The 72,089-nt window shown below is 43.7% G+C and overlaps 3 protein-coding genes across 3 annotated transcripts; all 3 read right to left on the bottom strand.

The window, feature by feature from the left end:
- Nucleotides 1-16,927: 16,927 nt before the first annotated feature.
- LOC149278856 (putative ubiquitin carboxyl-terminal hydrolase MINDY-4) lies at nucleotides 16,928-52,098 on the bottom strand. The gene is made up of 17 exons (XM_089501665.1): nucleotides 52,036-52,098; nucleotides 50,727-50,846; nucleotides 50,039-50,268; nucleotides 48,494-48,755; nucleotides 48,204-48,414; nucleotides 42,004-42,110; nucleotides 41,568-41,684; nucleotides 41,317-41,396; nucleotides 40,777-40,878; nucleotides 40,471-40,534; nucleotides 39,767-39,832; nucleotides 37,962-38,029; nucleotides 31,484-31,547; nucleotides 27,981-28,142; nucleotides 20,354-20,534; nucleotides 19,002-19,074; nucleotides 16,928-16,976 (listed from the first exon to the last, which is right to left on the bottom strand). Exons 1-17 carry the CDS (start codon nucleotides 52,096-52,098, stop codon nucleotides 16,928-16,930), a joined length of 2,019 nt encoding a protein of 672 aa, XP_089357791.1.
- A 5,597-nt stretch (nucleotides 52,099-57,695) lies between these two features.
- Nucleotides 57,696-59,384, bottom strand: LOC149278855 (selenoprotein N-like). Its single transcript, XM_089501680.1, has one exon. The coding sequence runs from the start codon at nucleotides 59,382-59,384 to the stop codon at nucleotides 57,696-57,698; it is 1,689 nt and encodes a 562-aa protein (XP_089357806.1).
- Nucleotides 59,385-65,114: 5,730 nt separating this feature from the next.
- On the bottom strand, nucleotides 65,115-71,302 carry LOC149278854 (mitochondrial import inner membrane translocase subunit TIM14-like). The gene is made up of 5 exons (XM_089501678.1): nucleotides 71,257-71,302; nucleotides 69,762-69,835; nucleotides 69,388-69,464; nucleotides 65,423-65,493; nucleotides 65,115-65,202 (listed from the first exon to the last, which is right to left on the bottom strand). The coding sequence occupies exons 1-5, from the start codon at nucleotides 71,297-71,299 to the stop codon at nucleotides 65,132-65,134; spliced, it is 336 nt and encodes a 111-aa protein (XP_089357804.1). The 5' UTR covers nucleotides 71,300-71,302; the 3' UTR covers nucleotides 65,115-65,131.
- Nucleotides 71,303-72,089: the final 787 nt, after the last annotated feature.

Here is a 72,089-nt window from a genome sequence, read left to right as displayed (position 1 = left end):
TTTCTTATCTGTGCATCCAGACAATTCCATTTATTTCATTGTCTCGATATATTACTTATTGAAAAGCTAATTTTAAATAAACATGTGTTTCCCTGATTTCAAAAGACATCCTTCAACAGAATGACTCGAACGTCTCGTAAAAACTATCTCGAAAATAGGAACATTTCAGACATCCTACTTTTTTTTTACTTAAACAGGAAAATAATAAAAAAAAACAACCAGATATTTACAACAACCAGATAAGGACCAGACAATCTCCCGGAGTCCCAGTTCCGTTGTAATATTGTCTTAAGAATTCTTTTTTTTTTTTTTATTGTTATATATTGTATCCAGTAAAAAAATTTAACTATAATAAATTATCACAACTTTTTTGTATATACAGTTCTATTACCTTTTAAAAAAAAATGATTTATTAATTTATTATTAATTGATTGATAAAGCGCCATCATATTCTGCAGTGCTGTGCAATGGTTAAAGAAGAAGCAGTGAATTATCTAATTTGGATTTACATAAAAAAAGGCGATTGATATAGTTGAAATATCTACATTTAAAAATATGAATTTAAATATTAGTTAATATAATTAATAATCATATAATATGATTTCCTCTACTTCAGTTATATTGGAAATAAAATTATACATTTTCGTGTCAAATTATACCAATATGGACATAAAGTTAGGAAATTATAAAATGCACCACGGACCAATTTAAGTGTTCCAAAATAATTTAGAGAAAGTATTTTAAATTGTTTAAATATCATTGGAATTTTTTTTTTTAAATATCATCAGAATCCCCCCCCCACACACACACACACCTGTTTCGCTTGTGCTTTGGGATCTAAATTACACTTAGTAACCTGTCGGCGTCCTTTCCAGCTGAGAACAAATGACATCATACATAAGTATGTATCCTAGCAACAGAATTTCTAGTCACTTTTCTTGGAAGAAATAATGGATTTTTCCCGTTTTTTCCCTTACGTTTGCCCATGAGCCCGCATAAGTAGGAGTAAATCCTTTCGAAAACAAAGAAGGTCACATGTATGTGAGGGCGTGGCCAGGGCCGGCACAAGACAAAATGCCGCCTGGGGCGAAGTTTAAAACGCTGCCCCCCCATTATCTACCCTTCCTCTCCCTGCCGCCCCCCCATTATCTACCCTTCCTCTTCCCCCCAGTACTTACCTTTCAGCAGTCTTGCGGTGAGTCTCGGTGCCGGCTTGTAATGTTGAGCGCCGGAAATGAAGTCATATTCCGGTGCTCAACATTACAAGCCGGCACTGAGCCCGAGCTAGAGGGCTCCCAGAGGAGAGAGAGAGGGGCGCCGAACGGGTACTGACAGCTTGGTAAGATAAAACCACTCGGCGCCCTCTCTCTCTTCTCGGCTTTAAAAAAGCAGAGTGCCGCCCCTTCAAAAGTGCCGTCTGGAGAGGTTGCCCCACTCGGCTCCATTGTCGGGCCGGCCCTGGGCGTGGCTTGAGCTGTGGCTAGAAGGCAGGGCTTAACCAGCACAAAATGGTGACCTGTTTAGATAAACAACAAAGTATTTTATAGCAGAAATATTTTTTTAATGTTATTTGAACACCCATGATGAGTTTTATCACAATGAAGTTATGAGATTTTCAGCAGTGTCGGCATCTGTGATGTTTCAGTTCATTCTGCATAAAAAATTATCTGTAGTTCTGTAGGAAACGGAGGAACTTCCTTCACTCTCCTGGTTTCCTGCCCTGGCGTTGGCATGGAGTCAAGATACTGAGTTGTGTCTTGGCCGGTGTTCACCTTGGCACCTTCCAGTCGTCAACAACTTCAACTGCAAATCACAGCATCTTCCATGTCGTTGCCTCCTGGCTTCTGGATAAGAGTATAACATTCGGGATCCTCGAGGGTCACCTGCAGTGAAGATTCTTAGGAGGCGCAGGTGGGATAGACACTGAAGATTCCATTCCAGAAACGTACAGATGGGTTTCAACACTTTATCGACACATACAATAAACCAAGTACAATGTAACAGCTTCCCAAACTAATACACAGAATAATATGCTTCTCCATATATCTGTCACAAGGAGATACGGAGCTGGACGAAGACCGGAACATCAGTTGCCAAAATGGAGAACTGGAACAGAGTCGCAGGACAAGCCGGATCTAGAACCAAGAGGCAGAAGCATCTAATATGAAGCAGGAGGCAGGAACAGAATCACCGGACAAGCCGGGTCAGAACCAGGAATCAAGATTTCAGTAGACAAAATGAAAAACTGGAGCAGAGCCACTGGACAAGTCAGGTCAAAACACCAAACGTCTAAAACCGGAACAGGCCCCTGGGAATTAGCATAGCTAAATGGGCAGGGAGCATGTATGTGTGTGGGGTGCTTTTGATTGGGGTGTGTAAATATGAGGGGCGGGATTCCCTAGGGGATATAGGGTGCCCGTCTGAGTGACCCTTATTTGCATGCGCCTACCCAGAAACCCTTGTGATTGTGGTAGGAACCATGATATTTCTGAAGGAAAAAACAAGCCTTCCGGCTTGTCTGGTGTCTGTAGATGAGTGTTTAATAATAATGCTTCTACTGTCCCCTTAATTTAAGTGGAAGGGTTTTCTATCACCTTTACTCACCATAACTTATGTAATGGTATTTCTTGGTTAGCCCAAGCCTCAAGTATTATGCTGGTATCACAAATTTATGCTGCTGAGTCCCATTAAGGATGAAGTGTGGAGAGGCTGTGCTGCATGTTAATGGCTGCTTCTTGCTATTAGAGCCTGGGATGAGCTGATTGTTACCGGTAGCTCTTTAGCCATGGCTTCTGGCTGGGCACCTGTAGTAAACCTGGGCTGTATTTTCCTGGCTGGGGTGATGAAAGCCTAGCAGGGCTCGGGGGGACCCGTTGCACGCGGCTTTCTGACTTGGATGAATAATAAAGAAAGCCGGGGTTCTGAGCCTTCTTGGTGTAAAATAAGAAGGGTGAAAAGAGATCGCAAAAAAAAACAAAAACCTGTCCATGAGTGGTGATCTGACTACTGTACCTCTTACCTGAGTTTTGTCTAAAGGCTGTCCTATACAGCAGGCAATTACTTTCAAGAAATCCATGTATAAAGTGAAGATGCCAAAACTGCCCAGCTGCCCCCTACTTTCACCTTCACCTTTTAAATGCCCATTCACCGTTCTTCCTCCCTGCCACATGGATGGTGTAAAAATATGATAAAAGAGGTAAATGAAGATTTTAAACCCAAGTTATGGGCTAGAGGGACGCTTGGGGAGTTCTGCATGGTGCAAAGTTTGAAGAGAATGGTCTCATCACCCTAACAACCAACTGTATTGTCAAATCAGCAGGAATATTCTGCTGTTTGCTACGGTGACCAGACCATTGCCTTCCAACTTTGCACCAGAATCGTTCTTTAAAGATGAAACAATACGTTGCAGATATTTGGCTACGTCGAAGACTCCCATATTATTCTCAGTAGCCTGGTTACCATCCATGAATGTTGGATGATCCATCGCAGAATTGGATAGCTTATTAAATTAATACAAGTTTTCTAAATAACAAGGATCTAACCCAAAAGCTCTAGAAATCACAGCTGATTCCTGGACTTCTGAGGTGTATTTCAAACTCTGCATGAGGGGCGCCATCTGGCCCCACCCCCATCGCGGTAATCCCAACCTAGCACCGCCCCCTCGGGACTGGTCGCACCAAACTCAGCCCTACTACTGCCAGTGAGAGTGACATTTATGGGGGACCGGCCTTGAAATGTTTCCAGGAACGTTCAAAGATGTTTCGTTTCTTCAACTCTACATAGGAATAGAGGGTGGTAGACAGGCCCGGACTGGCCATCGGGCTTTTGCCCGGTGGGCCGGGCCACGGCAGGGCCGCATTGACTTAGGGGCTGATGGAGCTGCAGCTCCAGGCCCCTACCCTACCTACGGCCGCATTAACGCAGGGCATAAGGGGCACCTGCCCCTTAAGCCCGCCGCAACTGCGACCGGGTCCGCCACTCTAAGGGGCCGGGAAGTGCCCACCAAGGCCGGCCTTACGGGTCTGCGGCCGCACAGGGTTTAAATTAAAACATCGGGGGTTTTTTAACTTTATTTAACATCCTCCATGTTAAATAAAGTTTTTTTTAACTTTATTTAACATGGAGGATGTTAAATAAAGTTGAAAAAACCCCCCCGATGTTTTAATTTAAACCCTGTGCGGCCGCAAACCCCTAAGGTCGGCCCTGGTGGGGGCTTCCCGGCCCCTTAGAGCAGGACCGGCCTTTGGGGTGTGCGACCGCACAGGGCGTCACACTCTAGGGGGCGGTCCGCACCGGGTGCCGCTCATCAGTGGGTGCCAGCTTGCGGCACCCGGCACCCCTCCAGAGACAGACAGTAATGTCAGCCGCTGGAGGAGCAGGCTCGCAAGGGAGCGGTATCGGAGGTCTTTAACAGACCTCCGGTTCCCTTGAGTGATTTTAAGACGGGTTCAACCCGGCTTAAAATCACTCAAGGGAGCCGGAGGTCTGCTAAAGACCTCCGATACCGCTCCCTTGTGATCCGCGCGGCAACAGCTGCTGTGCGCCGGGGTTTGTTGTTAGATCCCGGCGCACAACACTGAAGCCGCGCCCACCGCTGTTCGTGCCCTCTGACCCGGAAGAAGACAGAGAAGACAGAAGAACTGAAGAGGAGGAAAAGGAGCTGTAAGGAGAAAAGAGGAAAGGTAGGAAAATATTCAGTGAGAGTGGATTAGTATATATGTGTGGATTGGTGTATATGTGTGGATTGGTATATATGTGTGGATTGGTATATATGTGTGGATTAGTGTATATGTGTGGATTGGTATATATGTGTGGATTGGTATATATGTGTGGATTGGTATATATGCGTGGATTGGTATATATGCGTGGATTGGTATATATGCGTGGATTGGTATATACGTGTGGATTGGTATATACGTGTGGATTGGTATATACGTGTGGATTGGTATATACGTGTGGATTGGTATATACGTGTGGATTGGTATATAGGTGTGGATTGGTATATATGTGTGGATTGGTAAGTGTGTGAGAGTGATGGGTGTTATGCTGTACCATTTCCAATGTCTTTTTCATGATCTAATTATGCTCTAAAAGTACATCATAACTCCCATCACTCTATACTGTTCCATACAGTGGCAGAGCTGGGAGGCAGAGGCCTTGCACCCTCACCGCAGGACTCCTGAAAGGTAAGTGAACTTCAAAGAGGGAGAGGGTAGATAGTTAGGAGGGGGTAGATAGGGAGAAGGGCGTGAGACGGGGGAAAGGGGGTAGCTAGGGGGAAAGGGGGTAGATAGGGGAGAAGGGAGTGAGAAGGGGTAGATGGGGCAGAAGGGAGTGGGAAGGGGTAGATAGGGCAATCATACTCCTATCATGCCAAGTCTGCGAGTACATCCTGGAATCTGGGTATGCCTGGGCATGATAGGAATGTGATTGCTGTTAACAATCATATATATATACATATAATATTGTTTTTTAATTGTTTTGTCCTATTTTGGTGTGTTACTTACTTTAAATAAAAGGGGTTTTTTTATGGTGTGGGGAGGTCATATTCGGTTTCGGACAGGTAAATGCTGCATTTTCGGTTTCAGTCCAGAATTCGTTTCGGTGCATCCCTACTACTAAGCCAGACAATGAAGTGGTAGGCCTACACCACAACAATGTTTGGCGTAGTATATAGTGATTGGGGTTATGCTGCACTATTGTCAATGTCTGGCTCAATGTATAGTGATAGGGATTACGCTGTACCACTGTCAATGTGTGCCTCAGTATATAGTGATAGGTGTTATGCTGTACCACCGTCATTGTCTGCCTCAGTATATAGTGGTAGGTGTTATGCTGTACCACCGTCAATTTCTGCCTCAGTATATAGTGATAAGTATTATGCTGTACCACCGTCAATGTCTGCCTCAGTATATAATAACAGTGAGAAGAGGCAGAGGTGGTAGATAGTGATACAGGGGGATAGATAGTGAGAAAGGGGAGTTTTGTTACAAGTTTTTATTCCTTTCTTTTTTTGGGATGGGGGGGCACCAGAGGAGTAGTCCGCACAGGGCGCCAGAACACCTAAGGCCGGCTCTGCCTTAGAGTGGCGGACCCGGTTGCAGTTGCGGCGGGCTTAAGGGGCTCTGCCTTAATGCGGCCATATAGGCCCAGTCAGTCCGGTCCTGACTGGGCCTATTTTAAGGTAGGAGCCTGGAGCTGCAGCTCCATCAGCCCCTAAGTCAATCCTGCCCTGCCACAGGCGCGGTCGCAGTTGCTGCTTGCTCTGGCAACAAGGTAAATAGGGTGAGGGAAGGGGCTGCAGTGAGAAGGGGCAGAGGGGGGTTAGGTAGTGAGAAAGGGGGAGAGGGGATAGATAGAGGCGGTACATATTGAGAAGTGGGGAAGGGGGTTACATAGTGAAAAGGGGGAACATAGTGAGAAGGGGCAGATAAGATGATGAGAGGGGGTAGTGTGAATGCGTATGAGAATGAATGAATAAATGTGTGGATGAATTGTGTGAATGCGTATGACAATTAATGAATTCATGTGTGGATGAATTGCTTGAATGATTTGTGAGACTGCATTAATGAATGTCTTAATGATTTGTGTGAATGATTAAATGCAAAGATGGTACATGAAGGGTGGGCTTTAACAATAAATAAATAAATAAATATGGGCTGCTCAGGCTTAAATGCCCGGGCCTATTTTTTGTCCCAGTCCGGGCCTGGTGGTAGATAAGGGGAACTACCTCCCAGCAGAAGGAACTTAAACATCCATGGGATAGACATACGGCTCCTGAATCTAAGACGAGACCAACGACTGATTAAGGTTTGAGTCTTTACAGCAGGAGAAACGGGCGACTAGACGGGGGCCGAATGGGGCCGATCTGCCAGGAAATACTAGATTTCTGTGAATTATTGTGGATGCAAAAAAATCACAATAGTTTGACACAATCTGGGACCTCATTCATTGTTTATAGAGGGGAAAAAAAAGAAAAAAAAAAGGAAAAGTATTCCCAGCACCAGCATGGAGTATAACGCCTAGAAATGCACTAAAGATAACATTAATCGCATTAACTGGATGAGCCGTGAGAATAACTATTTACAAAAACAGGTCAAGAGGACGCTTCCTACTCGCTTGCTGTAAGTTGTTAGAATATCCCAGCAGGAAGGTGTTGTATTTTTATATGCGTTATGGTGAAATGATCTCTTTTTGTTATAATAATGACCAATCCGATCGAAGCAACTGTGAGAAACCTCGGGAAATATTATTACACACAAAGTGGTGAATTCCTATATATATATACATAAACATATATATACTGTATTTGTATTTATATATACACATACATTTATACAGTATATTAGATTTCTGCATTCAGATTCGTACGAATTGCAAATCTACAGAATTTTGGTAAATTTGGAGATTCGGACAAAGCTCTGAAAACGAGGCCAGACCCGACACGAATCAGAAGAAAAAAAGCAAAAAGTCCAGCATTTTCATTAGAAATTTGTGGGCCCACATTCACTCACACTCACTCACTCACTCTCTCACACTCTCTTGCTCGTTCACTCTCTCTCATGCTCTCTAAGTGTTTCTCTACCTTCTCCGCCGACCGCTTCTGCATCCAGCCGCACAGGTCCCTCCGTAATATCTTAGGGTGAGACAGGGATTTAAACCATGTGATGGGGCAACAAGATGGCGGCTCCCACATAGAGCTCAACAGAAAGTAACGGGGGGATTTATATTAGTAACGAAAACGAAAAGAAAAAAAATTTTCAATGCTTTGCAAACAGACCTAAAAATTAGGAATTCAAAGTGTCAACAAGCAACACTTTACCTTCGAAAATAAATTTCCAATCCTTTGACTACCCCGGAGAAAAAAAGAAAGAAGGCGTTATATGCATTAAGCAAACCCTGGCACTAAAAGAGTTAATGACGATTATCACACTTCATATAACACAAGTTATGTCCTACATTTCGGCAAAAAACAGTTGTGCTTTTTGTTTACCCCGTTTGTGTTTATTGCATTATCTGCTTCTCTGATTCTTTTCATTAATTAGTCTTAATTATTTTTTTATACCATTAACAAAGTGTAGTTTATGCGCGAATGGCTTAATTGGACAAATTAACCCAATAAATGGGTTTTTAAACATGTATTCTAGAAAAAAAAATTCTTTTGCATGTGAACGCCGTGAATAGACGGTCACCGCCATATAATTCCCTTCTAAACATGAACAACATAACGAATAATGACAGGGCTGGCCGAAGATGGGAACCCAAAACATCCAATGAAAAAAAAAATATATAATTTTACAAATTACCTATTGAGATCTTCAACAGAACCACCAGAATTTATAACGTAAATTAATAAAAAATAAATAAACAATTTTGTATACATATACATTGATTGATTGAATAATTAGTTTTTGTCAGATATACAGCAAAATTGGTCTCCTGGAGTCCAGCGCCAGTTAAAACATTAGAAAATAATAATAATAATAATAATAAATATGATAAGAAGTTAAGAAGGGAACAATTCTCCAAGGCTGGTAAGGGTCAAGCTATTTTAAATTAAATTGTACAGAGCTTCGTAATTTGTTGGTGTCTAATTAATAAAATAGTAATAATAATAATAATTATTATTAATTAAAATTCATTTGGACCAATACGACGTATGATCATGTAATCATCAGTTTATAATAATGTAATATAATCTCTTATTGGTTTATACCAGGGGTCCTCAAACTTTTTAAACAGGAGGCCAGTTCACGGTCCCTCAGACCGTTGGAGGGCCGGACTATAGTTAAAAAAAAACTATGAACAAATACCTATGCACACTGCATATATCTTATTTTGAAGTGAAGAAACAAAACGGGAATAAATACAATATTTAAAATGAAGAACAAGTAAAGTTAAATCAACAAATATACCCTCCCCCCCTACCCACTATATATCCCCCCACCCACTATATACCCTCTCCCCCCTAGCCACTATATATCCTCTCCCCCCTACCCACTATATATCCTCTCCCCCCTTACCCACTATATGTCCTCTCCCCCCTTACCCACTATATATACTCTCCCCCCTTACCCATTATATATCCTCTCCCCCCTACCCACTATATATCCTCTCCCCCCTTACCCACTATATGTCCTCTCCCCCCTTACCCATTATATATCCTCTCCCCCCTTACCCACTATATATACCCCTCCCCTCCCCTCACCTCACCTTACCTCACCTTGAAGTCCAGCGACGGGAGCACGATGCTTCTTTCTTCCTGCACCACTCGCTGGTGCCCGCTGCTTCACTGCTGAGCGCCGTAATATGACGTCATATTTCGGCGCCCAGCAGCGAAGCAGCGGGCACCAGCGAGCGGCTTTTAAAGGCTGTCTTCTTTTTTTTGATGCGGGGGAGAACGAGGGGCGCCGAGCGGTTGCTAGGCGCCCCTCTCTCTCCTCCGCATCAGTGTTTAAAAGCCGCTTGCTGGTGCCGGCTGTTTCACTGCTGAGCGCCGCAATATGCCGGCATATTGCGGTGCTCGGTTGCCATGGGTGCACGCATGGGACGTCAGTGACGTCGCTGCGTGCGCCTGCTCCCGGCGGTCCCCGCGTTTTTAAAGTAAACGCGTGCCGCAGGGACTTCACAGAGGCATCCTTGTGTTCCGAAAGCATCTTTCGGGAAAACATGGATGTCCTGAGGCAAAAACACCCGGCGGCCCGGGTAAATGCGCAGGCCGTAGTTTGAGGACCCCTGGTTTATACAGTCCATCTGGACCCGGCTTCCCCAAGTCATCGGGTCAGTCTCCTCTAGGGCTGAAACAACAACGATTTTCATTATCGATTAATCGAATCAATTTTTATCGATTATAAAAAGAGGTTTTTTTCAGAGCAAATGCTTGGAAAAACTCCTCTCCTTATATAATCCGACCTCAAACAGAGATCGGATTATAACACCGGAATCCAGATCCCCCGCAACGCTGCAGGGGACCTGGATTCCCCTCACTGTCGGCCGGTCTCTCACTTCCGTCTCTCTCCCCCCTCCCATACATCGCTCTGCCCCTCTCCTGACTCCGTTACTGACTTCATAGAAGCATCAGCGTAAGTGAAGTGCAGTAACGGAGGCTGTCTGTGCGCATCGTGCAGACCCCCACCGGCTGACAGAGAATCATCCTCTCTGTCAGCCGGTGGGGGTCTGCATCGCACAGACAGCCTCCGTTACTGCCCTTCACTTACGCTGAGGCTTCTGTGAAGCTGCAGTGAAAGTGCCTGTCAGTAACAGAGTAGAGAGGCAGAGCGGTGTATGGGAGGGGGAGAAGTCAGAGGGGTGTATGGGAGCCACCCTCCCATACACCACTCTGGCTCCTCCCCCTCCCATACGCCACTCTGCCTCTCTACCCGGCTCCCTGGTGTCTTCTGAACCTCCGTTGCTGACAGGAGGCAGAGTGGAGTATGGGAGGGGGTAGGAGGTAAAGTGATGTATGGGAGGGGGAGGAGGCAGAGTGGAGTATGGGAGGGGGGGAGCAGCCAGAGTGGAGGATGGGAGGGGGAGGAGCCAGAGTGGTGTATGGGAGGAGGCAGAGTGGAGTATGGGAGGGGGGAGGAGGCAAAGTGGTATATGGGAGGGGGAGGAGCCAGAGTGGTGTATGGGTGAGTTATAGTGGTGTATGGGGGGGTATTATGAATTTCAGGGCATATAGGGGGTATAAGGCATATCGATATTAGGCATATCAGGGGGGCATAAAACATATCTGGGGGTAAAAGGTATATCAGGGGGCTCAGTTGCATATCACTGGCATATAAGGAGTATAAGGCATATCAGGGGCACAGTGGAATCTGGCATATAAGAGGTATAAGGCATATATGGGGGCAGAGTGGCAAGCTGGGGGTCAGATGTGCATAACCGGGGGCAGTTTGGTAAATAAAAAAAATTTCAACAAGGCTTTTTTTCTCATAGCTTTTATTAAATATGAAAAATAGTTAACATATGAATTAATATTTACTAATAACTTTGTATTAAAACCTAGTTTGAGAAACACTGTGTTTGGGTTCTTGTAGCTTTTATTATTATTATGTCAGTAAAATAAGAAGGTGAATAGAGAGAGGCCATTGCAATAAAGAGATGAAAGTGTAAATTGTACGTTTTTTATTACATTATTTTAAATTGAAAAAAAATTGCATTTTTTTATCCGATTAATCGATTAATTGAAAAAATAATCGGCCAACTAATCAATTATTAAAATAATCGTTAGTTGCAGCCCTAGTCTCCTCTTTTCCAGGCAGGAGATCAGGGTTTAGTCTCTCCCACTCCCCCATCCATTTTCTTCCTTCTCCCTATCCAAATAAACCTGTCTGCGTCTAGCCTTATCTCTATTTGTAGATATACCCCAAGGGAGAGCTCCAGGTCATCTACCCTGGAAAGCTCCTAGCTATGGTTGCTATATAATAGTTTCTGTAGTGTAATTGGGGTTGTCCAATGGGGTTCTTTATCCAAGCAGATTAAACTTGTCCCCTGTATACCTCCGTTACCACCGCTAGACGCTTGGGCCTTTGATAGGTTGCTCACGCTTAATTCCTTGGCTCTATATAGTCCTGGCACTAGACCGTACTGGCTGGTGGCCACTCGTAACTTGGTTAGTGGCTGCCTACTATTTTGACCGGGCTCCGCTTCAGTAAAGCAATTCTAGAACATCCAGGAACTTTCAGTTTGTGTGATCTACCTCCTTAAAAGCAATACTTTTTTAGTTAGCTACTTCCTTCCAGATCAAAAACACAATCCCGAAAACAACCCACTGCAAAGTGGCGCGTTGTCATGATCTCGTTATCAGGGACAAACACATCGGACTGTGCGAAACAAAACCGATTGAGTAAAATCTCTCACTTAACCTATGTCAGGGAAGCTATTGTGCACGGGGACTATCTGCGAGGTCTCGAGAAGCCACTTCCTACAAAACAAATGTAACCGCTAAGAGCAAATCTCACGGGAACCCAGCTCTAAACATCAATGGTTAATTATTGGTACTTCCTAAATCAACCTTCCTTGGCACCACATAAAGTAAAAGAAAGTAATAAAACATAGGAAGTACATTGTTTGGCTTTGTCCTGTCCCAATGAGTTTCGGAGAGGCGTTGGTCCGCTGCACAAATCGGTCTCCCTGCGTATTGTTCTTTCTGCGTTGCTTTGAATTGCTCTTATATTGTGGTGTCCCAAATGCCAAGGACGACGCGTGACGTCAAAGATTACAGTTATGAAACATCTTAACTCCTTTAATCACCGCGTATTCTTATGGAGTCCACTTTTGTGAAAAATTTAGGTCAGTGTGGGGATAAATGCCGAACACATAAGACATGTTTTTGTCAACTTATTATTGGTTATATTATTATTAATAATATTATTATAATTATTATTATTGCTGATATTATTATTATTATTGGTTATATTATCATTGTTATTATTATTATTATTATTTGTAGTAGTAGTAGTGATAGTAGTAGTAGTGGTAGTAGTAGTAGTGATAGTAATAGTGATATTAGTAGTGATAGTAGTAGTAGTAGTGGTAGTAGTAGTGGTGGTAGTGATAGTAGCAGTAGTGGTAGTTGTAGTGATAGCAGTAGTAGTAGTGGTAGTAGTTGTGATAGCAGTGGTGATAGTAGTAGCAGTAGTGATAGTAGTAGTAGTGGTAGTAGAAGTTGTAGTGATAGTAGTAGTAGTGGTAGTGGTAATGATAGCAGTGGTGATAGTAGTGATAGTAGTAGTGGTAGTAGTGATAGTAGTAGTAGTAGTTGTACTGATAGCAGTAGTGGTAGTAGTGGTAGTAGTTGTGATAGCAGTGGTGATAGTAGTAGCAGTAGTGATAGTAGTGGTAGTAGAAGTTGTAGTGATAGTAGTAGTAGTGGTCATTGTAATGATAGCAGTGGTGATAGTAGTAGTGGTAGTAGTGATAGTAGTAGTCATTGTAATGATAGCAGTGGTGATAGTGGTAGTAGTGATAGTAGTAGTAGTGGTAGTTGTAATGATAGCAGTGGTGATAGTAGTGGTAGTAGTTGTAATAGTAGTGATAGTAGTAGTATTAATATTTGGGAAGTTTTATTATTGATCTGTCTAAATTTGCCACACGTTTTACATTCTTTTTAGCCTATTCACTTTTATTAAAAATAATTTACAAAGATGTAAAATTATATATATTTTTAATAAAAACTCGAATGGTCTGTCTCAGAATATTCATTAAGATGATTTCACATTAAATGAGGGATAACATTTAAAAATATTTGGATTAAGAAAAAGCATATGAATGGATTTTTAGTGGCAGTAAAATGTATTCTAGACAAAAATCAAATACAATTGTTGACCAAAAATTTTAATCCATGGTGATTTATAATTATTAAACATTATTTGGTGGCGGAGCTGTGTTAATGCTGAGAAGTTCCAAGCGAGCTGACACTCCATCAAACTGTCACGCTCTTCCCGCGTGTCTGAAAATGTTTAGCTCGTATCATGATCATTACTACACACATGACATAGCCGCGTTCTCTGAACATTTATACAAAGCGTGTGCGGAATATGAAAAGTACACCTGCTCTGATGTGGGGTAAAAGAAGGTCACACAGTAGCCGTTAAATCATTTGGTAGCGTCCATCACCGTTGGCAAAGCCAGACAGCATTGAGCGAGGCAGGCGGTGGTTTCATAAAATGCTAGAGTCTGCCAGCAGAAGACAGAGAAAAATAATGACTCTCATACCCAGAAAAAAGTCATTTTTAGCCTTAAAGGTTCCAGATGTCCTCCACAACGAGCGATCATCATGTTAGGTCAGGTCATTAAAATAAATCTATACGCTGATGATGTTGGTGCCAACTGGCCCCAGTTCCATTGTGACTGCTCCAGATTTAGTACTTTGCCCTAAAATATTTTTTTGGCTACAAACAGATGTGGTTGAGTTGCATTGATGAAAATGACCATGGCCGCCATCTTGAAGACCAACAGATCTTGGATGTGGCCCTTTCAATATGAAGCCCGTGGCCTCAACAAAGTACATAGGTATGGTTCCAAGGCCAGACTGGGGACGGTGAGGCAACTATGGCACTTTAAAACCAGCGGCCGCCTTATGACGTAAATGCGGCCGACAGCTGGATATGACTGCACCTCTTGTGCTGCCCCGGGTATTGCTGATCTTTAGCTGGGTAATTCCTAGTTGGCATCCCGGTTCATTTTAGCAGCAGTCTGGGATGTCAACCACAACATACTGGGAGCAAACTCCTAAACTGGGAGTCTTATCTATAATCACAGCAGAGGAGAATAGGACGGAGTCGGCTCCAGACTGTGTGACCCTGAGAATCTGCCCCGAGACCCTGGGATTGGGGCCAAAACCCTGAGACTCCGGGTCAAACCCTGAGAGCTCCCAGGTATGTATATACGGTATATATATATACTGGTTATATAGCGGCCTTGCTATACACTCCAAAATAATACTAATTATTGATTTTACATCGCAATAAAATAAACGGGGTTTCCAGGCTTTACAGAAATCGTTCACAGAAGTCACGGCTTGGTCTTAATTGTTAAATATCATTTTATCGTTCATTTCAGCCCAAGTTTCTCCTAAGCGTGCCTTAAGACAAAACCTTAGAGCGCATTGTATGTAACGTCCTCCGGTTAGCCGTGAAAGTCACAGCTGGGTGCAACATTGTTTAGCCAATAATAACAGATCCGAGCCGGATTATTCATACATAGGAAGTTTCCGTGCGGAGCCCCCGCTGCGAGGGGTCGTCGTAGTTTATATAACCGGCTCCGCAATGGAGTCCTGAAAAAGTCAATTAAGGTTCCTTATCTTGTGCTGCAGACTCGCAGGCATCGTAACGTCTTACTGCTCCACCTGCGCGACGGCTGAAAGATTTTTTATAGGTAGGTTATTAAAAAAATTTAACTGTGTTTATGTTTAAAAAGGTTATTTTTTATGCAATCTGAGGGTTAAAAGGGTCAAATTGATAAAAAAGGTAAAAAAAGAAAGAAAAGGGTTGTGTTTATAGAAAATAACGGGATTAAGGTAATAAACCCCGTCGGATGCTGTATGAGAAGGTGACAGCGATACCCGATACATTTTATTATTTGTTTTGTTATTAGTATGTTATTTAAAAAAAATATGTATTTTATTATCCGTATTTTTTTTTTTCTTTCTCAGAGGGCAGAGCAAGATATTTGCCTGCGTCCGAGGGGTTAAATAAGCGGAATGAGGCGGCACATGATTGGAGAAATGCTCTCCCTACGCCAATGGTTGGAGCGGAAGAAGGAAGAACGTTTCTTGGATGGAGTCTTGAGATCTTGTTTACCACAAAATTAGGCAAAAAAGCAAAATCTTCGAGAAACGATGAATATAAGTTGAGAAACTTGTCTGTTTCGGCAGTCACACTTTGCCACGGGTCTCTGGCATTGCGAGAGTTAACATAGCTGCGAACTTCCCAGGTTAGGCTACCCGGCGCTCTCCTTCTGGGGTGTAGCTTTCTCAAAGGGCGGGGTAGAGGTGTGTTGGGGTGGGGCATGTGGGTGTGGCTAGCCTCAGACAGCTTTTATTACACAGAAACATAAAAATTGATGGCAGATCAGACCCTTTTGGCCTTAATTCACCTGTTTTTCCTGCTGTAAAGACTCGGATCTTATTCAGGAGCCGTATGTCTATCCCATGCATGTTTAATACCCCTCACTGTATTACCCTCTACCACTTCTGCCGGGAGGCTGTTCCACTTATCTACCACCCTCTCAGCAAAGTAAAATAAGCCAGCACTTCGGTTCTCTTGACCTGAGGAGACTGTAAGTGTAAGGAAGAGTCAGGGAGAGTCCCTCTTGGCCCTTCCTAAGAGTAAATAGGTCCGATGGCAGCCCTGCCTTCCATATAGAAGTCTACTTATTACGCCCGGTAAGCGTTTGGAAGGATTTTTCGTGCTCGATTCCTGTATATATCAGTAAATAATAATCGCGCAGGAAGCTGCCGGTCTGCAAGGTACCAGGAAAGGCAGCCGACAGATTTTAAGGGAGAGGAAACATATTCCATGACAATTGTTGTCATAATAAAAGCGTCGGCTGAGTGAATTCTGGAGGGATTTGGCCCGGAAAGCAAAGTTTAAGGCTCCTTTTTTTTTTTCTGTTATGCAATTTTTATGAAATCCGAAAATATATAATATATAAATGATGTGATAAATAGTAACAGTTTAACAAAAAAAAAGCAAGAAATAATAAAGATGAGAATACGCGCCCATTTCATTCTATAGAATAGCGATTCTGATGATGTCATCCAACAAATGGTTCAGCCGCACTCAATGCGGGGCTTAATGTTTTGATCCTTACATCGTGCAGCTGCGATAGTAAAGAGCAAATTAAGATTTGGTTTTAGGCTTGGTTTTATATTTCCATATTAAATATGCAGAAATTAGGATTTTTGTGCCAAAAATGTGGGAAATGTTTGATTTGTCGCTATAATTTTACAGGTTTGTTGATTTTTTTGTTTTTAATTCAGTGGGAGCTCCTATTCATTTATTTCTTTTTTTTAACCAAACCGCTGATTTCAGAATACCCGGCGGATGAACCGCTTGAATTATTTGCTTCTCAGACAAGAAACTCATCTGGATTTTACGAGCAACGTGAACGATCCGACACGGCCTTTTGAGCCGGAAACGCCATATGGCTTCTCCCAAAAATGTTTTTGATATACATTGGAGGGTCGGGGCAGCCGCAAACATCAAAAGAAATCATCACAAACAACACGTTACGTACATTTGGTACAAAACTTTCTTTTAAGGCTTCATCGGGACACAAGGGGTTCATTTACATGATAAGCAGACAAAGCGAGTCAGTAAGAGTCCGGGACGTCATGTGGGCTCCTGTTATTCACGGCCGGGCTCTGAAGGTAAACGTCCTCAAATGCTTTCTGATGGGGGGGGGGGGTCCTTTGGGTGACTTAAAGGATGGGTTCTGTGCCGTTCCAGTCGACGCCGGCGCCTTTCCATCTAGAAGAGAACACCATTTATCGTTAAAATTATTTTTTCATTTAATAGCAGAGGGCAATTGGGGTTTTTGGAGCATAATAAGAGCTTTGGGGGATACTTCCACGAGGGGGGGGTCCCGGTTAGTTCTCATATTAACACATAACGTTCCCCGCAGACGGACTCCGGGTGCTAAGAGTCACGTTTTGTGACAAGCGTTACATATATATATACACACATATCTATATATATATATATCTATCCCTTACCAAACTATTAGAGGAGATCCTCTTTAAAAAGTCACCGTGGAACATGAACGTTCCGGGCTTTATGGATAACCCAACGAGGACACGATGGGAAAAAACGTCTGAATGATTATATATTGATTCATATAGCGCCGTCATATTCCGCAGCGCCGTACAACGTATGGCTGAAGTAAACTGTGACCTTTACGGGGTACCCTGCAGAGACCGCTGTGTGTGTGAAGGTCATGCCGCTCCACAAGAATATTACTTGGACCAAATAAAACCAATAAAGCCTGGAAACTCGCTTTAAGCAGGACTCGTCCGACACGATGAAGAGGAGCAGCCTCAGGATACGCAGAACGTGACCCTCAGTGACCCGCGGACTTTTACACACACGCTACGAGCGGCAGCACGTTCTTCGTTCTTCGCAAGCCCCGCTGTGACCAACGACCATACCCGGGAACCCTCTGAACTGAGCTGACCCCGAGACTCTTTATATATTAACCCCTTAATGGCCCGTCATGTAGCGAACTGTATTCCCCCAAACGGCTCTAATACCGGCCCTCTTGGAAACCTCGACTTCATTACTTAAAAATACTCCTAATTGAGTCACCTGCATTCAAGCAGGGCTATCACCCATAACATACTGGGAACAAAAGCACTAATTAAGAGTCTTAGGCATCAGCACAGAGTATGAAGGAATCGGCACCAGACTGTGTGGCCCTGAGAATCTGCCCCTTCGCCCGGAGATCGGGGCAAAAACCTTTGCCCCCCCTGTCAGTAGAATCCAATAAAAATAATTCTGCTTCTAGTACTGACAGTCATGCATCCTTTTTGGTGGAAACACAATGTATTTGAGACCGCCGAGACGCGTGTGAGTGACAGGATGACTTTTCTGCGCATGAAGTACACATCAGCTGTTTCCACTCTCGTGTTCTTTTTGGCAGGAACATCATGGCCGATATTGCGCTCGCTTCGGCTTTTTCTTAACATCTGCATCCCCTTAGCTGTACGTTTGGCTTTTTTTTATTCTCTCTGTAAAAGGATTTCCAGAATACTTGGGAAATGTTTATGTTTGGGCCAAAATATGCAATTAATGGATAACTTGGGAAAAAGAGAATGCACCGTTTCTCTATCCGCTCTCCGCGCCCGGCTGGCCGTTCTCCATAATGACTTCTTCCTGCTCCCAATATCTAAACGGCTACCAAAAGCAAGAAGTCTGTCTACTAGAGAAGGTATTTGGCGAAAGAAAACATTTGCTGTCCTACAGAAGGAAGTTGAAGCGCAGCTCGCTGTATGGGTTACAAGTAACCACGGGCCGGGACGCCGAGTCCTCCTGCCATAGATCAACTGCATCAAGGATGGCGGCTCATGGTGCGGGAGGCCCCTCTGAAGCTAGACCGGGGCAGATCGTCCCTACGGGAGCCTGATGAGGCTCCCTGGTGCACCAGCGCTGAGAGAGAGAGAGAGACAGAGACAGAGACAGAGAGAGAGAGAGAGAGAGAGAGAGAGAGACAGAGAGAGAGAGAGAGACAGAGAGAGAGACAGAGAGAGAGACAGAGAGAGAGACAGAGAGAGAGACAGAGAGAGACAGAGAGAGACAGAGAGAGACAGAGAGAGACAGAGAGAGACAGAGAGAGAGAGAGACTATGTGTGTTATGTTATCAAAATAAGTTTACCACGCCATCGGCACGAATAAATAAACGGAGTAACAAACACGATATTGGGTAAAAACAGAAGGCTATAAAAAAAAAAAAAGGTTAATTTGGATTTAAGATTTCTCATTGTTAACGCAATGACTTACTTTGTCCTAATGCAGTATTCAAGCGGTGGGATGAGGTCATTCTCAGGGTCCTCACTGTAAGCTTCAGCCGTGTCTGAAAAGGGGCAAAATATGTTAGGATTGGGCATTTATTTGACGTATTTTTAGTGCTTCGGGAACGCAAGAGGTAAAATCCCTTAAATGCCCCGGTACTGCGTGACGGCCGGGGTGTCAGAGCTTCCGCGAGGCAGGGAAAAGCACAGAAAGCGTAAGCTGCTGTCGCCAGAGATCATTTAACTAAAATATGTTTAAGGAATAAGCTTCGCCGGGGACCTGGTATTAAAGGGGAACGACCCCCATTACATCACATTCATTTATCACAATTACCCGTGGCGCGTGTAACTGTTGGGAGGAATTCAGATTATTGTAATTAATGGATTATTTCAGATGATATCTGTAGTGAACGGTGGGAGGATTCATTTCCTAAACTGCCCTCCTCTCCCTCTCCTCAACCCCACGATTTGGCATCTAAAGGCTTTTTCGTGGACAACATGTACAGCCTGGAACAGTGAAGATAGCGAGGGGTAATGTAAAACTAGAGGGTCAGAGGCTAAAGAACTTTTACTTTACTGAGAGGGCGGTTGATAAGTGGAACAGTCTCCCACAAGAGGTGGTAGAGGGTAATACAGCGAGGGGATATAAACATGCATGGGATAGGCATACGACTCCTGAATCTAAGACGAGACCAACGACTGATTAAGGTTTGAGACTTTACAGCAGGAGGTAGACTGGAAGGGCCGAATGGGGCCGATCTGTCAGCAATTTTTGTTTCTATTAACATGAGACTCTTAATTTTGTTCTCTACGCTGAGAAGTTTATAGCTGAGCTCGCTCCGAGCCATCTCCCTAGATATTACTACTAAAGTAGAAAGATTTCCCTTGTGTGACCGTCCAGAACCGTACGCAACACTTCAGAGAGAAGCCCTGACAAATCCGACCTTAAAAACAAACAAAAAACTCAATCACCAAGAGTTTTAAAAATATAAAGTTTTCTATTTTGACAATACAAAACGCGCTTGTATGGGGGCCTTTTTGTACACGCTTCGGTCTGCTCTACTATTCAAGACACACTAAGTTCTTATCATACTGTCTTGGGCTAAATAATGGAATGCCTCGGTCTTAATCATCCAGTCGGACTCTTGTGTTAATTGAAGTCTATGGGGAATGGGACTTCTTTAGCATTGCCGTAAAGAGTCAGCTCAGTGTGCGGCCTCCAGATAAAGGTTATTGGAAGATGGGAAACGGAACTCGGCTCCCTTCAGCGCTACGCCAGTTATTCCAGTTCTTGAAAGGTGTTCACAGAAATCTAAGCTGAGTGTGATAGGTGTCACCCACCGACTGTCAGACGTATTTCTTCTTGTTGGTTTGCGAGTCCGTCGTAATAGTAAAGGTCAAACCGTCTTTCAATTCTCCAATCATTCATTAACTCTTTCCGCAAGCAAAACAGGACGCTGAAGTGACTTTCACTGCAGACCACCCAGATGGGGTACCTCGGCGTTTTCAGGTAGGAGCCAACCTAGAAACAAAAAAACAGAACTTTACCTGAAGCTACAGTAACAAAACATATAGAAATTACACTACCGGTTAAAAGTTTCGGGTCCCTGAGCCGTTTTCATGGGGAAAAAAGGACATTTCTGGCTGTAACATAAAGGATTTCTAACCATCAATCAGCTTTTTAAACTTAAACTTGGAACACAGCGTGCCATTGGAACACAGGAGTGATGGGAGTGATAAAGGGCCATTGGAACACAGGAGTGATGGGAGTGATAAAGGGCCATTGGAACAGAGGAGTGATGGGAGTGATAAAGGGCCATTGGAACACAGGAGTGATGGGAGTGATAAAGGGCCATTGGAACACAGGAGTGATGGGAGTGATAAAGGGCCATTGGAACAGAGGAGTGATGGGAGTGATAAAGGGCCATTGGAACACAGGAGTGATGGGAGTGATAAAGGGCCATTGGAACACAGGAGTGATGGGAGTGATAAAGGGCTATTGTTACACAGGAGTGATGGGAGTGATAAAGGGCCATTGGAACGCAGGAGTGATGGGAGTGATAAAGGGCCATTGGAACACAAGAGTGATGGGAGTGATAAAGGGCCATTGGAACGCAGGAGTGATGGGAGTGATAAAGGGCCACTGGAACACAGGAGTGATGGGAGTGATAAAGGGCCTCTGTACGCCTATTAAGAGATTCCATTAAAAAATCCAGCTTTAATAATCATTAACCCCGTCTGCGCTGGATTTCTGATCCATTTCAAGTTATTTTATTGGAAAAAAAAAAATCTGCTTTTCTTTAATAAACAAGGAAATTTCAGAGTGACCCCAAACTTTTGGACGGTAGTGTAGCTATCCGGGGTGGACGTCGGTTCGTCGCGCCACCTCCTGAGGTACAGACGGAATGGTGCGTATTGTAACATTTTGTGTAACGGATACCGGGGGGGGATTTTTTTTTTCTTTTTTTTTGCTGCAATTTGCCTTGCCGGGCATCTAATCTGATTCAGAAAAGTAAGTAATATTCCTGGTAACATCCTAAATCCTCTCTCCCGTTTCATGTTAGATTGCCTGCGTCTGGACAGTAGATGCAGATGGTTGATACATATTGCTTTCCGCTCCCCGCGTGCATTCCTGCATTCTTAAAAACGGCAGAATTTCCTTACCAGGGATTTCCAAACCGACTCGATGACCTCAGGGCTCCGAAAAAAGGTCATTTTTAGTTTACGAGAAAGAAAACTACGAACGCCAGCATAAAACAAACATATTATATTATTATACGAAGAACATCTTTGGGGCTCGAAAAGAAGAACAGGTAGCGGAATTGCGTCATCCTTTGAAGATTATCAATAATACTTTATAAAGTGAGGGGATTAAACATGCGCGGGATAGACATTTTCTCTTTCTCACTTATATCAGGTTATCAGATTAGAAATAGAAAAAATATTATTTCAAATATATATAAATATTTCCCTGATTTCATAATAATATAATGTTTTCAGCCGTTTGTATGAGGTTCTCACTCTGTTATCTGATCCCCGATCTACTAAACACCCCGACTCCTTATCATATTGCCTGTGAGGAGCAATAGAATGACTCAGTCTTAATCACCGAGCCGGACTCTCTGACTCATGAAAGTCTACGGAGGAACGGACTTCATTAGCATTGTCATAAAGCATCGGCTCAGTGTGGTGTCCACGCTTATGTTTATATATTTGCATGGGACGTCTCCAATTAAATATACATATAAATATAATAATAATAATTATTTTTACTCAAATAAAAACTAGCTACATAAACCCTTCTTAGATTCTAAAAACCCTTTCTGGATTGTAAACTCGTTTACGCAGGGCCTCTTCCCCTTTTGTATCATCGCTCCGGAACATGTTATGTCCTGTTCACCCGTTGTACAGCGCTGCGGAACATGGTGGAGCTATATAAATCAGTAAATAATATTAACGACTCCGAAGCTCGTTCTGCGTGCCAGCCGCCTCCTGCTGCTGCGGTCGGTGAACGCCGACACCTTCATACATCAGACGAGGATTCCCGCGTGGAATTTCCAGATGAACGGTAGGTGTGAATGGAGAGAACCCCCCCCCCCCCCCGAGGCTGCACCGTCCCACCCACCATTACGTATAAACAAAATTCCAAAACCTTCACACATTTTCTTTCAATTTCATCTGAAAAATGGACATTTGATCGTTATCTACAGAAAAGTGCGTGCTCGTGGGGGCGATAGGGTCAATTTAAGGAATGGATTTCTTATATGTGGTACGTATAAGATCGGTGAATAATAATGTTTAAACTAATTACAGAAAAAATACTTTTTTAAAATATATATATTATATTTGGAAATATATATTAATGATATATAATAATAACATAATATATTACAGAAAATATACTTTTTAAAACAAAATATTTATATATTATATTTAAAAAATATATTAATATATAATATTATTAATAACAATAAATTACAGAAAATATACTTTGTTAAAAAAGAAATAATAATAATAATAATAAAAAAAAAATATATATATATATTCACATCCATGGATTGTATACATAAAAGTATAAAAATTAAATGCGTTTCTGTATAATTTTTGGATCTCAAGCAATGCCCTGTCGGTACGTAGTTTTAGACAAGAAGCCAATAAATTAACTAAACTTGTCTACGAAATGAGAAATTACAAAAATGTCCGAATCTTATCATTTGTACTCCTAAAAATCGAAGATAAATGCATTTAAGATAAAAAGATCCTAATTCATATCTCTATTCTTGTAAAACTTTGGCAAGAACTAAAGTCTCAAGTCTTATTGCTAAATATAAAGTAAAAGCTGAACCAAACACTGAACAATAGCGAGCTTCACGCGGCTCGTGGCCATTAACCCCAAAGTGACTTCAGGGCTCCTAATAAATTTACGTTGCGGCGTCCCGGCCACAAACCCCGACATGAAACGCGTCCCATGAATTTACTCATTCTGTCTTTGAACCGAAGCGGCGCAGCCCCAGAAACCATAAAGTCTAATATTTTAGTAATCACTAAAAGTGGACCGTCTCTTTATAAGAATGCCGTCTCTTTATAAGAATGCCGTCTCTTTATAAGAACAAACAATCGATTATAGGCTGCAGCCCTATAGTTTTAACTCAGCAGCAACAAATGTTAGACTATGGAGGAGGAGGGCAGCTTTGCCAGCAGGGCTGCAGCTTCTAAGTCAGGTTTGTTTTTTTCTTTCCCTTTTTCTTTTATTTTTGAAGAAGAAATACCTAAGTACTCGTAGAGGGTTGGGTTTACTTGTAGATTAACTTTAATGGGGAGGAATAATCATGCAAAGGGTAAAATGGCTGCCGCCATGATCTACAAGGCTTTGGCGATACAAGACAATGCGCACCAAATTAAACGTCCCCCCCCCCCCATTAATACAAATTCCTAAAAAGCCACTTTTCACGGCTTAACCCCTTCGCGACCTTTGCCGGTTCAGGACCGTCATGACATGAAGGTCACTAAATGACCTTTGACGGTCCTGAACCGTCAAAAAGTAAAATAAGCTTAGAAAGTGATCAACGATCACTTTCTTCGCTTAAACGGCGTTACTGTAATGCCTCGATGTCGAGGCATTCAGCAAGGCCGAGATCGGCATCGGGGGCCATGTCTGGCCCCTCCCGGAGGCGTCAACAGCCGCCATACATTGTATGGCGGCGGACGCCCGTTTTAAAAGCGTTTAGGAGGCGATCAACGATCGCCTCCTAAACTTAAATGGTGTCGCTGGAATGCCTCGATCAGGAGGCATCCAGCGACACCAAACACTTACCTCTGGGTGGGCTGTGACCGCTCCGGAGAGCGGTCACAGCCGCCGCTGCCGGTGATCTTCGCCATCAAGCAAGATGGCGGCGGCCCGGGAAATAAAACAATAAAGACGAAAAAGTTCGCTAGAGGGTCTCCAGACCCTCTAGAGAACTGGCTCCACTTGCTGGTTGAATACAGGTACTGCATTCAACCATGCAAGTCAATGGAGCCCAGCTTTCTAATCACTATGTGATTAGTAAAATATTCAAAAAAAATAAAAAAAAATGGAAAAAAAAATAAAAAAAAAATGTGCTAACATTTAAAAATTATTATGCAGTGATGTCACTAGATGAACCATCCAGTACCAGAAAAATGTGTAAAAAAAATATAAAAAAAGTATTAAAAAAATAAAATAAAATTAAAAAATAAAGTTTATTATTTTGAGCAAGTGCTAAAATTTCTCAAAAATCTCAACAAAGAGTTAAAAAAAAAGCACTTCAAATACCCAAGGGGTGTCTAATATATAAAAAAAATGGCTGATGGGGTAAATTGGAGTGGCCTAGCTCAAAGATAGGGCATAGGTACAGACTGACCAAAATGGAGAAAAAAAGCGCACTTCCCAAATGTGGCATTTTAAATCTGAAACAACCCGACAAACCCATGCATGTCGGGTATCACTGTACTCAGGAGATGTTCCTGAACACACATTGGGGTGTTGTTTGACAGTGGCATATACCAGGACCTGTATATCTATAACTAAAGTACAATTTGTGTGAAAAAAAAATAAAAAATTACTATTACAAAGTTTGACAAAGTGTAGTTCTATAATTGGTGCATGGAAAGGGTTAAAATAACAGCATTTGGAATACCCTGGGGTGTCTAGTTTTCAAAAATATATGGTTTGAATGGGTTAAATTGAGTTAACCGGCTTCAAAGATGTTCCAAAGAGGAGATGGAGGCAGACTGACCAGATTTGTTAAAAAAGATTTGGAAATCATAAAACGCTACTTGTACTTATTGCCCTATAACTTACAAAAAACAGCAAAAAAACATAAAAACATTGGGTATTTCTAAACTCAGGACAAGTAGTAGAATCTATTTAGCTAGTTTTTTTACTTGCTTTTTTAGGTGAGTAAAAGATTTTTCAAATAAAAGTCATAAAATGTTTTTTTTTTCAATTTTTCACCATGTTTTTTTTAATTTTTTTTATAGTAAATAAGATGATACGATCAAAATAATGGTATCTGAAGAAAGCCCATCTTGTCCTGAAAAAAACAATATATAACTTATGTGGGTACACTAAATGGGTGAGGAGAAAATTACAGCTGAACACAAGCACCACAAAAGTGTCAAAACAGCCTCGGTCCCACAGGGTACAAAACGAAAAATGAGCCCGGTCCTTAAGGGGTTAATAAGTAAATGTTTGTTTTCCCGAGAGCGGATTATTTGCTTGTTTTTGGAAAGGGGCGAGGCGCTGGGATCCAAATAAAACACGCGGCGTGGAAAAGCGATCGCTCACATTTGGCTTTCACTTCCTATAATATCCTTCATTCGCTCTGCGCCGATTACCCCGCAAATGTTTTTATAACGATGTTGTTATCCAGAATGAAAAAAAGGTAGAAAACGGTTACATAAACTGATTGCGTGCTTCTGAAAGAATTTAATGTCGGGTAATACACCCCCCCCCCCAATCAGCAACATCCTGCAATGTAACCATATGAGAAAGAAAATATATTGGGGAGGAATAATCATGCAGATGCTGAGAAGAGGAAGTAGACCTGGCTTCACCGATGCAACCAGGTTTTTTTTTTTTCAGGGACCATTGAAGCATCCGTGTTTAGCTTTACGACTTCTTGTCTTAGTGGGAAATGATAGTTTTATTTGTTTACTCCCCTGGTGGTGGCAGTACTGCTAGGTCTGCCGCACGCGCATGCACGGGCATTGGGAGCACATTGCAGTCTCCCATAGCGCTTCAAGGACTGATCCATGCAATGACCTCTCTGTGCCATCGACACACATGCCTACCAGAGGTTACAAGGGGTTAACGTGCCATCAGTCGGGTGTCACATAGCTGTATCTCCACTAAATTCCGAGTGTGCGTGAACTGGAAAAAACCCTAAATCGTTTACTCACTATTACCGGCTCGCTCACACTCAGCTGAAGCAGAGTCAAGTCGAAAAGAAGCAAGCAACTAGTGGAATCATTAACACTTTATTTACATTATACTCAACAAAGGCTGCAATACCTCCTCCAGCCACTAGTGGCCTCTGCTGCACACCAATACATAAACATGCTTCTGTGCCACCAGCAGCCACTTTTCAATCCGTTGCCCTGATTCTTTTTGTATCATTTCCCCACCGTAACAGGGGAGCCCCGCAAGCTGTTTTTTGACATGCCCTCTTCGGCAAAGTAGACTTTTCACAATAGTGAATATGCACAATTGCTTTGTGAGTATTTGTAGGCGAGGGCATGTGACCTCAAGGAAGACCGGTCACTTAAGTAATCCTTAACTCGACCCACTCGTCTTTTTTTCTTTTTTAAATGGCCACAATACACATAAGAAAAAATACCTGAAGATTATTACTTTTAGGGCGCGTTTCTTAAATCATTTTTTGTGCTCTTTATTAGACCTTTAAGATCTTACTGGTTCATCTCCAAGAATTGCTTTATTTCTTTTATTTACAATGGATTTTCCCAAACCCCGTTCATTTGTTACATATTAATTCTGGACGCTGAATTTAACCCTTTTGCTTACATGCTTCTTATTCAGGGCTTAGAATTTACCGTCATCCAGATTATAAATATCTGAAGGCAAACAAATTCCATTACATAAATTATGGTGGGTAAAGGTGATGGAAACCCTTCCACTAAAATTTAAGGGGTAGTAGAAGTATTATAATTAACCACTCATCTACAGACACCAGACAAGTCAGAAGGATTGTTTTTTCCTCAGAAATCTCATGGTGCTGCTACAACCACAAGGGATTCTGGGTAGGCGCATGCAAATCAGGTTAACAATTATCACCTTTGCCTCTATATCCACTTTATACATGGATCCCATGAAAGTAATCGCCCGCTGTACAAGACAGCCCTTTGGACAAAACTCAGGAAGAGGTGCAGTGGCCCGATCACCGCTCATGGGCAGCTGTTTCATCCTCAATGGGACTCGTCAGCATGATGTTGTGATACTGGCTTAATAGTTGAGGCTTGGGGTAGCTAAGAAAAACCATTACATAAGTTATGGTGAGTAAAGGTGATGGAAAACCCCTCCACTTAAAATTAAGGAGTAGTAGAAGTATTACTATTAAACACTCATCTACAGACACCAGACAGAAGGCTTGTTTTTTCCCTCAGAAATCTCATGGTGCTTCCACAACCACAAGGGATTCTGGGTAGGCGCATGCAAATAAGGTCAACAATTGTGGAAGCACCATGAGATTTCTGAGGGAAAAACAAGCCTTCTGACTTGTCTGGTGTCTGTAGATGAGTGTTAAATAATAATACTTCTACTACTGAAGGCAAACAAATAACACAAACCAGGTCTAAAAAAATAAAAATACAAAAATAAATAAATCTAAAGAAATGTTGCCAATAATTTAATGTTTTATATCAAACGCAACTTTGATCGGAATAATTTGCCACAATAACCAATAACGAGACATTAAAACAGAGGGCATACCTCGCACGCGCCGTAATGCTCGAAGAGGGACAGGAAGCCGATGTCACTTCGACCGGCGATTCCTTTGAGAAGAGTGACGTTCCCGTTACCGGAGTCAAGTTCCATCACGTCGTTGAACACATTGGACACGGCTCGGCCTCCGAGGATAAGGTTTACAAGCTCCTGTAATAAACAAGGACATTCAACACGTTTATTATTATTATATAATTATTATTATTATTGCTATTATATTATTATATTACTATTATTATTATGAATATCAATAATTTGATATAAATGAATATATTTGGGAGAACAAAGTTTTGTGAACCTTCCGAAACTAAGTAAGAACCTTCCGCTTCATTCCCCCTCAACCGCCTAACAGCTCGCAAGCGCAGTGCCCTCTTCTCCTACTGTACCAGTCTGTCTTAATGGGAGAGATAAGGTAATGGGGAGGAATAATTGTTCACATCCTGAAATAAAAGGAAGTTAAGATGGCTGCTCCCATGATATACACATAAGGTGGGTCTCAAATACTTTACCGCTTCACAACCTTACTGTGTTTCTCCCTCTTTAACGAACATAAAAAAATAAAAAGTTAAAAAGAATATAAAAAAAATGAAATTAAAAATTAGTAAATAATTAAATGGACTCCAGTGATGTCATTATGACATCATAAGGGGTACCGTTCAGTTATCTGTGTTATATTTGGAACCTCATAGTTTCTTATACCTTAAGCAAACCTAGAATATTAAAACAGCCGGACTGTCGCCTTTCCGCGAGTCTCTAAATTACGATGTTTATGCACAAATCATATTTTTGGAATAACTGAGGTATTGTGTGACTGCAGACAGTGACCGAAGCACAAATCGTTACAGAGCGCTGCCGGCCGGCGTCTGCTGATATCGTGTGACGCGCCTTTCATGTCCTCAATGCTCTGTTGTGTTGTAAGCGCATCTTGTGTTCTTTTCTTTAAGGTTATCAGATTGTAAGCAGCGTTACTAATCCACGGGCGTCTGTGCGCCAACGCGTTCTTTATCCGGGTCATCGTGGGACTCGGGGTCAGCGGACGCGATGATGCAATAAGACAACATCTTATGCCAAGAACTAAATGTTAACAAAGGACACAACATGAAGACAACACTAAGGGTCTCCACCTGGGTATGTAGGGTTCATCTAGACCCCCCCACTACCTGGAGCCCTCTCTTGTTTGGTGGTCCCGCTGACGTTGGTGGGTGTGGCTGGAAGGGAAATGGGTGGAGAGTGGGGCGTGTCAGAATACTGCAACCCAGAGCACCTTGGTGGTGGCTCCTTTCTGGGAACTGGAGCTTAGTGGACCTTTTGTAGAATATGGGACCTAGTGGCCCCCCATTGTGAGCACGGCATGGCGGCCCTTGACCTGTATCTGCCTCTAAAACCAAAACTGAATCCAGTCTTACGCATGTAGCATGCTTTATAATTACTATGGCTCTGTGATAATACTGGTTGTACAGTGCCGAGTATTAATTGAGATTTAAAGGCATTCTACATTTGCTATTTCCCCCCATTTAATTCCACAAACCTAGACTCTAGAATCCTTAACCCCGTCTACTCGCCCGTTACTCCCGCTGGAAAGACTCAAACCTTAATCAGTCGTTGGTCTCATCTTAGATTCATGAGCCGTATGTCTATCCCATGCATGTTTAAATCCCCTCTACCTCTTCTGCTGGGAGGCTGTTCCACTTAGCCACTTATCTCTTCAAAACATTAGGGTCACTTTAAAAGAACTGTCACAAACAGAGCCACTTAAGGTGAAATATCTCCTCCGCATGACCCTATATTTAAAAATGTTTTAATATAATCTATGTAATATATACACGAACGTAAATGACGGTAAGAAACACCATATTCCGGGTAAGCCAAATATTGTTTTCCAAAGCCCAGTAGCCCTCATTTATTGATGCAAATTAAGAAGATTAGCGCTCAAGCCTCGGATTCAGACCCATGCATTTCGCTTAATTGAATAACCTTCCTCCAAAACGCGCGGGTGAAAGGTCTAATTTCTCGTCCCTGCGCACTCGTGCTGACCTTCGCGTGGAGGAAAGAAATGAGGCCAGGCCGGTCCAGCTTCCCCCCAGCAGCTCTGCCAAGATCCCAAGTCTTTGTTCGGCCCGGGTGGACAGCTCTGATTATAACATGGTAAGTTAAATCACATGTGTATGTTTGTCTCTCCTCTGCCAAGCCACGTAGCCGTCTCCAGATGACCGCGTGATACGTGGTGTATATCCTTCACTACTGAAACGACTTATACGCTGTACGGCCAAAGGTAAGCGGGACCCCCTCTTCATTACCGAGTTTAGGTGTTTCAGCTGCACCCATTGCCGACAGTGGATAAATCAAAACTCATAGGCAACCCAGCCAGATCTGCCCCGGTCCGCTTTATTATCGTAAAGCGGAAGCGTCTCTGAGTAACATCAGCTCCGCCACGGAGCGGTAGACCTCGGAGCGGAGTCGCCACATAACCTGTACAAATCTCCTGTCCTCTGTGGCATCTCTCACTACAGGCGACCCCCCCCCCCCCCCCGAAAGCAACATCAGCACAAGCGCTGCGTGTCGGGAGCTTCGTGAAATGGGTTTCCACGGCCGAGCAGCTGCACACAAGCTGAAGATCACCGTGCACAATGCCAAGCGTCGGCTGGAGTGGGGTAAAGCCAACGTCGCTGGACACTCGGGCGATCATTATCGGGAAGTATAACGGGCGAGTCTGGGTTTGGTGGATGTCGGGAGAACGTTACCTACCGGAACGTATAGTGCTGACTGTAAAGGTTGACGGAGGAGGGATAACGGACTGGGGATGTTTTTTAGGGTTTGGGCCCTTTAGGTCCAGTGAAGAGTAACATAACCTGCGCAGAGCCTTGACCTCAACCCCATCCAACACCTTTGGGGTGAACTGGAACGCCAATAGTTCAACATTAGTGCCTGACCTGACACATGCTCTGTTTTCTCAATGGGCAGTCCCTTTACTGAATAAATGTCATTATAAGGAAATAAATCGCAAGATATGAAAGGGGGAAAAACAGAACAGGAAGACCGGAAACGTGCCAGCTTATGTCATGGGGCAGAGTATGTGAAGAGAGAGAAAAGAGAGAGAGGGAAAAGAGAGAGAGAGAGAAAAGAGAGAGAGAGAGAAAAGAGAGAGAGAGAGAGGGAAAAGAGAGAGAGGGAAAAGAGAGAGAGAGAGAAAAGAGAGAGAGAGAGAGAGGGAAAAGAGAGAGAGGGAAAAGAGAGAGAGGGAAAAGAGAGAGAGGGAAAAGAGAGAGGGAAAAGAGAGAGGGGGAAAAGAGAGAGGGGGAAAAGAGAAAGCGAGAAAGAGAGAAGAGAGAAAGAGAAAAGAGAAAGCGAGAGAGAGAAAAGAGAGAAAAGAGAAAGCGAGAGAGAGAGAAGAAAAGTGAGACAGAGAAAAGAGAAAGTGAAAGACAGAAAGGGAAATAAAGAAAGGGCGACACAGAAAGGGGGAAAGAGAGAGGTTGAGAGAGATTACTTACTTGTGTACAATATGAATGAGCACCAATTAAGCAATTTGTGGGAACATCAAAATCCTTCTGAACCCTGCAAAAAGATTTAAAGCGGGGAGATAAGTATGGAATATATCACGCCGGGGGCCGCATTGTTCATCAGTGGGAATCTGCATTAGGAATAGGTGAAGATGATAAGAGATCCGGGAAGTCAGGAAGTTACGAGCCGCTCGCAGGGAGTGGGTTTCCTGGCAGCAAATTAAGCCGAAGTCATATCAACCCCGGGGGCTGTCTGGATTATTACTTACATCGAAAACCCCGCAGCCAAGTCCCAGAGATAATCACTAAACGGACAATAAACTCGTGATTTCGGGGCTAAGAGGCTGCATTCAAACAGAACCCCCCCCAAAAAAGGAAGGCGACGCAGGGACAGTTTAATGTCGCCGGCACCAATACTATAGACGGATTGGAAAAGAAAAGGGCCGCGCAATCATTTAAAGGGACCAAGGCATTAAAGCGGGTGCGATGGCCGGAGCGTTGCTTTAAATTAGGCAGAAGTCTTACGTTCCAACTTCATACAAGAATCTGCATGCGGTAAAACGCGTTGGGAGTCTCTACAGTGTTATAAAATATAGCCAATATGACCCTGAAAATTTTAACTCTTACAGTAGCCGCAAATAGCGTGTACGCTGCGTGTGAGAATAAGGCCCCCCGCGATCCCATCGGACAGATCCGCCGTCAGTAAAACAGACGTGTGCACTCGGCTCAACCCCGGGCTTCTGGGACACGTTCCGGCCGGCATTAGGAAAGGCTTCCTTGATTTATTTAAAGCTTCCGTCTTTTCCTGCCGTATGGATCACATAGAATACACACCGCAGGGTCACTTCGGGACACGAACGCAATCCCGGAGCACGCGCGACCCACAAAGACCTGCGCTCCTTTATACGATGGAAACCATACAATCTGATACAAATTACAATAATTCCTGATCCGCTGAATAATTAGACACGAGGAGCCAAGGTTTCAAGAGGAAGGTTAATGACAATGGGCTGGAAGGGTCTTCTGAGCAAAAATCTAGTTTTGCCCCCCTTAAAAGACACAAGATCTCCTTCCCTGCATCCCTGTCTCCAGTCCTGACAATTAATCGTTGAGGCTTTACGTGTAAAAGAGACAAAAGGAAGCCGGCGCTTATTATCGTAGTAACGTATGGAATTATGAGATGGGCCATTCCACCGGTTGCTACGGTGACAAGGCCACTTTGCATACTATAAGGTTTTTATTAGGCATTTACCTAATATTGTCATTTATCAAGGTATAATATGTTGCTATTGATTGCTTTAACAGATTCTCACTTCTTTACCCTTTATACACGGACATCTGTACCCCCCCACAGGTTCATTGGTATGGTCCATGGATAAGCCCCTGATGGGCTGAAAACAAGGGTAAATAAGGGCAACGGAGAACATGAGAAAATGAAAGAGGGTATTTTTAGAATCATTTTATTCTGACTTCAAAGGGAACTTCTGTACAGGAACGCCTCAATCACAAGACCTCCGCGGGGGGAGTCTGTCCCGAGCTCGGGGGTCTAGGGGTAAAATCCTATACCCGCCGTTAAGCGTTTAAAGGTAAACACGTCAAAGCGATTAGAATCTGTTTGACAGATTGGATGCCTGCGACAAAAGGAGGATGTTCTAATTGCATGTTTGGCCATAAACAATGTGGGAATGCAGAATCGGGAGCTCCGCGCATGCATCTGCATATCATATCATCATTAATAACGGAAGCCACAATCAAGGGGTCACTAGTTTACGCCGTTAACTGCTCGCTGGCCAGAGCAACACTGGGACGATTGTTCTGCTCAGCGTCTTGGGATCTCCCGGGTGACGGCGTGGAATGGAACGGTCCAGCGAGCAAAGAATTTACAGCCAAATACACGAGGAGCTCGGCCATAAAAACAGCCATAGAAACTCAGGAGACGGGCGACAAATTTGAAACATCTTACGTTTGTTAAAGGGACAGTTTAATGTAGTATATATATATATATTAAAAAAAATGGGAAAAAACTATAAAATAAACAGGCACCTGAACTAGCAGCTGCAGCCCCGATGCTGCAGCTGCCATGCTTCTACATGGTTGGATGATTCCAGCCTCTGACTAGCTGTTTGAAGCAGCCAATCGGCAGCAATAAAGTTTAGCTCTTCCTACGCATGCTGGAGCTGGAGCTAAGCGGAGGGGAGTACATCACACTTAAATCAGCAACTTAACAATACAAGAGAGAGATTAGATTTAATGTCGAGAAGTGCAAAGTTACGGATTTGGGGGAAGGAAATAAATGTGCATATTATCCATTAAATGGGGTTTTGCTGGGGGAACGATTAAACGAGAAAGACTTAGGAATTATTTTAGGTAAACAGTGCTCAATGTCAGGCAGCTGCTGCAAGGGCCCGTGAGATATTTTCATGTATATAAAGTAAATAAGAGGAATGTCACATATCAGTTATGAAGAAAGACTTGAGTATTTGTTTACATGAGAAAAAGTATTCTTAGAGGGGGTATGACATCATTATACAAATACGCACAGTGACAACAGCAGTCACTCTCTGAGCAGTCCATTAAAATAACATGAAATGGATCAGACACCCAGCCCAGACGGCGTAAATGACCATTGCAGCTGGAAACGGCTGATTTTTAATGGAATCTCTTCATAGGCGTAAAGAGCCCTTTATCACTCCCATCACTCCTGTGTTCCAATGGCCCTTTATCACTCCCATCACTCCTGTGTTCCAATGGCCCTTTATCACTCCCATCACTCCTGTGTTCCAATGGCCCTTTATCACTCCCATCACTCCTGTGTTCCAATGGCCCTTTATCACTCCCATCACTCCTGTGTTCCAATGGCCCTTTATCACTCCCATCACTCCTGTGTTCCAATGGCCCTTTATCACTCCCATCACTCCTGTGCTCCAATGGCCCTTTATCACTCCCATCACTCCTGTGCTCCAATGGCCCTTTCTCACTCCCATCACTCCTGTGTTCCAATGGCCCTTTATCACTCCCATCACTCCTGTGTTCCAATGGCCCTTTATCACTCCCATCACTCCTGTGTTCCAATGGCCCTTTATCACTCCCATCACTCCTGTGTTCCAATGGCCCTTTACCACTCCCATCACTCCTGTGTTCCAATGGCACGTTGTGTTCTCTGATCCAAGTTTAAGTTTAAAAGGCTAATTGATGGTTAGAAAGCCTTTTGCAATTATTTTATGATAAATGTCCTTGTTTACCCCAAACTAGTGTGTATATATCTGCGTGTGTGTAAATATATATATATATATATAAAATTGGATACATCTTTTGGCACGCTATGCGTGTAGTGGCTTTAAACAAAGCATTTTTTCCCTTTAAATGGTTAATGCCGAGCGTCGCATTCATCTATCTATTTGGTAGATAAATATAATTCCATCACAAGTTAAGATTCATTCAGTTTTCCCAATCTCGCGGTTGCCAATCCTTGGCATATTTCAGATTACGGCGTCCTCTGAACTTGCCCTAAAGCACTAATATCTTGTTATTACACAAAGTCAAATAAACAGCAAGTACTTTTGAGTTGAGTTTTGTGCCAAAAGGTAATGTGAAGATCATTAATTTTCTGGGGAGGATAAGCATGTTTTTCTTGTTGGAACACAATATAGAACACGGATAAAGAGTAGACGATTGCTTAAATCATTTCCCAACGCGAGCTGGGCAGCCGCCACGTCCCGGCCGTATTATCCATGAAACCAGCCGCTGTCGGCCCTCTTTCAGAATCTGATTATAAGACATCGATGCGTCTCTAATTTAAAGTTTATTGCTTTATGAGCGAAGTTGTCGTTTGGCTAAAATGATTCAGGAGCAAAGTTTGAAAAGTGGTCTTATCACCATAGCAACGCACAGAATGCTCCTGATGACTAAACTGGTTGCCGGGGTGACAAGTCAACAGATTGCTGGGGTAGGCAAAGGGCAAAGGTTTGCGTTTCATTAAAAGCTTCCAACACTCCGAACCAGTATACCTTAATTTGGGGGCGTGGCTATAGGTAGGCGGGGCAGGGCTACAGGTAGTGAAATGGAAGATTAGGCTATGATGTCATACCCTGGCACACGGCTTTGAGTGACCTTTCATTGAGTTGTGGTTCAATCTATGTCAGGGGTGTCCAACCTGCGGCCCTCCAGCTGCTGCAGGACTACATCTCCCATCCTCCTCAGCCAGCTCTTAGCTGAAAGAGCATTATGGGAGTTGTAGTCCTGCAGCAGCTGGAGGGCCGCAGGGTGGACTCCCCTTGATCTATGTTATAGCTCATTGGGCTGGTCATGGGAGACCAGAGGATCCCCCCAAAACGGCTCCTGACGTCCACTGGCTGCAAAGGTGGGACGAACTGCTAAATGTTGACACTGCAGAGGGGCAAATAGCGGTAATTGTATCATAATGGGAGCAGGACTGGCACATGTTTTGCTTTACTGAGAGGGTGGTAGATAAATGGAACAGCCTCCCAGCAGAAGTGGTAGCGTGTAATACAGTGAGGGTATTAAACATGCATGGGGTAGGCATAAGACGAGACCAACGACTGATTAAGGTTTGAGTCTTTACAGCAGGAGAAACGGGCGACTAGACGGGGACGGATGGGGCCGATCTGCAGTCAGGTTCTTTATTTAAACTGCATTCCTTGCTCTATTGAATGCCAAATACCATCACTCTCAGCCGCTAGGCTTTCAGTGTCCACGCTCTGGGACGGAGAGGCTCCACGTAACAGATCTGTGATCTGCAGAAGGTGGGGTTGAGTTTAGCGGATCCAGTACGGTCCGACTGTCTCACTACTGACATAGAATGCAGTGGAACGGTCCAATCAGCAGAAACATTCCACTGGTTGCTATGGTAATAAGCACACTTTTCCTCCCCCAGGTCTCTTTGCATCTAACAAAAAGCCATGAATAACAACAAGAATAAAACTTATCAGACATAATTCTTTATTTTTTAATAATTCTTATTTTATTAGACATAATAAGGAATTATTAAAACTAAAATAAAGAATTATCAGACATAAAATAAGAATTAAAAAATAAAAATTAAAATGTATTTAATTTAAATTTTACATATTTGAAGTCCTGAATTTTTAAATGAAACTTTATTTTAAAGATACCGGGAAGCTCCCCACCGCTGCCGTGTTGTAACAGTTAATCAGAGCACTTGTTTCATCACAATCGCTCGTTGGCTTTGTCGTTTTTGGATGATTCATTCTTATGATTAGGAGCTGGCTGGAATTTTAATAAACAGCGAAGACCTCCCAGACTAGTGGAAAAATGATAAATCCCGGCAAAATCCAAATGTCCTGCCCTGACTTTTCATGCTCTGCCAGAAGTATGCCAGCTATGTAAACAGATCGCTCAATGGCCGTACCAGCGGCACCGGGGGCCGCCATGCCTCTCGCTCGCTGCGGCCCCCGGCTCCGAAAGGATAACGCGTGGATCTGAGAAAATATCCTTAACAGGGGTGAAAATACCCCCGAGCGCGCAGCGATGCCATCAGGTTACATGGCTGGCTGTATCTACCCTCTTGACACTGTGTCCCTCTTGACACTGATTGGCTGCTTGGAGCAGGCAATCGGCAGCAGGAAAGTGCTCTCATTCACATCAATGGGAGCGTTTTCTGTGAGTGTGCACGGGGTCCGAACAAACCCCCTTCTGCCCTGTTCACCAAGCCAGCGCCGGAGCTGATTACAGTATATCACATGCAGGGAGAAATAACTAGTGGGGGATGGGTAAATGAATATTGGGGATTCTGCAGACCCCTCATGCATCTGCAAAGGGGACAACACAGAAATTTAAAGGGACCACGCAGCTCTCACATGCATTAAATTGTGCTGCAAAACTGCTCCTTGTGTCCCATCATGATGTGTAATTCATTGCACTGAAAGGGTTACAATTCTAAAAGGGGGAGTCTTAATGAGAAATAATAAAAAAACAAATCTTTTATACAGAAAAGTAACATATTATTCCAATAAACTCCCTTTATCTGCAGACTGGAGCTGTCAGTCATGTGATATTCTAGGTGAATTTCCCGGCTCAAACACCACACTGAGCTGATGCTTTATGGCGATGCTAATGAAGTCCGTTCCTCCGCAGAGTTTCATTAGTCAGAGTGTCCAGTTGGGTGATTAAGACTGAGCTATTCTATCGTTTGCCACAAGGCAAACAATAGAATGTTTGTTGAGTAGATGAGTAGATTAGGATAGGATATCAGAGCTTTAAAATGTAGAAGTATCACATATACTAACCAAAATCATTTTGTTATGTGACAATTATATATTATTTTTTTTCTCTTCTCTCTCATTTTCTCTGCTCTCTCTCATGCTCTCTTCTTTTCCCTCACTCTTTCTTTCTCTCATTTCTCCTCCTCTCTCTCTCTTGCTCTTATTCACTATGCTGGACAGAAGGTACATTATAAAGGTGTAAATGAGATGAAAATATTTATACTCACAGCTCAATAGATCTTGAAAGGACGACAGAGACGGTAAGCAGGATACAGCCGAAGGGCCCAAACTCAAACTGCAAAAAGAGATTTCTGTTAGAAATCCAACCAAAAAAAGCCAATTTGATTAGAAATTCTGCACTTTCGTTTGCAGTTTGCCGGTTTTGGGTTTGTAATGTTTCGAGGTCGGGTTTATTAGGTTACATTGGAAATGAGATGAAATATTGACACAAAGAGATAAAAATGGACAATTCTGGAAAACGGAAATAAATAAATCATTAAGGAATATAAATTTGAATCAAGTCACGTGATTGAGAAAAACCAGCGAAAATGTTTTGATAAATTAAGAACATTGCAGCATAAATCCCCGGTACGTGACAAGAATGCAGTCTTTTCACGATAAGTATATCTGGAACTTGGTTAGAAGATTTTCAAGGAATCTCCTCACATTAATTATACATTATACAGGGCCGCCTCAGCTCTTCTTGCAGGAGGAACTCACTGGGGTGGGCCCGTCGTAAAGAATAAAGTCCATGAAATATTGCTGAATTGGATACAATCAGAAACATTCATGCCGAAACTAAACCTAATTTCAGTGCTATAAACACATATAATGTTTAACTCAGATCTTATGAAAAAAATATAAAATACTAAATGTTAAGACGCTATTTTGTACGCACTTATCAACTGCCCTAAAATAAGCAAGAATTGAAATGAAAAGACACCAATAAAATAAAACTATGCATTATATATATATATATATATATATATATACATAAAAAAAAAAAAAAAAAAATTCCCTCAGCCCCCAATACTGGCATTCAAACAACCACCAAACCTGAGGAAAAGATTAGTGCGCAGCAAACTGGCCCCAGAACAGGAGCATACACAGAATGGCACCGTACCATGCAACAAATCCCGCTGCAAACTTTGCCAACATATATGTGACAGCAACACAGCCAGTCACAACAACAAAACATACAGCATCAAAGATTCTTACTCATGTACATCGGCAAACGTGGTGTACATCATACAATGCTCTGCATGTGACAAAGGGGGCTACATTGGAGAAACTGGGCTTAAGCTGCACCTTAGAATGAACCTGCACCGAAGCTCCATCAAAAACCATGAGGAAGAAAAATATTGCACCCCGGTAGGACATCATTTCACACAGAACAATCACTCCATCCAAAACCTAAAAATTAAAGTACTCAAAGGAAATTTCAGAGACTCTCAGGAAAGAAAAACATTTGAGATGAAAATGATTACACATTTTAACACCATAAAAGAGGGACTTAATGTGGATTCTGGTTTCCTTACACACTACCAGAACTTCATATGAACTTCATCTAGTCATCCAATATCTAATTGCTGTTATCTTTGATGTTTTACTGTGGTTATTGGTTTCCCTAAGTTTATTTGTTCTGTCCCTGGGTTATCTCTCTACCTCTCTGCATTTCTCACCTCCAGACCTATTATTTACGACACCCCACTCAACCCCCCCCTTATACCATCACTTGTTTTAAGTTGTAACCTCTATCATGTTGATTAGTATTGCTTCAGACCTGATGAAGGGAGGATAACTCTCGAAAGCTTGTCTTTTTAATATTATGTTAGTCCAATAAAAAAGGTATCACCGCATACTCTGCAATACTCTATTTTTTGACATCGTACATATATATATATATATACATACATACAGGAACAGCTCTGATCCATGAAGGTAAATCCCAGGGCACCAGATATCACCAAAAACATGAATGAAGATGTTGACAATAATAATAAAGAATTAACTGGAAATAAACGACATTTACCTGGCTAACATTTTGTTGCAGAAAGTCCAAGAGATCTTCAGATTTTTGTATCCTGTATATGATGATCTGTGAAAAGTGAGAGGTGGGCACGTGAACGGAGAAAAGTGCAGTTCTGGCAACAGGATAAGTCATAAATACAAAATATAATAATAATAATATATATATATATATATATATATATATACACATATATACACACATTTACATAATAAATACCCAGGCAGTTCATTGGACATGAAGCGTCATGGGTCCTAGGGGACCTTTGGGCATAATGTGTTCTTGCAGATGCTGCTAATGGACTTTGTTACAAAGTGGCGTCATTCGGGGACAACATCTTTAACCTGGGGCAGAGGTCACAGGAACCAGCGTTTCAGATGCTCCAGATTTCTTACTTCTTCTTAAAACTGCATTAATTTTGTCTCAATAAACAAGAAGATTTACCCAAAATGGTGTTTTCTCTTTATATGTAGAAAATCTCTTAAAAGTTTTATTGTGTTTTTCAGGTTTTTGCCAATTCACTGCAGGTTTTGAGATGTTTTTAGACATTATATTTGCAAATATTGGGCTGTCCTCTCTAAACAGCTCTGCAATGATGTCATAGCCTGATGTCATGATGCATAGACAAAGAGGCAGATACTGATGCCTGATACTGATGATTAATGATAATAACGGTGAGCGTACGAAGATGACGCAAAGCACCTTACACTTTCCAATACTCCGTCTGCCTTGTATCTTCCAGCCGGACTAAACTGTTGCCTCCCAGACGACCTAAAATAAAAAAGTGCGTTATTAATCTGGAAAATCCCAAAGAACCCCATCAGCAATACAAAGGAACACCGGATGGACTCCTGCTTAGAAAAAGCACCGTGGTTTGGACAGTCAATGCGGTCTACAGAGGGAGATGGCCCTGAATGAAGCCGCTACAAACCCAAAGAAAAAAAGGCATTATAAGGGTAAATTTACGTTTTCAGCCCCTGAAGAGGCCTGCAAACATCTAGATGTTGACTTACAATGCCACGTGCGCGTCTCTTCCGTCTCCCGCTCGCCATAAGATGTCGGCTACTGCTTTGCACAGGCAGAAGGTCCTCTGCGTGTCTGACGGCTGCAGAGTTCTACCCAAAGGGAATAACAAATATTTAGAAAGCCTCGCAGATGTTCCTTATGAGTGGGGACTGTTTATCTCGGGGACCTCAATCACCCCGTTCCCATCAGTAGTGCGTTAAGACTTATATTAGGGGTAGAGAGCAGCTGCCCACCAGGGACTTGCTAAAGGCTATGGTGGAGGTGGGGGGCCAACTGTCAACAGAGCTCTCCACCAGCGGCTTCTCCTTTGTGGTCCGCAGACCACCTGATGTCCCAGATTGCTGGGAAGGCTTGCCCATTTCCTAAGTGTGTCCCCCCCACATACCCGGTGGAGAGCTCTTTGCTGGTAGCTGCAATTTATTTTTTTTATTATTAATACTATTATTATGTTTTATTTAATATTATTATTATTATACATATTAATTTCGGGGTCATAGTTACACTTTTGGGTAAAACTTTATTTGTACCTTGAGTCACCTTCCTTCCCGAAGAGGAGGTTTTTCAAAAAACAACCCTGCACGGCAGCCAAGACTCCACAAGGACCACCCTAAGAAACAAAACAACGACCCGGACAGTTATATCGTGTAATGATGCAAAATAAAAACGAATAATTACCGTTAAACCGAAGCAGAACGGACTCTAATATCCATTAAAACCTGATTGTGGGGGCCGGCCCGACCCTTTAACATGCGCGGCCGCTTGAACTCGCCAAACCCACCTTTTTTTGCACAAAGCCGTACTTCAGCTGATTTTTGTTGCTGAACGTAAAACTTTGGATTTTCCATTCTTCGCTAAAACATCGGAGGCTGGAACCAAACAGGAGGTTTTTCAACTCCTGCAAAACATTCAATGAGCCGATGAATCCACAGAATATAAAATACGACGAAAGATCCCCTAAATAGCACCCTATCAATTAATATTTTTAATATTGGTTTAAGCGGGCTTGGGGGGGGGAGTGAACGAGGGGTTAATTTTTTATTATTATTATCAGCGCAATATAAATTTTATGTATGCTAGTGATGTCACAATGACATCACTGAGTTAAATGCATTTTGTTTTTTACTTTATTCTTCTTTTCTATTTGTATTTCATTAACTATGTAATAGCTCCTCATCGTACGCGGTCACTCGAAGCGAGCCGAGAATACGTCTTACCGCTGCCAGGGTCCAGCTAATCGCTTTCCCCTCCACTTGGATTTTACTCCTCGGAAATACTGAAATCTTGGCAATTTCCGCAGTAACCAAATCATCTTCGACATCATCTGAAAGGAGAGATTTCACCCCGTTGTTAAACAAAAAACGTATGAAGAGCACAAAAATTACCCCTTAAATCTTATAATTTTATAATACTACGCTTTTCTTAAACATTTTAATGCATTACATTTTACCCATAGGGAATGCGCACACAGATATAAATCATACATACCACATGCAATCCCATAATGCACCAGTCACGTTCCCAACATGCAATGTCCATAAGCAGGTATTATAACGGGGGTCCTGAGCAGCTGCTTAATCTTTTATATTAGCCCCCCACCCCACATATATTTCTTAAGGTTTTATGATGGATTTCAGCTCCCCATTATGATGATGTTTTTTTTATTATTATTATTATTATTATTGTTTGGGACTAAATACAGCTTTTAGCCCGCGGGGCACATGAGTAGCCAGCAGGGTGGCCGCGTCGGGCCATGTTTTCCAGGACGCGTATAATTTTTACATATTGCTGACCAGCCCAGATACAATGCTGCCCTGCAGTATGGAGGATGCATATCTGTCTAATTGGTCACCTTCCATGAGTCTATACATCCCACATACTGCAGGGCAGCATTTTTAACATTTCCAACAGAATAGGAAAAAATCACGGGGCATCAAAGTTTACTGTTCTGGTGCAGCTCTGGAGCTGCAGCTTCTCCCTAAGAGAAGTAACTTGCCTTATCTTTCGGCAGGCTTAAAAGAATGCATTTCAAAAACTACTCGCAAAGTACTTTAACTCTTTTTGTTCGGCAGGCCCACTGATTTTGAATTAACATAAATGTTCCCAGATCAAAAAATAAATATAAATGGCACGAACTTTTAGGAACAACGTTAAAAAAAGGGCTAAATTCACTGAAGTAGCTTGAACGGCAGCTTTTTCATTTAAAAAAAAAAAAAAAGTACTTTTTAAATCACACATCAGCTAAATAATTTAATTTTTTTTTTTTTTTACCTAGCTTCAGATCTTCTCCACGGTTATCATCTTCGTGTGAAACGGATCTCGCCGTCCGTCTGTCGAAATAAAAAAATAAGTTATTTCATTTATTTTTTTAAACCGGGGGGAGCATAAAGCATTTCGATCGCGTTAAAATCCCACAACTAACGACCTACGGGTGGAAAGGCAACCAAAAAATAAATAAATAAAAAAACGTGGCTGCAATGTAATGCTCGGAAGTCGCGTCGGCTCTCAAGGCCGCCTATTGTTTGTCGAGGGCTCTTTGTAACGTTCTCCGGGCGATATTTAGCGTTCCCACCCCTGTAACGCTGCGTGATTGATGCGCGCTTTCCATTCGGAACGTACATCTCATGCTATGTGGAAATCTCACATCGCGGGCGCCGCGCCCAAACCCATATCTTTCGCTTCCACGTCTTCCTTTCCCTCGCTCAGCGACAGATATGTAGTCTCTCCGCAACCTCGAAGGTTTTAAAGGAGCCGATTCTGTAGACGGGATCCGGAGCCCCAGCTCCGCGTGCTACGGAAAGGGTCGTTATGTTTGCTTGGTTGCTATGGCGACAAAACCGCCTATATAAAACACCGGAAGCGATCCTTATAGAAAACCATCGCAGAATCCTTTCTATACGTAAGGAGAGCTTCAGATAGCATGTGAATACAAGTACACAGAACCTGTCGGCCCCTTTCGGCCCCCGTTTCTCCTGCTGTAAAGACTCAAACCTTAATCAGTCGTTGCTCTCGTCTTAGATTCAGGAGCCGTATGTCTATCCCATGAATGTTTAATCCCCTCACTGTATTACCCTCTACCACTTCTGCTGGGAGGATGTTCCACTTATCTACCACCCTCTCAGTAAAGTAAAAAGTCTCTCCCGCCCCCCCCCAAGCCGGACATACCGAGATCTCTTACGTCTCACAATAAGCATAGTTACGGCTTCTTCACGCCAACAACAGCCTTCTAAGCCTCGCAAACGAACCAATAAACGCTGAAAGACTAAAAAGAAACGCTCTAACGTTATAACGATAAAGCCGATTTAGTCTTTCCTTTTTGGAGCTGATCTCAAGTTACATCGGCGGTTATGCCGCTTTAGATGTTACCGTTCGGCTCGGTGGACCGCGTGGCCGATGACGCAGCGTACGCACGGACATGTCTATCAGCAACTTGGCCACCGTGCCTGACGTCAGAAACGCAAACCCATTTATATATACATTTTCATCTAAGGATTAAACGTTGCGAGCGTGAGACACGGCGGCATTTTGCTGTAATGGAGCAGAAGCGTTGGAAGGTTGTCATGGAAACGCAGAGATGGTTTTATTGCATTTGCTTGGAGCAAAGACTTCTTGACGCAGACAATAGGCGAAAGAAGAAGCCATCGAGGAGCAGCAGGTCAGGATCTACCGTCCGCAGACACAATAATGGTGGTTATTAACCCTTCCTGATGTGTCTGGGGTCCATTAACCCATTAAAAACAATGCATTGTGAGGCCAGGCATGAAGGGGTTAACTGCAACGAACCCGAAACAGGTCCCCGAACGCACGCTTCTATTCACTCAAGCTTCACGCGGCATAACGCGACATTCTCTTCCTACCAGACACTCTCCCGCCTTAGAAAGAAAGCTACTTCTAAGCAATATGGCTACTAATTTTCCTGGCCGCTGCATTTTTATTTTTTTTTAGCAGGGATCCGTTTGGGGTCCTCATAGACATCAGAAATCTCTCATAACCAGATGAAACTCCTTATGATGTCATGGTGACATCACCGGGGCCCATACATGCTTGTGTGCACGTTCAACCGCCACCTGCTTCCGTGTCTCCTTCTCCGCAGCTCCGCTGCTTCTTGTCTCTTCTCGTTCTTCTGTCTTCATCCACTTCTCCTCGGTATTCGCTCCTCCAGGGGCACTTCAGCAAACGGGTGGAGACCCTCTCTCCCCTGATTGGAGGAAAACTCTCTCCCCTGATTGGAGGAACAGAGGAGAGGTCCCCCGATTCTGACAGACGCCATTTTTTCTTTATTCTTATGCGTGATGGATGTAAAGAACGGTCCATGTGATTGATGTAGCACGGAGCAGAGATAACAGAAACGTAATATATATTCTGCCCCCACATCGTGTATTTGTCATAAGGGTCCGTGTTAAAGTACAGTCACCCCCTTTAGTAGAGTAAAGTCTGGTGATTGGTGTATTAGAGGCTCGTGTACATAGGAGGCGCGTGAACGCGGAGTCTTCGTGGGTTCCCAGGTTATTTCTGGCACGGAGTTTGTTAATATGGAACATTTACATCCTGATCTGACAGTAAAAAAAAGTAATTACGAGCTTCAATGTCAATTGTTCCTGCGACGCCGACAATCCCCCCGTGTTATTGCCCCTTCCTTACACGTCCGGCGTAGTCTTCCTGCCCAAATCTAATGAGAGGAAGCAAAAGACAGAACAAACTGTCCTGTATCCATAACGTCCCTTTAAACCCCATACACAGGCAACAAACACATGTGATAAGTGACATGCGATCAAAACAACTGAATACATAGAAAGTTACTCGTGATCTGACGGCAGATCACGAGTTCAGAAAAGACTCAAACCTTAATCAGTCGTTGGTCTCGTCTTAGATTCAGGAGCCAAATGTCTATCCTGCGCATGTTTAATCCCCTCACTGTATTACCCTCTACCACTTAAGAAGAGACAATAAATGCCTTTAATAGATACCTTTAAATAGGGGCCAGAGAATATATAATATGGGGTGTTTGTCATATACAGAACAGGAGCTGAGGACCTTGCCCCGTGAGCTTACAATCCACTTTTCTATGAAGTTCATGGAGAGAACGGTGGGCTGCTGGGGGCCCCGCTGACATGAAAGGCCTTCAGTCCTTGGCCCCCGGTGGGACTGTGCCCATTGTTTGCGGTGTGCGTTTGAAGCCAGGACTGCTGTGGCAAAGCCCCGGGCGGCTGCCGGCGAGAGCAGTAATTCCCAGGCCCGAGGCAGAGCGTGCTGCAGGGGCGACGGGCTTATTCTCCGAGGGGCCGGCCGCTCTATTCTTGCACCGCTTCCCGTCGGCCGGCATGTTGGCGTCAGCTCCGCGTAAAAAACACGTGCTTGGCTTTATTGAGGCTGCCAGCCATGAGGATGTGGAGCCGGCACATGGGGAGGAAGAAGGCAGGGAAGCAGTAAATGTCCCAATTCTTTATTATTCTCAGTCCGTGATTTGGGTTATTTAAGGACCCCTCTTATAGACCCTTCCCAGGAAGGACGTCTTACATAAAGCTTGTTCCACAAGGGAAACCAATTTGGTGCAATCTCTCAGACCACTTTGATGGTTGCCATAGTGACTGCTCATTATAAGGGGGACCCATGGGTCCTGAACATACTTAGCGTCAAATAAAGTTTTATAACAAGAAGTTTTTAAGCCTCAGTGCCCTCAATAAATGGCATTTTGATAACTTCTACTCTGTCTTGGGTGAGAACACCTCAAATCGAGACTATAAAGAGTAACCACGAGTTTGGCGCTTCCACTTACACGTGACCTCCATTCCGTGGTGCCAAGAGAAGCCGCGGCGTTCCCCTTACTGATGAAGCCCAGGAAGGGCCGCAACGTACGTCTGCTCCATTGCTGGGAACTCTCCGGAGGGTTCCTCTTCTAGGGAAGTGGCTTACAGAAGGGGTGTGGCTAGCCGCATACAGGAGCAAGCCTAGTCCCAGATAAGCTTAAGTGGGTGGGAAGTGGGTGTGGCCAAACACTGTGCCCCGGAGAAAGAGGCGACTGACCCAGAGACCTGGAGAAGCAGAGCTTCGCCCAGAGACTCCAGGTCAAACCTGGAGAGTTGGCAGATATGAATATATCCCAGCATGCACCTGGCATCCTCTTCATAAGCAGACAATTTTTTATTTTAATAACTTCTGTTTCAAGGGGAACTGACGTCTCTGCAGATTTTGAGCAGAACTTAATCCATTTATCAACCCTTTTTATAGCATGTAACCAAGATTTGTGGCAAAAAGGTGGCAGAGACAGCATTAACCAATCAATTTCCTGTCCTTTCATCCTAATCTTACCGAGCCACAACAATATGTGAGAAGTAACATAACGGGGAGGAATAATCATGCACATCTTGTAAACATGATGTTCACATGGTAAACACAAAAGGCACGTTTGTATTACATACAGACATAGAATCATTCCTCAGTCCCGTCTAGGATTCAGGAGCCATATTGCTATACCTTGCATGTTTAAATTCCTTCTGCTAAGAGGCCATTCCACTTGTCTACCACCCTTAGTAAAGTATAACTAATTTACATTAAATCTAAACCTCTCACGCTCTAGTTTTACATTATATTTCTAATAAATATATATATATATTAATAAAAATTTACCCCATTATATTTAGTGTGCATAACTATGAATTTTATAAGATCCCGTTTAAACCTGCAAGTCAGACCAGCGCTGAGGTCTGTAATATCCCAATTACTCTGCTCGCTGTTTATAGAGTAACACATCTGTTCAGTAGCTTTACAAATGGGGATCTGTGCCAAGCTTGTTAGCACAGAATGGACCCAGAATGGTAAAATCTTCCAAAACCCCCCTAAATTTTGTGATTTGTGGCTTTTATTACTGGAGCCCGACGTGTAAAACCAGCTGATTTGGGGAATTCGTGGAAACGTCATCGGAGCGGCAGCAATCTGTGAGTAAGTGCTGCCACCTGGTGGACATTCTTAACAAGTTCACCGAGGTTAAAGGAGAACTCCCATGATTCTTTGCTAGCCTTTTGTTATTGTCCTACGGCTGTAAGAAATATATATATACATACACTACTGTTCAAAATTTGGGGTCGTTTTCTCCTTGGTCAGGTGTCCACATACTTTTGGCCATATATATATATATATATATTTCCTTAAGGTGATGAAATAAAGGATTATTTTATACAATTATAAGTCCCTTTTTTCTTTTTGTTTTTAGAATTTTTCAGTTTGACAGGTTTTTAAAAAAATAAATAAAAAAAATACATAACATGAGAAACTGACCTGTCGGAAGTCGGGTTATTTTCATTTTTCTTTGGTCGAGAACGTTTCTCGCCTCCAGACGGGAATTTGAAGCTCTCTCTTTCGTTCGCGCACGCTTGGCGCTCTGTTAAGGTCGACCCGTTTCTCTGTCTTTCCGGCATACCGATAGACGCGTTCTTCAGGCTGTCGGCGGCCGTTGCTGTCGAGAGCAGCTTCGCCGAGAACTCTTTCCCGAGCTGCAGAGCCGCGTTTGCGGAACCAAGACTAGGTTCTGTTCTCCTTCCGAGAAGCTCGTTAATTTGCACGTCGGTTTTGGAACCAATTGAGGCGGTCATCGACGCGGATCTTCTTTGCCCTCTTTTCTTCAACACGTCCTAAAAGGCAACATATTATCAGATATAAAATATCACCAAACGCAAGTGTCACGAAAACAAACTTAAACCTAACAACTACCTCTTGTGAGCTGGCGACGGGTCCAGACATCATCCCTCGGACCACCCTGCTTGATTTTGGCCTCTGCGTCTCTGGCATGGAATTCTTCACATCCAGAATGGACCCCGGGCTCCTGGGAACCTCCGGCTTGGTTTCCTCAACAGGATTTATTTCTCCTTCAGAAGGCGAGTAGAGGCTTTTTGGGTCCGTCTCGGATTTCGTACTCTTTGGACACAACGTCTTGGACTGATGAGCTTTATAAACGGTTACGCTCTTCTCACCCCTGCAGGAAGACAAAACGGTGATCATCCGTTACTTTACACCAGACTTGGAAAAGAAAACTCCGGCACTACTCTGTGGGCCGGCTCACGGTTCCACCACTTAACTGATTAAAAAGAGATTAACACCAGAATATATCTCCTGGACAGGCATGTTTCACAGTAAATAACCCCAAAACAATCAGCACTATAATCATATTACACACGTCCCTTGTTTGCATGTTTTCCATTAAAATAACATGAAATGGATCACTCCCATCACTCCTGTGTTCCAACGGCCCTTTATCACTCCCATCACTCCTGTGTTCCAACGGCCCTTTATCACTCCTGTGTTCCAACGGCCCTTTATCACTCCCATCACTCCTGTGTTCCAATGGCCCTTTATCACTCCCATCACTCCTGTGTTCCAACGGCCCTTTATCACTCCCATCACTCCTGTGTTCCAACGGCCCTTTATCACTCCCATCACTCCTGTGTTCCAATGGCCCTTTATCACTCCCATCACTCCTGTGTTCCAACGGCCCTTTATCACTCCCATCACTCCTGTGTTCCAATGGCCCTTTATCACTCCCATCACTCCTGTGTTCCAATGGCCCTTTATCACTCCCATCACTCCTGTGTTCCAATGGCCCTTTATCACTCCCAATGGCACACTGTGTTTAAGTTTAAAAGGCTAATTCATGGTTAGAAACCCTTTTGTAATTATTTTACAGCCAGAAAAGTGACCCCAAACTTTTGAACGTTACATAAAGCCAACAGATGTGCACAGCAGTCTCCGGGGGCTGGGAAAATAGAAGTTAGGAGCAAGACATAAAAATTTGGGATCCAGTTTACATTTTCTTTAGTAGCCATAAGAGGAAAAATAAGACAGCAGAATGCCAGATCTCAGAACGAAGAAGCCATGGCTACCTGGCGCCTGGGATTTGTCTAGCCCCGCATTATACAGAAAGACAGATAAATTAATTTCCAAAAAATTCACCGTCAATAGATGGTGGTCCTGAAACATGGATATTTCAATGAGATTTTCCCTCTCCCCTGCATTAACAATACATTACACAGGGCTGGCGCATCGCTTTCTGCAGGAGAATGACCTCTGCTCTAATCTCCACCTTTCACGCTCATACAAAACACTTCTCCAGGCGCTCCTCCCCGTCCACCCGCTCCTCACATGGGCTGAAATCTGCCGGAAGTCCCGCGCAGGTGAATTCTGTCCGAGCCAAAAATGAGGCTCCATTTGGAATGTTTTTGGTTTTTTTCGCCCCAACCAGTTATTGGAAACGAAGAATACCTGCGATTCTCGGTCTTGCTGGAGTCGGACACGGCTGAGCTCCCTCCGAAGTCGTCGTCGGACACATCGTAGACGTCTAGCGCCGTGCTAGCGGGGTCTTTGGGCCGATGGCTCCTGATAAACATCTGCGGTGACTCCGTGGCCCTTCGCTGTGGTTTGGTTCTTCCGGAATCTTCCAGGAAATGTTTCGTTAGAATCTCCAGCAGCGTCTTTAAGGGTTTTTCTGTCAGCTGCAGAAAGACAGACATATTCGCTCGGAGATGTGACAGGCGTTACCCTTCTGCCCCTGCGCAGCCCGCTAAAGCACTTTGTGAGAACCGGAACATGAATTCTTTAATTGGACAACAATTTTTGCACCCTGGGAAAGCGGACCCCCCCCCCCTTAAATCTACGGGAGCGCTTTCTGCGTATGCATGTAGGAGGGTGTCATTAACCATCCAAATAATATATTAAACAGTGAAGTAGCCTCTTTAAGTACAAAAGTGCCCAAAACAACGAATATATATATAAAACTTTAAATGACCGGCCTCTTCATCAAAGATTATACTTCCTGTGAAGTGACTTTTGGTACTTTTGTTATTTTTAGATGCATAACATTTATTAATTTAGTTTATTCATCAAGTTAAAATAATTTTAGGTGACCTTAGTAAGTACGGTTGTTAAAGCATTTTCCCGTTTCTATGGTTACCTTGTTCTCTTGGTACAGAGAGTCCAAGTGTAGCGCAGCCCGCAGCGCGTTCCGGTTACTGATGCTCTGCGGAGTCCGGGGCAGCTCTTCCTCCAGCACCGCGACGCTCTTTCTTAACCCCTGATGGAAACAAAAATGGCGGAGAAGAATCACGCGGCGGGTCACGCCAATAAATATCTATTTAATAATAAATAAACGCCGTCAGACAGCTCCAGCCGGCAGCGCTGGTTCCCGCGATCTGCATATTTGCCAACACGTGATGTTTTAGGCACACGCGTGAACGGCAGGACGAGGGGGACCTGGAACGATCCATTTATGTGGATTTTGTAAACAGGAAAGAAATGTCCACTTTTACAGTAAAGTTTACGATTACATTACAAGACCTGGGACTATTTCTCATATTTACAGTATACATATACACGCACACGTATACACCGTATATACATATACACGCACACGTATACACCGTGTATACATATACACGCACACGTATACACCGTATATACATATACACGCACACGTATACACCGTATATACATATACACGCACACGTATACACCGTATATACATATACACGCACACGTATACACCGTATATACATATACACGCACACGTATACACCGTATATACATATACACGCACACGTATACACCGTATATACATATACACGCACACGTATACACCGTATATACATATACACGCACACACATACACCGTATATAATATACACGCACACACATACACCGTATATAATATACACGCACACGTATACACCGTATATAATATACACGCACACGTATACATCGTATATACATATACACGCACACGTATACACCGTATATACATATACACGCACACGTATACACCGTATATACATATACACGCACACGTATACACCGTATATACATATACACGCACACGTATACACCGTATATAATATACACGCACACATACACCGTATATACATATACACGCACACACATACACCGTATATACATATACACACACACACCGTATATATACATATTTACATATACACGCACATACTGTATTTATTTACATATACACACACACACATATATATATATATACCGTATATATTTATATACATATATAAATTAACGTTTCCCTTAGTTTGAGGCACGTCTCGCAGTCCCACCGGTTCCTTTCATCTTTTACTGTATAAAACACAGATTTCTACCTCACAGACAGAACCGGAGTGCGCTAATAAAACAGCCGGCTGCCTGACCCCCCCAGAACTCGCCCCCTACCCGCATCTCCCAGGCCCGCATACAGCGGGGGCGCCCACCTTCCTGCTCAGGAACTCCCGCACCAAAGAGGAGGCCACGGCTTCCACCAGGCTGTTATCCATCCTTCCCGTGGCCGGTCAGGGTGACCGCATGCCGCCGGCTCCTGCTCAAACTCCACAGGGAGCCACAAACGTCTCAGCCAGGCCGGGGGACCTGTTTCGCCCCGGTTGCTAGGGGAGCGCCGTTCCCATAGCAACAAGGCTCCCCGCTACTGATGCCGTGGCGCGGTGAACGCGTAACATTCCAGCAGGGAACCAGAGGCATGCTGGGAGATGTAGTTCAGCAGTGTAGACAGAGACCAATAATAGTAACAACATGAATAACAATAAAATCGCAATAACAATAATAGTAAAAATAATAATAGGGCTATATTAGTTATTATTCCGTCATTATTATTAATATTGTAGCATTTAAAAATACTAGAAAAATGAAACGTCATATTTTTTATGAAATGCAACATTTCAAGAAGCACTTTATTCCTGCGCAAACCGCGAGGGTCACTTTTGTTTCTGTTTTGAAAGGCGGGTTCCCAAATGTCAGGACTTGTGCCCAAATTGTTATACGATGCCCTAGGTATTATATGCCCTGTCTACCCATTGTACAGCGCTGTGGAATATGATGGCACTATATGAATCTACCAATATTTGACTTTTCTGAGCGCCAATAGAGAATGCTTTAATTTTAAAATGTTGTTTTTGAAGTATTTTCTGCGCTGCACAAATCACTAAAACATAATAATAAAAATAATAATCATAATGCCTCTAATAAATAATAGACGGCGTTAGAACATACCAGATACAGTGTGTACTAGCGGCACCTAAGGGGTTATGTTATAATTCGTTGAACTTCACACTCATGCCTGGCCCTGCGGACGGGTCTCACAAAACGCACACCTGTCCGTCTCGGCCATTTCCGGGAAAGAATTGGAGACTTTTGTCAAAAGAGGCCCCGAGGGTTCAGCTGCGTTACTGCACCCGGCCCTAGATGAGCGTAGAGCGACCAAAACGGCCCCATTAACCACAGACACGTATAGAACACGAACACGTATAGAACATGTAGATCTCCATACCTGGGGACGCTCAGGGCTTTTGCCCCAGTCTTGGGGAAGATTCTTTGGGTCACGCAGTCTGGATCTGAATTAAGGTGACTCTGTTAAATTTATCTTTAAATAAGTCAAGGTGTCCATGAGGGCCAGTATATAAAGCCATTTGGGTGACATTTGGCGAGTGGCTACATAGAATATTCACAACGGGCTATTAACGGGTTAATATCTCAGGAGTCTCAGGGCAGCTGGTTTAGAAAGGGCCACAGAAGGGCCCCGGTTACAGGAGCCGCCTGATCACCACGATACGGAGCGCAGACAACAGAGTTCATAAAACAAACATTTCTGCATGGGTTACGCTGCCATCACCTGAAATACACACTGCGTGAAAACTACTTAAATCCCACAAACGTCTGTATTTTAAGAACATTTAAGCTGCAGCCTTGACTTCTCTAAATCCATATTATTACACTCACCCATCGCACAGCGCTGCAGAATGATGGCGCTATACACCCTTCAAGAGTTAGGGGATACTTAGAAATTTCCTTTGTTTTTGAAAATGAAAATAACGTGAAAAGTATGAGAAATCCAGCACAGACGGGGTTAATGTTGTAAATGACTATTGTACCCGGAAACGGATGATTTTTAATGGACTCTCTTCATAGGCGTACAGAGACCCTTTATCACTCCCATCACTCCTGGGTTCCAATGGCCCTTTATCACTCCCATCACTCCTGGGTTCCAATGGCCCTTTATCACTCCCATCACTCCTGGGTTCCAATGGCACGTTGTGTTCGCTGATCCAAGTTTAAGTTTAAAAGGATAATTGATGGTTAGAAACCCTTTTGCGATTACGTTACAGACGTAATAGAGGTCTGACTGCAAGACTAAGATCCAGATCCCCGGCAGCCGCTGGAGGACAACCTCCGCGCTGCTGCCGGCACTTCTGCGACGGAGTGCCAGTGTCAAATGACCTTCTGGTGCTCATTCATAGAAGCCCTGGCTGAAGTTTACACGTGAATTCATTTTTACTAGTAAATCTTTTCTTATAGGGCATATTGATATTAAATTGATATAATTTTTTTTTGGGGGGGGGGTCATCTTATAATCGAGAAAATACGGTATATTAATCTTCTAGATTTCTATCTCAATAGGAACCTGCGTCTAAATTCTCGCCGGACCCGTGGTAGAGATTGGCGGCTGGCTTTCCTGGTGCGAAGCCAGTGACTCGCAGTTCCACCTGTGGCCACCAGAGGCATTGTTCGGGCTCATCCCACGCTCTTACCATAGAGCTGCGTTGCTGATTAAACAGGTCAGGCTAGCGAGCATTGGGAGACTTACAACACGTAGGAAAACATTTTGGAAAACTACGTTAGGGTTGCCTTCATGTCAGCTTAAACGTTTATCATACCTCCCAAGTGCCTGTTTAGTTTGATCAGTCCCTATTCGGTCACCAAATCCCTACCCCCCTCTTCACTCCTTTGATGCCCCTCTTTGTAGAAGCTCAGAATGTCTGCTGGGTAAGAGGGCAACACGGGGTTCTAAAATCCCCAATAACGAGTATAGAAACAGGGAATGGCTTTATAAATTAAACGGGGCAAATAAAACACTATTCTCCTAAAACACTTAGCCACACCTCTGACGTTGGTTGAAGGTGTGCGGACTGCGATGTCATGACTGCACCCACTCATGACATCATCGCCGTATTCATGGTAAGAATACTATATAAAGAATATAAAAATACAGACAAAACAGCAACTGAGATAAAACTGGTCTGACGGCAGCGTTCACATCAACAGGCTTTATTTGATAATCGGTACAATTCACAAACAGTCTGATACTTTAAGAAATCGCAAATCCTGTGAAAAATAAAACTAAAACAAACTGGAAAGTCTGTTCTATAAAAAAAAAAAAAAAAAAAAAGAATACAAAATGGAACGGTTCAGCTTGGAGCGAATGGGGGTTTATTTTAAATCCAGGACCCCCAACCTGTTCAAACACTCGAATCTAACCCCGTTAAAATCATTTTAAGATTAGACTGTCATAAAGAACAGAGGAGGCAGGAGATACTAAATAACCCCGGAGTCCTGCTACAGTCCGCAAGACTAGATACCCAGCGTATAAAAGAGTTCCGCGTACATTAGAGATTACATTAATAATAATAGTCCCTTTAACACTGTGTTTTACCATAATATGCATAGAATACAAAAATAGTGAACGGTTTTACACTTAAATAAAGCAAATAAGAATAGGAAATAGTTTGATATGAATATGCATAGTAATACCATCGCGCGGCGCTGACACGTCCCGGCATGTTCATGGTTCATATACAAGAGTCCTAAATAAAATGCAATTGGTTATAGAAACATAAAACAGGATGAGCAACAGGAAAAAAAAAAGTGTGCAAACCTTCAGAAATGGGTTTATTCACCAAAGAGGGAGTTAGCAGGTAAGTTGTGGCTTTTAAAGCCCGAGCAGTCCCCCTTCAGCTGCCTGATAGATCGTAAGCTCACGGGAGCAGGGCTGCTTCCTGCTTCTGTACAGGTATGTCTTAACATTGGGACTTTTCTCTCTGTAATGAAGTATCGGAATCTGCTAGCGCTCTATGAAAAAGGTAACGTAACTTCATAGTGCATTATGGAGGGTCTTTCCTATACGATGAGAGATTTCTTGGAAGTATTTTTACCGATTGGACTATACATTATGCAGGGCCAGCGCAGCCCTTTCTGCAAGAGAAACTCTGAAGGAGCGGCCCTTCGTAATGTATAGGAAGTCCACAAACTCAAACTGCAACCTGAAAATTCCCGCTTTAGTGAATAAACCCCAGAAGCCCCCACCAGGCGTCACGTCCATCTGGCTCTGTCCGTGTAGCCCACCCGGGACCAGTTCTTACAGCCCTACACCTAGATTACTGTATGAATGTCTTCTACAGACTGCTGGATGTAACCCATCTACAGGGAAGATAAACATGTGAGATGCCATAACTATCAGACAACACATGGGGCAATAAGCGACAAATTGTAATGACTGGGTGCACGTGAACATGGAGGGTCCCTTGCAGGGGTAACTAGGAGTCCGCTAGAAAGGTAGCTGCCTACGGGCAGGACAGCGGCTCGTCTTTAGTCTTCGCTAATGGAAAAACCTGCATCTCTCAGAGATTGGTGCCGGCAGCCACCAGTGCTCTATTCACCTACATGTCCTACAGCTGAGACCCTTTCCAGGCTGTCCCTAAAGGAAAAGCCAGTTGTGAAAGACCACTGCTGGTGACATCACTGCCCCTCGGAGCACAAGATCCAAGTCTAGCGCTCTTTGGAATTGGTGACTTATTAGGAAACTAGCCGTTGAAATTCTGGCACAATCGTTGTTGCAGTCATTGGGTTGAAGAAATAAATGCATTTAATACGATACATTCCCTGACATAACCAAACATCAGAAAGGAGAAATATCATTGTATCTATAGCTGGTGATTCATATATATTTATATATGATACATTTATATGATACATTTAATACAGTAATGACACATAGTGGGAAACAAATATCAATGTCGTTCAGATTAAACCTAAAAACATTTATTGCAGAACGGGAGGATTTTTATTTATTTATTTTTTTTTTAATTTCCTAAATGACCTCTGTCAAGAAAGCTCAGATCGGAACCGTTATTCGGTTTGAGTTCAGATCATCATGGAGAACAGCGGAAAAAAAAACAAAAAACACACACACAAAAAAAAAAAAAAAAATCCCTCTCGCCTTTTTACAGTACAAAGAAAGAAGGTAAGGGAAGTCGTAAACAAAACTCGCGTACAATACCGGAATTTATGCACAATGTGAAAAATGAAAGGGTTAAAATAAACTGGAGTTAAAACAAAGATTTAAATGTGCATACAATAAAAGTAAAGTTTTTCCTCTTTCAACTAAAACTGTAAAATACTGTGATGATCTGAAAAGTGGTAAACAACCTAATATTTAATACTGGATTTTTTTAATGCACAATAAGTAAAATGAAAGGGTTAAAATTGGAGATAAAACAAAGATTTAAATGTAAATAAAAGAAACCCCTCAAAAACATATGCCTGTCCCATATCCTCAATATATGTCATTGTTTTACCAGTATACGGTTAACCCCTTAATGACAAAGCCCGGACATGTACAGGCTCAAAACGCATTGTTTTCAATGGGTTTGGGGACCGCCCATTGTCCTTAAGGGGTTAAAGTAGTTTGTAGATTAGGATGTCAGATTCGGTGGGGCTATTAGATGGTCAAATGTTTCCAGAACGTACCCCAAAACAAATAAGTCATTTGCTCACATAGCTTGCGGCCGGACATAACCCATCCATCGGCCGCATGCTGAAGCGGCAGATCAGGTAAATAGGGGGCAGACTGATGGCCAGGGGGCCGCCAAGAATGCTGCAAACTCCCAAACCTCTCAGCATTTAACATTCTGGGGTCAAGGTAGACGGGTAACACTTTGGTTTTGAGGGCCGTGAAACCGATGAGGGTTGAGCCTCTCGACACGCCGACCATAACGAAGGTCGAGGAAACATTTAAAAATATCCTCCAAGACCAAAGCTGCTCGCTGGAAAAGTGGTTAACAGAGTGACGTTTTGGAGCAAATATCTAGGATTCCAGATATGGTTTTGCTTTCTCTAACCCTTCCTTCAGAAACTTAACATAAGTGGAGGTGGACAAGTCCTCCAGACCATCAGAAAAGCTAAACATGGCGCTCTGCACCTCATCAGGCCTCATGGAAGTGATATCCAGGAAATAATTGGCATTAATATGGTGGACGACGGTCCCGTTGGGAAGACACACCATCATCTCCACGGGGAAGTTATATTTCTCTAAATGGAGAGAAGCAAACGTTGCGTGCGATACGTTGCCTTTGTTATTTTGAAGTTCTTCTAGTTCCTTCACTAGCGACCAACTACTTACGAAGCTCTCGTTGAGCAACGCGAGGACGGGCAAACTCTCCAAGACGGTCTCTCGGAGAGTTCGCCCCGAACCTCAGCAAGACTGATCGTCCAGCGCGCCCCATAGCAGGACCGAGTGCACGAGTTTCTTCTCTGCGGAAGCTCGCTCAAAAGCCTCCGTGAACGGGAGGTACGATACCCTCTTAAATGGGTACAGGGACACCTCCAGGATTTTGGCAGCCTCTTGCCAAGAGATCTCGGACTGCCAATTTATATCCTCGAATACAAACTCTATAGGCTCTCCTTCGGCGTTCCTGCTCTCGATCGCTTCCCCGTTCTCATCGTAGATCAGAGACGGGATGGACGGACCCGAGGCTTCTAACTCCATCAACGGAAGGTATCCGATGTCAACCTCCATGTTGCTGCTTTCGCTGGCTCCGTACAGCCATTCCATGTCGACGTTCAAACTGCGGTTATTCGGGACGAAGAGTTTGAGGTACCTCACGTGAGAAGCGTCTTTCGAAATCACGACGTTGCCGGTGAACTGGCCGGGAGAGAACCAGAAAGGGAAGTTGGGAGGTTCGTTTAGCTGGAATTCGGCGTGGATCCGGAACACGACATCGTAATAAAAATCGCTGATCGCTCGAACGCACGCCACGGAACCTTGCGGGGCAAAGCGGGTCTTTACGAACGGACGCGGATGAAACATTGATAGCAGCTTATGGATAATAACTTCTTTTCCTTTAGGCGCCGGAGGGTAGACTCTGTTGTTGGGAAGGTACCCCGTGAATATATTTAACTCGCTGGGAATGATCCACCAGGGGTTCCCCAAATCCAATTTGTTTTTGGGTGGAAGGAAAGCTTTGAATTGCCTGGCAAAGAAAACATTGTTGGGTATTGCTGGCGAGGTCCAGTTCCTCAGCCCCGAGAGAGCGCTCTGAGTGATGCCTAGAAATCCATCCTTGCTCTTGGTCATGGTTTCCATGAGCAGAGGCTGGAAACGCGCCTCCACGGACAGAGTCTCGCCGTTGGGATCCAGCGTCTCCTCCTCTTCGTAGTCTGAGGTCGGAGACACTCCGGTCAGCTTCTCCGATATGGGCTTGAACTCTTCCGGACTGAGGAACAGATCCTTATCGGAGTCCAGCGAGGAGAAGAGAAAGAGACCTTCGCTGCCAAGTGCCCTCAGGGCCGCCTCTTGCTTCTTCACCGCCTCGCCGTCGCGGTAAACCTTTACGCCAAGCAGAACGCCAACCAACAGCAACACAATCGCTCCTTTTTTTAGGCATTTATACCAAAATCGGTCGCTTTCTTTTTCCTTGCCTTCTTCTTCAGCCATGTTTTCTTGTGACGTCTCATTTTTCACCTCTTTTTTCCTTTTCCGGAGATCAGCTGACATCTCTAGAAAACATACATTTAGAGGTTCAGCAAACAGACCCTTGGTTAATCAAAACTATTACTGCAAATAAAAAAAAAAAACTGTACTTATTTTTCGCCCGTAGAGATTTAAGTAAAATATTTTGTATTTAAATACACTGTATTGTCCCGTTACCTAAAATTAGCTTTTGGCATATACCATATTTGCTGGATTATAAAAGACGACCCCTCAAAATGTGATTAATTTAGAGGGGGGGGGGGGGGGAGCCTGAATATAAGACTACCCTTTAGGGAAAAAAGTTACCAGTAAATATTAATGCAAGCTATTTTTTTTCATATTTAATAAAAACTATGCTTGAGAAAAATGCATTTTTTGCTTTTATTTCCTTTTATCTGCCAACCCGCCCCCCCCCCCCCCCCCCCAATTATGCACATCTGCCCCCATTTTCTCTGGGGGGGAAAAAAAAAAAAAAAAAAGTCTTATATTCCAGCAAATACGATATTCCAAACACCCATCAAAATTAATAAAATTAAACAAAATTGGAATAATTTAACTTTTGGGGTTTAAAAACAAAACATTATATTCTTAGTTTCTCAATTCAACAATAGCATCAACTCCCATAACGGCCAGCCAGCCATATACAGGGGCTTCCTTCCAGGTTTACAAAGGATTCTAATAATAAATAATAATAAATGAGGGGACTTCTTTTGAGTTGTGGCTGAGCATTATGAGAGCTTTAATTCCACATCTAATTAACTTGTTGGATAATTTTGCTTAGAGAAATATTCTCAAGTAATAATGAAAACACACGGACCCCCCCGGCTGTAATTCCCGTGTTAATTAGAAAAACGCAGAATGTATTACCTGTTAATTGTTACTGAAAACAGAAGTGTACTAAATAAAGCGACAATTAAAATTCACGCGCTGAGCCCTTGAACCAACGCAATCAACTTGATTAGCAATTAGATGAAATAATCAGCGTCATCCGGAAACATGACGACGACGACGACCTCGGATACGCAGACCCCGGGTTTGGAGGGTCAGCTGACCGTCTCCGCCATGTAAAGAAGCTCTTCGTTTAGCTGGAGCTTCCCTGTTATTTAACGATTAAGTCACGTATTTTATATATTGGGCCCTTTTTGGAACCCTAATCTCACGCTCCCCGACGTCCCTGAGACGGACCAGCAGGCCACAGCTAGCCATCCGGCAAACACCCCATAGGTAGATGGTGCTGTACAGCCGCATGCTGTTAAGCCAGCCGGGGCCACTTTTCTTACCCAGGGCTACAAAGGTACTGTGGCAGCCATTGTAACCCCTTCACTGCCAACGAAAACCAATACATACAGGGGGTCTCAACAGAAGGAACAATCAGAGCTCTTATCCGCTTAATGCTTCGCCAGCGACCTCTTCCGGCTCCCTGCTTCCTCATAAAGAGTTTCAGAAAGGGGGGGGGGGGCATCGGTCTTCGGTCTAATTATCATGCAGAGAAAGAGCGAGAGTCAGAGACAGACCCACAGAGTCGAGAGTGGAAATTTGCAGGGTCTCATCTATTCCCCGCTCCTAAACACTCTTGCACGCACATTCCCGCAGAGCCAGGGAACCCGTGCTACATCTCTACTACACCTTTACCCAACGGCGGCACTTCCTGCATCGTCCAAAGTCTACCTGCAACATCCAAACGGCTTCTGTATCGGCCGTAATAGAATAATCCCTCGTTCAGTGACTGAACGCGTCACACCAGCGGTAATTATTTTATTATGTGCGCTGAGCCAGACCACAATAACTCCGATCCGTTTGGGGATGAAGATGATTACATTTATTAAAGTATTTTCTGCCGTTGGTTTTTCACCTTCCGAGGGCAGGCGATGTTCTCCCGCAGCGATCGGGACAGATAGCGAGGATATCAAGCCCCGATTACACAGAAAAAGCCAATTAAGTTCTCCTTTGGCCCCCAGCAGCCACGTGTCCGGCATTCAAACAGCCGCAGGCTCTGCATTCTGAAGCCGTCTCAGTCTAAATGATAAATGGAACAGCCGCCCAGCAGAGTCGGTGAAAGCCGGCATAGCGAGGGAATTTAAACATGGCACGGGGGCTGATCTGCCAGCAGGTTCCATGTTATCCATTATCACATCCAAATGCATTTAGGGAGTCATCAGAATCCCCTCCATACACCCCCCCTTCCTGGTATTACATACAGTAAAGAGCCTCTGGGGGAGGAGCTTTAGCATGGGAACAGTGTTACTAAAGGGTTAATTCTGTACGTCCTCACCCTCAAGACGACTGATTCAACACTAACGGCTTCATCAATAAAGAGACCGCTGTGGTTTCTGCTCTATGACTTCACTATAGATTATGAGGGGCCAACACCGGCAGGTTACGTATAGTTCAATGGGTTATCCATACATTATACAGGGCCAGCCAAGCAATTCCTGCAGCAGACGCTCCCTGGGGTCTGCTGCCTTCTTACCCCCACTGAATCAGGGGAGAGCTGGGGGGGGGCCCGCAGCCCAGGGGCCAAATCTATCTAAGCGGCCCAGTATTAAAGAGGTTTACAGGAAGAATGCATACACATAATGGGTAAAATCAGAGCACCCCGGGGGAGGGGGCGGCAATTAACCCTCCCCCCTCACACCTGGATGAAAATCAGGAAACTCGATAGTGGGGAGGAATAATCATGTAAACTACAAGAACAGGAAGTTAGGACAGCTGCTCACATGGTGCGCGGACCGGAGGGGGTTCTAACGCACGTTTAGTGAATAAAGAAATGATAGACCAGTAATCATAACATTAAACATTGGTATTTTCTAAGATTTTAGGAAGCGGGGAAGGCATCTGTCCACAAAAGGGTTAAACAACGAAACGATAAAAGCAATAACTTTTGTGGCTAGTGTGGCTAATAACTCTCACCCCCAAGCAACGGACCTGTAGTTCTTTGCCCCTAACCGTCTGCTGTTTGGCTAAACCTTCCCTACGATAAAAAAATAAAAATGTTGCCATGGAAACAGTCAATAGCTTTTATTGGCCTGGCATAGAAAAAGATGTAACATTACAGAAGCTTTCTTCTGAAGAAGAGACCTCGGAGGTGTCCAAGAAAAGCTTTAAAATAAACGGAAGACGCGCGGCGAATAAGCTCTCCGTTCCGGCACCGGCGCTCACGTAGTTAACCCTTGCACTTTTTTCAGCCTTTTGAGAATAAATTCCACCCCAAACGGCTTCAAGTTAAAATTCATCAGATTCAGAAGACAGAAATTTCCTCTGAGATTCGCTCTTGGGGGGGGGGGGTATAGAAAGGGGTAATTAAAACCCTGACCAACCCCTGGCACATAAAGTGTTAAAACTGCAACCAAGGACTCGGAAAGAAATAAGACTTCCCGTGGCAGAAAAAATACCTGCCGTCTGACAGAACCTGCTGGCAGATTGGCCCCATCAAGACTCAAAACCTTAATCAGTCTCGTCTTAGATTCAGGAGCCATATGTCTTTCCCATGCATGTTTAAATCCCCTCGCTGTATTACCCTCTACCACTTCAGCTGGGAGGCTTTTCAACTTATCTACCACCCTCAGCAAAGTAAAACTTCCTTCCATCCCATCTCAGCCCCTGACTCTCTAGTGTTAGATTCTGGTCTCTTGTAACATTTGCCTTACTTTGAAATAATCTCCCCTCCTGTACTTTGTTAAATCCCTTCATGTTCTTAAATGTCCCCCCACCCGCCGGACATAATACTCCCCTTAGTCTCCCCCGATAATCTTTATCCGGTAAACCGTTCATCACGTTGGTTCTTTACATTCTTACAACGGGAAGACACGCCACCCCCCCGGTAACCCGCCAACCACACACCGAGCATCTTACCTCACACACACCGCGGGCGGACTGAGGGCTCTGCAGCCTTAACACAGGACCTAACCATCCGCCCCAGACACAGGGGGTGAAACCAAATATTTACCAGTAAATTCCACTTCCGGGGGGCACGTGCTGCTTCACAAAACTCACTCTGTGATTGCTGCGATTACCGGCGTATCGATTGGAAACCCTATTTCTGCCAATAGAAAAACAGAAATAAGGAAGGAGGATGGAAAGACCCCCCCCCCGTTCCTGAGTAGAATGGTATGGCCGAAGACTGCCTCCTCACAGCTGTGTTTAGCGGTTCTGCTGGGTTAACCCCTGCCGTACTGGCCTGAGATGCAGAATCTGACCGGGAGGGCGAAAGCTGTTAAGGAATCCTGTAATCCCGTAACGTGGCAGCGGCTGCCGGGATGCGGATCATTAATAGAGTAGTATGAATGTATATTTTGTGTGTGTGTGTGGGGGGGGGCATCCATCACAGTGTACACTGATTGGAAGGGAAGTCCTCCTCATTTCTCTATAGCTGCTGTCAGTATCTAACTTGGAAAATATATTATCTCCAGCATCGGAAATCTTGGGGCCCAGTACAAACCTAAAGACAGGGCCTCCTGCCCCATCCTACACCCCGCTCTGCCCCTTCCTCGCAATGGGGGCCCTAGCCCCATATATCGGTTCTAGTTGGGCACCCTGGGGGCAGCCCTGATCACCGACAGGGGTGGTCCCTGGGGAGGACTAGCTAGAAACCCACATTCAGACCAAGCTCGCCGTGTAACTATATATTGGTACCCAGGCGGGGGCTCCTGATGGATGTTGGGGCCCTGGAACCTGGCGTATAAAGGCGGGCTTTGGTCATTGGGTTTAACACCCTGCGTCCCCCATCTGAACATCTGGTTCACGTCTGCCCCGCCCCCCAAGCTCAGGACCAGATCCCTGGGGCAATAACTCTGTGTTTTAACCATTTGTTCTCCTGTTGCCTTTGATCTGCCGCTTCACAGAGTTACCCGACGGGCTGCACGCAGGGCCCAGGTACCGCTCAGCGCTGGTACCCACACCTCCCAAGTTTGAAGGAACAGTCCCTATTTTCTTCCGCTGACGTCAGTATTTTCTAAGAGCTCAGAATGTTCGCATGAATGATGTATGAAACACAAAAGCTGCCAGCAGATCGGCCCCATTCGGCCCCCGTTTCTCCTGCTGTAAAGACTTAAACCTTAATCAGTCGTTGGTCTCGTCTCAGATTCAGGAGCCGTATGGCGCTATATAGGGGTCTTCTTTCCTGACACTGAGCCCGGTACGCGGAGGGGAGTATATATATATATATAATACGCCGGGTAATTATATGGTCCCAGTATGTTACGGTTGATATCCCTGCTTGAAATCAGGTAACTTAGCTAAATGTACCTTTAAATAATGACAAGTCAGGGTTTCCACGAGGGCCGGTAGTAGAGCCGTTAGAAAGGGTGAGTCGGAGATATTAGGATTGCTCTGCAAGTTACTATGTTGCATCAAGTCGTTTTAATGTCATGCCCGTAGCGGTCATTAAAGTGCCCGCTGGGGTTTGCTTATCGGTTCTGTTCCTTTAAGTTAACCATCGAGTGTCAGGAAGGGCTTTGATAGCTACATGGTGTGATTTAACATTCTGCTTTAAATGCCAACTGATATCACATGAAAAAGTTTTCTTTTGCCCCATAATATAAAGTTTTCAGGCAGCTGCATATCAGCCGTTTGTATGATTCTCGCTCTGTTATCTGATCCCCGATCTACTAAACACCGCGACTCCTTATCATACTGCCTGTGGGGAACAACAGAAAGGCTCAGTCTTAATCACCCAGCCGGACTCTCTTGAGTCACGGACCCATCAATAAAGCGCCGGGGCGAACGGTGAGCCACGTGATTTTATTGTCACCCCGTCTTTGGGGTAATTAGTATTATTTCCGGGACTGAGTTTCCAGGAAATCCTTGGCTTCGTTAATCTTGGCTGCTAAGTATGGAGATCCACCTATAGATCAAGTAAAAATAAATAAATAGATTAAATAAACGTGGAGCTCGCTATAAACAAGAGATAACAGCCAACAAGTTCCAAGCGTACAGAAAAAGAGCTTGGGACCTCAGAGCTCTCCGCTCGCCATCTGAAAAAAAGACTTCTGAGGCCCCAATACCATGCGACTCGCTTCCAATCATGGTGTTCCCATATACCGAGGCCGGCACGAAAAGCTTACCTTTATCCGGGTGATTCAACAACATAATGCGTCGGTGGGCTTCTCGGATCTTCGCTTTATTGGCTGTCGGACTAGACGGAAAGAACACCAGCGTAAGATCCAGACATGTCAAGTAACCTTATATAATATACAAGAGGCTTAGAGCGAAAAGAATGAAGCTGCCTCCCAGCAGAAGTGGTAGAGGGTAATACAGCGAGGGTATTAAACATGCATGCTCCTGAATCTAAGACGAGACCAACGGCTGATTAAGGTTTGAGTCTTTACAGCAGGAGAAACGGACAACTAGACGGGGGCCGGATGGGGCCGATCTGCCAGCGGGTTCTGTGTTACTATGCAGGTCTTTGTTCTGTAATTTGATGGCACAATTAAGAGGTTTGGGAAAGTGACTGATCTGCTATGTTTTGCTCGTGTTCGTATTACATCAAACCATATTAAAGAGGATGCAGAAGAAAGGCGAAGAAAGTCACGGCGAAGGTCACAGCGGCTGCAGCAGTTCTGTATGTTAATGATACAAAGTCTTAGCTTCCCTCTCGGGGAACGAGGTCAGGAATACATGAAGCGGATAATGAAAGCGGACATGAAATCGATGCTCGGCCCCGTCCTCTGGCAGAAAGGGGACCCCCCGTCAATAGCGATGAATAAACAGCAGCCGGGATACAGCGACAGCCGACTGTTATATACGCAGCTCTATAGAATACATTAAATATCCTTTAACCCCTTCGAGACAAAGGCTGATTTTACTTTTTGTACCCTTTGTGACAATGGCCTTTTTAACATTTCTGCGCTGCTCGTGTTTAGCTGTAATTTTCTTCTTTCCCGTTTACTGAACCCACACACATTAGATATTGTTTTTTTCAGGACAAGAAGGGCTTTCTTTAGATGACATTGTTTTGATTGTATCATATTATTTACTATTAAAAAAATTATAAAATATGGTGAAAAATTTAGAAAAAAATGACTGTTTCTAACTTTTAGTTGAAAAATCTTTTACTCATCTATAAAAGGTAATGAAAAAACCTGCTAAATAGATTCTACTATTTGTCCTGAGTTTAGAAATACCCAATGTTTTTATGTTTTTTTGCTTTTTTCTACCCATTATGGGGCAATAAGTACAGGTAGCGTTTTGCTATTTCAAAGCCATTTTTTCCAAATCTGGTAATTCTTCCCCCCATGTGCCATTTCGGGTATCTTTGAACCCGGCCAATGCAATTTACCCCATCAAGTCATATATTTTTGAAAACTAGACAGCCCAGGGTATTCCAAATGCTAGTATTTTAACTCTTTCCATGCACCATATCTACCACCAGTCTTTGTCAAACTTTATGGTAGTCATTTTTTTGCATTTGTTTTGTCATACACATTTTACTTCAGGTATGAATTAAAATGTTCTAGTTTATGTCACTATCACAAAACACCCCAATATGTGTTCAGCAACATCTCCTGAGCGCAGCGATACCCCACATGAATGATTTTGCCTGGCTGTTTGGGGGCAAAAGGGCCACATTTGGGGCATGCGCATTTTTCAATGTTGAACTTTGGCATTTGGGGATCCACTGCCCATGCCCTATTTGGTACATCTTTGAGCCGGGCCATTTCAGTGTGCCCAATAAACCCATATATTTTTGAAAACTAGACACCCCAGGGTATTTCAAATGCTAGTATTTTAACTCTTTCCATGCACCATATCTACCACCAGTCTTTGTCAAACTTTGTGGTAGTCATTTTTTTGCATTTGGTTTTCCACACACATTTTAATTCAGGTATGAATTAAAATGTTCTCGTATATGTCACTATCACAAAACACCCCAATATGTGTTCAGCAACATCTCCTGAGTACAGCGATACCTCACATGAATGATTTTGCCTGGCTGTTTTGGGGCAAAAGGGCCACATTTGGGGCATGCGCTTTTTTCAATGTTGAACTTTGGCATTTGGGATCCACTGCCCATGCCCTATTTGGTACATCTTTGAGCCAGGCCATTTCAGTGTGCCCAACAAAACCATATATTTTTCAAAACTAGACACCACAGGGTATTTTAAATGCTGGTATTTTAACTCTTTGCATGCACATATTTTACCACCAGCATTTTTTCAAAGTTTGCAGTAATATTTTTGTGTGTGTATTTTTCCCACACACACCTACTTTATGTATGAATTTACAGCTCCTGGTATATGCCGCTGTCACACGACACCCCATAATGTGTTCAGCAACATCTCCTGAGTGCAGTGATACCCCACATGCATGGGTGTGTCATTTTTTGGGGGAACTAAAAGGCCACATTTGATACGTGTGCATTTTTCTAATTGGAAATTAGATGTGTGGCCATCCTTCCCCCCGTGTTAATTGGGACGTTGTTGAACCTGGCCCATTCAATTTACCCCATCAAATCATACATTTTTTAAAAGTAGACACCCCACGGGCATTTAATATGCCAGTATTTTAACTCTTTCCATGCGAGAATTGTTTTAAGCTAATATGCTAATTTTAGGAGTTGCTCACAAAAATATATTTTTTATATATATATATATTTTTTTTTTATTTTTTTTTAAAAAAAATAACATTTTTTTTCAACTTGGAGGTTCCCCTGATAGTGACATCAGTGGGAAATGATTTTTACATTTTACTGTTTTTTTACTATTTTTTTCTAATTATTATTAATTTTATTTTATTTTTTAATTTATTTTTACTAATCACACTGTGATTAGAAAGCTGGGCTCCATTGACTTGCATGGTGAATGCAGTACCTGTATTCAACCTGCAAGTGGAGCCAAAGTTCTCTAGATGGTCTGGACTATCTAGCGAACTTTTAAAATTTGTGGTTCCTGTTACAGGACGGCGGCCATCTTCCTTGATGGCGAAGATTGCCGGCAGCTGCGGCTGTGACCGCTCTCCGGAGCGGTCACAGCCCATCAAAAGGTTAGTGTTTGGTGTCGCTGGATGCCTCCTGATCGAGGCATTCCAGCGACACCATTTAAGTTTAGGAGGCGATCGTCGATCGCCTCCTAAACGCTTTTAAAACGGGCGTCCGCCGCCATACAAAGTATGGCGGATGTTGACGCCCCGTGGAGGGGCCAGAGATGGCCCCTTCGTGCCGATCGCGGCGTTGCTGAATGCCTCGAGGTCGAGGCATTCAGCAACGCTTTTTGGGTGCAGAAAGCGATAGTAGATCGCTTTCTGCACCCGTTTAAAGACGTGCCGGTCCTGGCACGTCAATTGTCGTAAAGCACATGCTTTTCCGTGCCGTGCCAGGACCGGCAATTGTCATTAAGGGGTTAAAGGGGCAGCGACGGCTCAACCGAGCAAATAGCATCATTCCTGCGATCATTCCCTGCTCCTGATAAGATGCCCCTCATACCCTCCAACCCCAGCAGTCAGGCCCCCCCCCCCCCCCCCCCCCCGCAGACAGATGTGCGGAATAGAATGGCTTTTGGACGCATCGGAGAGACGGGAGAAACAAGCGTGTTTTCGGGAGACTTGAGAGCTCTGTAAACGTCCCCTCATCTTAACGGCGCTCTGAAAATAACGCATAAAACTTAATATATGTGTGAACGGGGGGTTGCGTTCCTAGAGAAAATGCTGGAGGGACCTAGTGGGCGGGGAAGGGGGGTAAATGCGTGCAGGGGGGGGGTAATTTGGCAGAATGCTTTTGCAGAGAGGACAGCTATTTTCTTCTACGTCATGAAGGTTTAAAAGGGGTTACGAGAAAGTATTGAAACCCAGCTCTGCCCGTGCTGCCGATCACAGATTTCTACACAGAATAAGGCGAGTGTACTGACTTAACGTCAGGGGCGTAACTAGACGCCTCAGGGCCCGGGTGCGAGAATCGGGCCGCGACCCCTGCGACCCTGGTAGTTCCGCCACTGCTTAACGTATATATAAAACCTTTAGAATATAATGAGATAATAACATACAGGCTGCTCTTCGCAGGGTTAACTTATTATAACCCGAATATAATTTAGCTTACCTGACGCCCAAGACTAATGCGGCTTCTCTTTTGGTCATTTTGGGCTCAAATCCTCCTTTGTAATAACCGCTGAATGCCTTTGGGAAAGAAAAAAAAAATGAAAAAAAATACCATAAAATAATGCAACTAATTTAGTATACAGTACTGGCATAATGGGGGGGATGCATATATAATTTATAAATATACCCCAGGGGTCCGGGAAGAGTTCTCTCTGCCAGTTTCTAAAAGATGGCCCTTCTAATTAAAAAGCATACATATACACTGCATGCCAATCAAGATACAGTAACAGCAGAACGTCCCCCCTGGACCCACCGCACATTTTATAGCGATCATTGCACTTAAAAAAAAAATATATATATTAAAACATCTCGTACCGACTTGGGCAGAGTCTGAAGAGCTTGCTTCACTTGGGGCTCCATATGTTTGAAGGCTTGAAAAGCATAACGCCCTGAGAACACAAAGAACGATAAAGAATATATGGATCTATGCCTCATTCTCTGCTTACTCCGTATGTTACTTAAGAGTTCCACTAAGCTATCCCCGAAACCAAGCCATAGGTATTTAGAGCACGTCACTTTATTAGACCCGCACTTGCTTCCCTGTCTCATTATCACTCGTTTTTTGTAAACGTTGCATAAAAAATAAAACATTAGAATGTCGGCCAAATGTTACACACATTCTAAAGTTTGGGGCCCATCACTCCTGTGTCCCAATGGCCCTTTATCACTCCCATCACTCCTGGGTTCCAATGGACCTTAATCACTCCCATCACGCCTGTGTCCCAATGGCCCTTTATCACTCCCATCACTCCTGGGTTCCAATGGACCTTAATCACTCCCATCACGCCTGTGTCCCAATGGCCCTTTATCACTCCCATCACTCCTGGGTTCCAATGGACCTTAATCACTCCCATCACGCCTGTGTCCCAATGGCCCTTTATCACTCCCATCATTCCTGGGTTCCAATGGACCTTAATCACTCCCATCACGCCTGTGTCCCAATGGCCCTTTATCACTCCCATCACTCCTGGGTTCCAATGGACCTTAATCACTCCCATCACTCCTGTGTTCCAATGGCCCTTTATCACTCCCATCACTCCTGGGTTCCAATGGCCCTTTATCACTCCCATCACTCCTGGGTTCCAATGGCCCTTTATCACTCCCATCACTGCTGTGTCCCAATGGCAAGTTGTGTTCGCTGATCCAAGTTTAAGTTTAAAATGATAATTGATGGTTAGAAAACCCTTTTGTAATTATGTTACACCCAGAAATGTCCTTGTTTTCCCATGAAAAAAAGCTCAGTGACCCCAAACTTGAATGCATATCCACTGCTTACTTTAAGATTTAGACGCAGACCTTTTTACCGTCCTGAACCATAAAATGTAGGGAATTTGGGAAAACTGACAGATTCTATTTAAGGGAACGCGTTTACTTGCACTCTGTGACCGCCAGTTACATCCCTGCACAACTAATCATATACTTACTATGTACTTTATCACGCAGCGTACAACCTTTTCTCCTAACACTCTAAGCCAGCATCATAACCAAATCACCTGAATGACAAACAGATCAACCCGACTCGATCGACTCATCCCCATCCAAGCCGTCCTCCCCTCACCCCGCGAATAGATTGTAAGCTCACAAGAGCCGCGCCCTCTTCTCCTTCGGTACCGGTTTATTATTGTTCACGATTCATAAATCATTTCACCGACTCACTGACTGTAACGGCGCTATGGAACCTGACGGCTCTATATAAATGTAATAATACTTTTACTATATAGTTGTGTTTAGTGAGGCCGCGGACTGTCCCTTTAACAAGATCCATTCAGAGAAATAAAAGAGCTACACAGTTTAATACCGAGCTACAAACCTGCAAACCCTGCAACGGCTATGGTCAGGCCGGCAGCTATCATGGTACTAGCCTGCAACGGAAAGTAGAGAAAGCGGGTCAATCCTTTAACACGGGCAATATATATATATATATATATACACACACACACACCAACCGCCTCGCCAGAGCTTACAGCGCTGCGTGATCACATATATGCATTCATTAAAGATTTTGAAAAAAATAAACTACTTACAATCTAGTAGAACCTGCAGCTCCAGAACTGCAGCTGCCTGTTTCCTCCAGTGTGATGATTTTTTGCCACTGATTGGCAGCTTGAAGCAGCCAATCAGCATCAGGAAACCACAGGTCCTGAACAGACCCCCCCCCCCACCTGTAGCGTTTGCAGAGCCAGTGCTGGAGCTCACTGGCAGGAAGCATCTCATATAAATCTATATGGGGGGGGGAATCTGTATGGGGGGTTCTGCAGCATCCTTCTATGCATTTGCGGGGGGGGGGCACCTTGAACATTTAAAGGGACCTCAGCTACCATGTGCATTCAAGTGCATTTGATGGCTGGAGTGACCCTTTAAGGAAGCAACTGTCTCTTCTCAAAGTCTATAAACCGGAAATAAAAGCAGCAAAACAGCTGCAGCTGTGCAAAAACGTATTAACCTCCTGAGTGCCAGAGGAGAGTTAGCCATCCCAACCCCTCCTTCCCTCCAACTGGAACCAAAGCTTTAACCTTAACTGGTGCTGAAGCTCTTGGGGTTCATTAATCCCGTGAATGTTCCCCCTCTCCCACGCACTGTGCCTTTAAATGTAGCACTTACCATGTTTTTAACCTGTTTGGTGTAGGACACGGAGCTGCTCCT

The sequence above is a fragment of the Sceloporus occidentalis genome, unplaced genomic scaffold, assembly GCF_023333645.1.
Source record: "Sceloporus occidentalis isolate IW3139 unplaced genomic scaffold, rSceOcc1.0.p SCAF_178, whole genome shotgun sequence".
Lineage (NCBI taxonomy): Eukaryota > Metazoa > Chordata > Lepidosauria > Squamata > Phrynosomatidae > Sceloporus > Sceloporus occidentalis.
Note: the sequence above shows the minus strand (reverse complement) of the source record. Positions and strands in the feature narration are given on the sequence as shown.

Bases quoted from the DNA above. Each gene is read 5' to 3' on its own strand.
- LOC149278854 (XM_089501678.1), bottom strand. From the start codon at position 71,299: ATGATAGCTGCCGGCCTGACCATAGCCGTTGCAGGGTTTGCAG. The intron at 65,494-69,387 runs GTAAGCTAAATT...CTTTCCGTCTAG, and splicing joins GCATTAGTCTTGGGCGTCAG to TCCGACAGCCAATAAAGCGA. The intron at 65,203-65,422 runs GTAAGCTTTTCG...CTTGATCTATAG, and splicing joins GTTGAATCACCCGGATAAAG to GTGGATCTCCATACTTAGCA.
- LOC149278856 (XM_089501665.1), bottom strand. From the start codon at position 52,098: ATGGATAACAGCCTGGTGGAAGCCGTGGCCTCCTCTTTGGTGCGGGAG. The intron at 40,535-40,776 runs GTAAGTCAACAT...TTTTTATTTTAG, and splicing joins AGAGACGCGCACGTGGCATT to GTCGTCTGGGAGGCAACAGT. The intron at 38,030-39,766 runs GTAAATGTCGTT...CTCTTTTTGCAG, and splicing joins TGCAACAAAATGTTAGCCAG to TTTGAGTTTGGGCCCTTCGG.